This window comes from Dendropsophus ebraccatus, chromosome 8 (genome assembly GCF_027789765.1).
Source record: "Dendropsophus ebraccatus isolate aDenEbr1 chromosome 8, aDenEbr1.pat, whole genome shotgun sequence".
Classification (NCBI taxonomy): domain Eukaryota; kingdom Metazoa; phylum Chordata; class Amphibia; order Anura; family Hylidae; genus Dendropsophus; species Dendropsophus ebraccatus.
In genome coordinates, this window is record NC_091461.1 from 86,270,511 (window position 1) to 86,342,599 (window position 72,089).

Sequence of the window (72,089 nt, forward strand, 5' to 3'; positions counted from 1 at the left end):
CTTCCTGTGTACACATACCTATGACAATCTATATGCAAGAAAACATTTTCATTAGCAAATAGATTTAAGTAAAATCTGTAGCACAATGCCAGGCATGAAGCTCCCTTCCCTCTGTGACGCAGCTCTATTAGCATCACACTGGGGGGTGGCGGGTCTGTTAATGTAAAAAGCCCATAGCGATGTACCTAGCGGTACTTTCGCTTTAATACCATTAAATAGCTTAGACTGTCCTGACTACACACCTTTTTACAGTTTGTTGATATGTTCCCCCGTACCCAAGATATGTGGGTTTATGCTTAGACACTTCAAGGAATTGTCAGATGGTGTTGAATTGTGTTGATTATACAATCAGGGTGTAAATATTTTAAACTATATTCCCATTCTTTAAATTAAGTTCACATTTAGGGTTCTAATACACCAGGGGTGTCAAACTCAAATACACAGTGGGCCAAAATGAAAAAATTGGAAAAAGTTGCAGGACAACCTTGATAATTATTAAAGCGTGAATGCAGCAGTTCTGGTGCTGTCAATGGTGTGCGTCACCCAGCAATGTGCACTATGATAAATTACATGATAAATAGCTATGATATGATTAAACCCCAACACATGTAATAGCCAATCCCCCCAATATTGCCCCATGTAGTAGCCAACCCAACTAAAATTGCCCCACATATTAGCCAGCCCTCCCAATAGTGCCCAAATAGTAGTCGTTTCCCCAAGTGTCCCATATAGAAGCCAGCCCTCCCCAATAGTCTCATATAGTAGCCAGCCCTCCCCTGTAGTCTCATATAGTAGCCAGCCCTCCCCCGTAGCCTTATATAGTAGCCAGCCCTCCCCCGTAGTCTTATATAGTAGCCAGCCCTCCCCCATAGTCTTTTCTATAGTAGCCAGCCCTCCCCAATAATCTTTTGTAGCAGGCAGCCCTCCCCCGTAGTCTCTTATAAAGTAGCCAGCCCTCCCCATAGTCTCTTATAAAGTAGCCATCCCTCCCCCGTATTCTCTTATATAGTAGCCATCCCTCCCCGTAGTTTCTTATATAGTAGCCATCCCTCCCCGTAGTCTCTTATATAGTAGCCAGCCCTCCCCCGTAGTCTCTTATATAGTAGCCAGCCCTCCCCCGTAGTCTCTTATATAGTAGCCAGCCCTCCCCCGTAGACTCTTATATAGTAGCCAGCCCTCCCCCGTAGTCTCTTATATAGTAGCCAGCCCTCCCCCGTAGTCTCATATAGTAGCCAGCCCTCCCCCGTAGTCTCTTATATAGTAGCCAACCCTCCCCAATGGCGGAAAAGATGTAATTCAAACTCTGAATTGCCTGGCGGGCCAAAAATAATGGCACCACGGGCCAGATTTGGCCTACGGGCCAGAGTTTGACATGACTGTAATACACAGTGGCTAAAATTCAAGATTTGTTTGATGTAGATCTTGAAATACTTTAATGTAAGATACAATACAAAGAGTAGGATTACGATGCAAGCTAAACGCAGAAAATGACCCTGACATTGTGAGAAATATATTTATTATATCATTCTAAATGGATTGGGACAAACAAAGAAACCAGCATTTTGGTGACAGATGCTCTTTAAGACTGTATGCCCAAATTTCAACTTAAAAAAGAAAAATCACATTGCAAGATAAAAGATTTGTAAGCTTTAGAATTCTCTTCCTTTTGGCAAGTGATCATATGACATTTGTATATATTTCTTGAGACCTTTAAAAGTAGTAATCCTAGCATGGTAAAAATGTTATAATGGAGTCAGGTTGCTTTAAAAAGAAAAAAGCATACTCACCTGCCCCGATCCCAAGCAGATGCCACACAGATACTATCATAGCTGCTCCCCGCTTCCTCTTGACATGTTAACCCTGCAGAAAATGCTTGCTGAGCAAACCACTTGCTGAGGCGGGTCACCATTGCTGCCAGTGACCGGCTGAGCAGGTATTTCCTGCAGGGTTGACGTGACGGAGGAAGCCGGGACTGAAAGCAGTCAGAACAGCAGCTGCAAAGGATGGGGGTAGGTTTGTATGCATTGTCTTTCATTTTTTAAACATCTTGCTGGATTACACCTTATAAAATATATATTTACCTGTATATCTGTGTTCTTTAAAATGATCATGAACGTAGTACTATAATAATTATATATATATAATTATTATGTATGATTATGTACATATGTATGCACTGAGCAACATAGCCGAACTCCTTGTTTAACTAAACTGTAAATGTTTTTGTATTTCAACATGAGAACAATAACCAAAACATGACAGACAGATGACAGAATAAGTAAACTTTTAGTAAGAAAGGGCTTCTATAAGGGTATGTTCACATTGTATTTTCATTGCTGTTCTGCCACTATTCTTGTGAAAAATACAGAAATGTAATTCTCACCTTTACCAAAAATGTGGTAAAAATGCACATATGTGCACATACCCAGAGGGAAAAGCACCAACGGGATTGTTAAGGGTTACGTACACCTCTGCAACCAATATTCTGATTTATTGTTGCAATGTATCTAAAATTGAGTCAACTTTGCTAGTAGACTATGTAAAGTATTCTATTGCTTTATATCTAGTCCCATCTATTCTCTACTTATTTCTAATATTTTAGATGCACGTTAGGCTCTTTTCACACCAGGTTTACATGGTGCTTAGCAGGGGTATACACTGCAAGACTCTCCAATTAATGGCATGTATATTATTTAAAAAAAAAAAAAAAAAAAAAAAAAAAAAAGAGAGAACTGCATAGTATACCTTTTTTTTTACTGGCTCCTGCTCCGTGGAAAAGTTCAGTATTCCATCAAGCAGGAAACTACAAACCCTGATGGAAACAACAAGAATGGATGCAAGAATGAAACAACTTTGGCCTCCGTCAGGTGGCTGGGGAGTATGAATATATTTGCTCTATGCACTCGAAGAGTTCCCAACACATACTGCTACTGACATGGTGTAAAAAGAGCCTTAGGAAGAAGCAGAGAATAGGGTTGGTTTGTAGTCTGTTACTATGACACTGACAATAGGATACTTATTAAGAGTATTAGCAAAGCTGCTTTATTTATTTTACTCAGATGCATAGAAACCAATTTTAAAAGGCATATAGACCGGACAGATGGGGCAGCTCCTTCAACACAAGACAGAATACTTTTTGCAAAATAAAAAAACAAATTATAAACTTTCTATTTAGAAAAGCAGCTGTAGAACAGTTGACGCCGTAAGACGTAATGCTCCAGGTAAAAACATTAGGCCAGTTCCTTCCTGTAAGAAAAGTTTAAGTAATGTTTCTGGCAGGCATCACCTATAGAAGTCATTGGTTTAAGACCTAGGGTTGCGTCACCTGCATTGTTCAAATATAGTCTTTACATCATAGGATCTCTGAAGAGATGACAGTCGTGTAGTGCAACAATTTAATCTTCCTCACCTATAAATGCACCTTACAGACTTTTACCTATGCATGGTAATAGGAAGAAGCCTTTCATATAGTTGGGCTTGCCAAAAACATATGCCAAAAGATGTAATGTGTGTACCAACTAAGAACCAGTGTTTGCATAAAGTGCAGCTGCTTACTGAAAGCTGAACATGCTGCCTCCCTTAATATCCACAATCAAATTTGCCAAAGTTTATGTCTCTTAACTAGAAAAAAAAACATATACTGGAAGCTCAAATCAAATTGGCTGAAGGAAACATCTTCAAATGGTTGAGGGGGCATACTGAGTGGCAGTCGATGCTCTATGGTTGCCCTCCCAAGATCTCTTGTGCTTCTTTGAGATACATCCACATAGCTTCTGCTTCAGGTCCATAAGGTTATACTGAATATTCCTTTACCAGACTTTCATACTTTCTTGCCTTTAGTTTTCTGAGATTTACTTTGACCATCTGTTAGGCCTGCGTATTGCTGCATGAGTGGCACTTCGGTAGGTGAGGAATGCAGGAACATGCTTGGAATATCATTTCCAAAATAGATTTTGTTGTTTGCAGATATAGCTTGATATTTCATGAGTTCAAGATACTGTGGTGTCAGTTTCATCTGTTGAAATAGTGTAACACAAGAAATTAACAGATGCAGACAAAACGCTGGATACCTACCTTAAAGTGGATATGTCAGCAGTTATTCAACACTGAAACTAAAGGCAGTGACATCACAATGCTTATGCCAGGCTGGTCTAGGCTGAAAGAAAAAGCTTCTGCCTGTCAGCCTGGCTGATGTATGCCCTGCATTGCAATAAGATTCAGGGTAAGAAGAAATATATCTTCTGACGGGTCTGCTTTAACAGGGGGTTTCCTTGCAAAATGTATTAACTGACCTATCCTCATCGATATCAGATAGGTAAGGTTGCAATACCCAGCACCGCTCAACAACCAGCTGTTTTCCAGAGCTGTGGTGCTGCCATACAAAATGAAACACAATAGGAAGTAGACAGCGCTGTATATAGTGTAGTGGCCATTGTGTGTTACTGCAGCTAAGCACTCACTCACTTCAGTAACCCAGCTTGGTCACTACACAATGCACAGAGCAGTCTGCTTCCTGCTGAGCTTCATTGTGTATGCCAGTGCCACAAACAGTTCATTGTCAGGGGTCCTGTGTTAGACCCACACCAAACTATTGATGGCGTATCCTAAGGATAGCTCATCTGTACATTTTGCCCATAGCACATATGCGTGTGTGTGTGTCAGTCTCAGATAACTAGTCCACACAGTTATATTTTCCCACAGTGGATTCACATAGTAATTTCCAGTGGATATGCAGTAAATAAGAATAACACTTTTAAGGAGTACTAAAGGTAAAACTATCAGCTGTGCACCACCTTGATATCGTCACTAGGCATAGACCATGCAAGACCCAATTATGCTGCCAACATAAGCAAGCATGTCTGTGCCCTGGGTAGTTAGGGGCAGAACAGAAAAGCGTCATGGATCATGTGTGGTCTGTGGGCTGCATGCTGTTTATCAATTCTTCACAATTTACAGGTGTCAGACTTTTCGTAACTTTCCCATTTGCCTGAATGGGACCCTACAGAAAAAAAACTGTCATATAAATGAAACAGACTTAAAGTCCCAAAATCCAGGAACAAATTTTCCAAATGAGAGTACACCCTTGATTCTGTACTCTTGTATGGTACTTTTAATGGAACACTAAAACAGCAAACCAGAATTTGTAAATCCAAAAACAGATTTATCTAAAGAAACCAAGTACCAAGCAACTTTAAAAGACTTTCTAGTGAAAATAAATATAAATGTAATCAGCATATATAGTACTGCATGTATGAAAGAATGAACACATCACAAGTGCCCCTTTGAGAATGTGAGTCACTATATAGGGATACAGGCTGCCTGAATTCTGCTGACTGTGCCGTCAGGAAATGTCAGGGAATTTGATTTTTATTTCAGCTTTGCAGGCTTACTGGTTTAATGTATAAATTAATAAAAATGTGTCAGGGAATGCTCTATGATGCATTTCCATAATATAATTGATAAACTGGTTTTAAAGGAGGCCTACCAAAAGAAAATCACAGGATTTTAGTGGTTCTTTGAAATGTGAAAATTATTAATGGGATGGAAGCTGCTGTTATGCTGTAAATTCCTGGCAATGTCCTGTAATAATTTCTCTCAAAGTTCAAAGTTTTCACACAAACTGCACTCATCTAAAACCCCATTCATATCATCATCATCATCATCTTTAGGCTCTTCCAAGAAATTAGACAAAATTAAAGGAGAAGTCCGGCCAAAATGTATTTTTTATATGTTATTACTGATGGAAAGTTATACAATTTTCTAATGTACATTAATTATGGGAAATGCTCATATACTGCTATTTCCCTTAATTTAGTGTATCAGGAAGTGTTAGAATTATCTCTGAAGCAGTGACGTCACGACAAAAGGTGTAATTCCTATGGAGTGTCCAGCAGGGGGCGCACTATATATATATAGAAGTCAATGAGTACCATTGACTTCTATATATAGTGTGCCCCTGCTGGACACTCCATTGGAATTACAATGGATGTGTATGTAAAATGTAGTATACAGTGTTTTTGATTGAATACATTTATGAAATACTTTGGGGGGCAAGTGTCCTTGCTCCCCAAAGTATTCCATAAATGTTAGCAATCAGTACATAACAGTAAGCCGGCCGAATCGCCGCTACCGAACGCCCGCCGCTCTGGACTACTAAACTACTACTCTCCCCACCTGCTCATAGCATGCACAGGTGATGGGAGAGTAGTAGCTGGGTTATATATCCGAGATCGCCGCTGCCAATGCTGCGCAGGGGAGCCGCTAATCACTGCAGCCATCAACCCCCTCCGCTCCTCCCTCCTGCTGCTTCCTTACACTATCTGATGGCTGACTCCCCGCCCGGCTGCCGCTCTCCGATCACACGTGGCGGCGGCCGGGCGGGGAGTCAGCCATCAGATAGTGTAAGGAAGCAGCAGGAGGGGGAGCGGAGGGGGCTGGCTGCAGTGATGTGCGGCTCCCCTGCACGGCAGCGGCGAACTACTACTCTCCCCACCTGCTCATAGCATGCGCAGGTGATGGGAGAGTAGTAGACGGATTATATCTCAGAGAGTAAAGCAGCAGGAGGGGGATGATGGCTTCAGTGATTAGCGGCTCCCCTGCGCGGCATCGGCGATCTCGGAGATAAAACCCAGCTACGACTCTCCCATCACCTGTGCATGCTATGAGCAGGTGGGGAGAGTAGTAGTTCAGTAGTCCAGAGCGGCGGGCGTTGGGTAGCGGCAGGCAGCGGCGATTCGGCGGGCTTACTGTTATGTACTGATTGCTTACATTTATGGAATACTTTGGGGAGCAAGGACACTTGCTCCCCAAAGTATTTCATAAATGTATTCAATCAAAAACACTGTATACTACATTTTACATACACATCCATTGTAATTCCAATGGAGTGTCCAGCAGGGGCGCACTATATATAGAAGTCAATGAGTACCATTGACTTCTATATATAGTGCGCCCCCTGCTGGACACTCCATAGGAATTACACCTTTCGTCGTGACGTCACTGCTTCAGAGATAATTCTAACACTTCCTGATGCACTAAATTAAGGGAAATAGCAGTGTATGAGCATTTCCCATAATTAATGTACATTAGAAAATTGTATAACTTTCCATCAGTAATAACATATAAAAAATTAATTTTGGCCGGACTTCTCCTTTAAAATAGGGAAATGGTGTACTCTTTCCAGTCTGACACAGTGCTCTCTGCTGCCACCTCTGTCTGTGTCAGGAACTGTCTAGTGCAGCAACAAAATCATCATAGAAACACTACTGCTCTGGACAGTTCCTGACATGGACAGAGGTGGCAGTAGAATACACACTCTGTATAATTTGTTTGTGCAATCAATAATCATCATGTTCAGCATCATCATCATCATGTATTTTTTTATGGTAAATTTTTATTAAATTTGAAAGATCAATGAAGGGTTGAGGCAACAACAACAGTAAAAAGTATGTAGCCTGACATGCTACATGAGTCTAGGTAAGGCTCTAGGAAGGGTTAGATATAACTGTAGTAGTGATCAGGGCTGTGGAGTCTGAGTTGTGGAGTTAAAGGGGTATTCCCCCCAAAATCTTTTTTACACTATGTAAAAGCCCACCCCCAGTTTCACATATGGGCCAATACAAGTTATGATGTGTTCTGTGTCCTTTTGCTGCTTTTCCTGTCTCCTCACCCAAGGTGCAGGCAGAGAATGAGCTCAGTCCAATCCACCCCGACACGCTCCCTCTCCTGGCCCCCACCCTCTGAGTCGGAGTCACGTGTCCTCCCTCCCTCCCTTCAATAGGCTGAAGTGAGGACACCTGACAGCCCCTGCTGCCGAAGTCTGTCTGCAGCTCCCTCAGTCTCCTCACTGTGTCGCCTGATCTTGTGCTGATCCGGGTCCCTGGCAGCTGTCACTCCCTCCACTGTTTCTTTAGTCTCCTCACTGTGTGTAGCTCCGTCCTCAGCAGCTCTCCCCCCTCCTCCCCCCATGCTGATAACTTTCTTCCTCACTGTGTATCTCGGTCCGGGCAGCTCTCCCCCCTCCCCCTGGCTTTTATCTCTCATTCTCTGACTGAAGCCCCAGACTCTCTGTCATTTGCATAAAGCTGTGGCTGTTAGAGACTGGACTGCAGGAGACCAAGGGAGAATGAGAGTGAGAAGCATGGGTCGGGGGAGGGGGTGTTTGCTGTAATGGACAGGGCTACACAGCCCAAACAGTGATCCTGCAGCAGGGCTGGGAAGGGTGTCAGCTGTCAGAGACCTGACCAGGAGCTGCTGCACATCAGTCTCCCTCTCTGACTGCTGTATGGCAATGACACCTAGCCCCACTTCCCTCATGCAATGTAGTAATGAGGAATAGTTGGCAGAAAAGCTAAGAGAAGAACTGCATGATGGGTAATGTAGTTTCCTGCCGCCATCTTGGATATAAAGAGGCCTTTTAGAAAAACTTTTAACCCAGGAATGTCAGCAGCTAGAAAGACGGGGGACGGCTCAAAACACTCAGGGGGACTTGGTAAGTGAGACCAGTTAGGTTTGGGAGCATTTCATTTTTTTAGCCCTTGGGGGGAATACCCCTTTAAGTTTTGATATGAATTTTGCTCATCAATATATTTTATGAGCAACATTCTAATAGGACACTGAATATTTAGTTAGAAACATAGAAGACTGTCAACAGGAAAAGACCACCTGCTCCATCTAGTCTAGTTGTGAGTAGTTCATGACATGGAGGCTGGAGACTGGCTGCATCCACTGCTCACACAGGAGAAGCTGCTTTATATCTTTCCTTATTCCCTCAGAAGTCGCCCCAGGATCATGTAGGACATTAGGGAGAAGCTGCTGAGCCAGTGTGATAAATAACTCCCCTGGTAACTGACTGGCCATTTATGAAGGAGCAGGAGTTGGGAGTCTGTCCTGCTAAAATTCAGGAGTCGGAGTTGGAGCTGCGGCTTACCGACTCCACAGCCCTGGTAGTGATTAGAAAGAAAACTAAGAAAGAGAAATTCCTGGGAGTACAATGTCTTCCCCCCAAGTATTAAATGTTTGTAGGGTGTGATTTTCTTCTTAAAGGGGACTTAATTTTTATTTTTTAATACATTGTAATATAACTTTAATAAAAATAAATTTATACCTTTTTTATTTATATATAGCTTAAAGTGGCAGCAGTATCCCCTGCTGTGATTCAGCACAGCACAGTAGATACAGAGCAGACACCCCCGCCCCTCTGTACTGTAGGCTATACAAAACAGGGTATACTATTACTGCTTACTCTGCTAGAACCACTAATAGGAACAGCAATCACTACTTGCTGTGGAGAAGCTGCTGCGCTCTGCTATAGTGGAATATAAAGCATACCTGCAGTTCCTGACACGAACATTGGTGGCAGCAGAGGGCCCGTGTTGCCACTCAAAGGAAGTGGATTTATTTAACATTATACATTTATTTTGAAATTATATTACAAAGTAATATGGATTTTATCAAAGCAATCTATTATCTCTCTATAAATCTATGAAAAATAGTCCCCAGAGTACCGCTTTATCCATGCCGCTAAGAACATAAACATGTATGCTTAGACACTGCAGACACCACTGAATATCTGGTAATTGCAAAACTTATAAAATCACCATTTTATTTCTCAGCCAATTGTCAAGGAGATGGGGCTGAGCTGCTCAAGTGTCACAGCCTGGCAGCCTCCTCAATAGTGCTCACTCTTCAGACTGTCTTTCATCGATAAACAAGGCTATATACGTTAAAAGGTTTATCTATTTAGATTAATATACGCTACTACAAAAAGGGATACTTGGCTTGCGGGTGAAACTGTAAAAAGTTCACGCTACAGTGATATTATATCATGAAAGTAGGGCATTTATGTAGAATCATGCAGTGGTGATGCATAGCGCTCTCCTCCTACACTGGACTGTTCACTGATGAAAGTCTATTCATGAGCAGAAATGATGGCTGCCAGCAATGTAGGAGACTCAAGCAGAGCGCATCCACTGTTGTCACCAGATGTTAGCAGGTGCATTTACTCAATACGGAGCTGCCCTACACTTTGTGAATGGTACAGTGACAAGCCCATACTACTTGAATCCAGTCATTGTGTCGCTACATGAACACCACAGTGCTGCAGCTCATCAAGGTGGCATCATCAGGGAACGGCTGCTGGAGACTGACGTACCTGAATTAGCACTCTCCCCAGACTGAATCACTGGGAAGCCAAGCTGTTATAGATGCTCAAGGGCACAAGACAAGTTATTGAGACATTTACATTTACAGTTGGTGGTATACCTCCCCACTGTTGTTGGCTTTTACTTGGCTACTCAACAATTTTTGTTGGCTTCTACTTAAAGTGTACCTGTCGTTTTAATTTTTTGTTGCAGATATCAATAGTACAGGCGATTTTAAGAAACTTTGTAATTCGGTTTATTAGCCGAAAAAAGCATTTTTATCATGAGAAAGCAGTTTGATCTGTCCCCTCTCTCTTTATTGTTCTCTATGGAGAGGGGAGGGGTGGAGGGAGATGAGGCATTAAAACAGGACAAAAAAAAAAAAAAAAAAGTTAATTTACAGCTAAATCACTGAGCAAACACGACAGTGACACTTTAACCCTTAGACGACCCAGGGCGTATAGTTACGCCATGGAAGTCTGTCCCCAGACGACCTAGGGCGTAACTATACGTCCTGGGTGTCTTTCCGGCTATGAAGCGTGCTCCGGAGCGGAGCACGCTTCATAGCAGGTGGGGGCCGGCAATCAGCAGCCGGGACCTCACCGGTAATGACACGCTGCAGCGATCGCGCTGCCGCGTGTCATTAACTCCGGCGTTTAAGTGTGAGTGACAGGGGGAGTCCCCTGTCACTTACCGATCGGGACCCCCGCAGTGTGACTGCGGGGGTCCCGATCATTAAAACGGACCGCCGGAGGTCTCTCACCTTCCTCCGTGCGGTCCGATCGGTGATCTGCTGCACTGTGCCTGCACAGGCAGGCTCAATGAGCAGATCGCCGATAACACTGATCAATGCTATGCCTATGGCATAGCAATCATCAGTGTAGGAATCAATTTAGTGTATGTAAAAGTCCCCCAAAGGGACTTCAAATGTGTAAAAAAAAAAAAAATTTAATTCACTAATACACTACCCCAAAACCCCTCCCCCAATAAAAGTCTAAATCAGCCCCCTTTCCCATTATATAAATAAAACATATAAAAATAAAATAAATAAACATATAATATACCGTAGCGTGCGTAATTGTCCAATTAAAATATAACAAGCGTCATTGTGATCGGCGAACGGCGTACACGAAAAGAGGGGAAAAAAGTGAGCGGATTACCGATTTAATGTTACATTATATATAAAAAAAAAAAAAATAAAAAGTGATCAAAACGTCCAATCTTCACAAATATGGTATTAATAAAAACTAGAGATCATGGCGGAAAAAATGACACCCCATACAGTCCCATAGGTGAAAAAATAAAACTGTTATAAGCGTCACAATAGGGCTATTTTATTTATAATTAATTGCCAAAAAAAAGGATTTCATTTTTTAAAAAAAAATATATATAACATTAGAGAAACTGCGTAAACCTGCATATGGTTGTGTTCGGACTGACCTATAGAATAATTGTATCATGTCACTTTTACCATATAGTGTATATACGTAGACACAGGAACCCCCCAAACGTTACCATATTGCATTGTTTTTTACGATTTCACCAATTTATATCTTCATAAATAATATATTTGGGATTCCGTCATACATGTTATGGTAGAATGAAAGACGCCATTACAAAGTACAACTATTCCTGTAAAAAACAAGCACTTACATGGCTTGTAGATAGAAAACTGAGAGTGCTAGAGCTCTTAGAAGAGGAGGGGGAAAAACGAAAGCGCAAAGATCAAAAGTTGCACGGTCCACTAGGTCATTTTGGGCCTGGTCCTCAAAGGGTTAAATGCTCTACCTTTTATGATATAATATTACATTTTCCATAAAGTTAAATATCCCTAACATTTTGTGAGCAGTGTATGATCTTTGCATAATGCCAGAATTGAACTGTGAGCACTGCCATTTTACAAATGTAATGAACCAATACTACTAAGTAGTACTTTTTAGTACTCCACAAGTATCACTAGTACGGGCAAAAACTGCTACTGCTAGCAGCTTTGTGTAATTTATGGATATGTCTGTATGTGTATTGTTGTGCACACAAAAGAATATGCCTTTCACAGTTTCACGTCTCACCTTATTAGCCTCTGCAAGCTTGTAAGCAGTATAATATTCAGCATCAGCTTTTGCTTTCTCCCTCGCAAGAAAAGCAGAGTCTAGGACACAAACAAAAATCATAATAAATAACAAAATCAACTGAATTAGTTTTTAGTTTTTGATAATGCATAGTGTATTACATTATTCTTACAAAGGCAAGATGGTGTAAAGTGAAACTGGCTCAGTTGCCCCTAGCAACCAATCAGATTCCACCTTTCATTCCTCACAGACTCTTTGGAAAATAAAAAATGGAATCTGATTGGTTGCTAGGGGCAACTGAGCCAGTTTCACTTTACACCATGTTTGATAAATCTCCCCCATTGAGTATATCCTAGTAAAAAAAAGAATTACCTTCAATCTCAGAAATTCTCTTCTCAGTCTCTTTCTCCATGACTTTCTGTTGGAAATGGATTTTGGCCACTTGAGCAACTTTTTCTGCCTCTGTCAATAAACATGATTTGTAAATTCTACAGCAATCCACTAGCAAGTATATCATTGGTCAGTGTAAGCAATTAATAAATAGAGATGAGCGAAACTCGAGCATGCTCGAGTCGATCCGAACCCGAACTTTCGGCATTTGATTAGCGGTGGCTGCTGAACTTGGATAAAGCCTAAGGCTATGTGGAAAACATGGATATAGTCATTGGCTGTATCCATGTTTTTCAGACAACCTTAGAGCTTTATCCAAGTTCAGCAGCCCCAGCTAATCAAATACCGAACGTTCGGGTTCGGATCGACTCGAACCCGATTCGCTCATCTCAATTAATAAACCCCCAAATCATTTCTCTACATTGACATAGTAGCATAAGTTATGTTTAATTAAACAATCTAGAGTTAAATTGGGCACACAAGTTAAAAGTTGTCCGGAATAAATTCTTACCTATCCATGCTGTGTGGGACAAGACAGTGATGTATGCTTACATTTCCCGCTCCCTCGCTGGCCCCATATACCGAGCCGACCACTCTGCTGATGTCCCATTTCTATAGTAAATGGCCGGTCATCATAGACTTTATGCCGAGCTGCCATTTCGGGTGGGAGCAGTACGCCATTGGCACAATTTTGCAAAAGCATTGAAACATTGCTTACTTTTGCTACCACTTAAAATCATGGCAAAATACCACACAGACACTTGCACATACTAAAAACAAGACATGGCATCCCATGATGAACACCAGATGCTTAGTGAAGTTTACACTAGCACGCCAATGCTGGAGCCTCAGTCTTTTATTTTAGCTAATATATCTAGACACCATGTAGTATCTTCTTCTTGCAGCAAGGAGTAAAAGTTCCTAATTACCTATGACAGCTTTTTTCCTCTCCGTCTCAGCTTCTTTTTCCACTACCTTTTGCCTCTGGGCAGCGATCAAGAGTTTGGTCTTTTCACCCTCCCTAGGAAAAGTAATATATATATAATATAAAAGTCAGACATTGCAAACATTAGTAAATACAACCTCCTACAGGGCCTTCTGCAGTACTTAGCGTTTTGTTTAGGTTATACATAACACTAGTTCTCTATACAACTGCTGTATAAACTGTTCCAGAGTAAACAAAGTGACAAGTACAGTTCCAAAGATTTTTAACAGTAAAACTGTAAACCTCAGTACTATCAAGTAATAAACATAAAATATATGCAGTTTTAGGATATGTTCCCACACTGTATTCTTGCTCAGTAAATTTTTTAAAGCGACTCTGTACCCAGTGTAGCTGTGCAGAAACACCTCAAAGAAGTGTCATATCACTGATCAGTGCATTTTTTGGAAAACATGCATTTTAAAAGAGCCTCTTGCATTGAAGTAAACAGGAAAGGTAAAATGCACGTTTCTGAGGTTTCAAAAACACCATTTTTTTTACCGTATGAGAATTCAGAAACATTTAGCACTTACATTAATTCAAAGTTTCTTCGAATAGTTTCTGGAATTTTTGGCTTTGTAACACGCACTGCCTGAAAAAAAACAAAAAAAAAAAAACAAGTGTTCATATGGTTGTTCAATCAATTGTAATACTAGATAATTTTTTTAAGTTTTTATCAACCAGAACTTGCCTGTATTGTGAGACCAGGAGCCATAAAATTGAGCTCTTTTTGGAGTGACAGTTTCAGGTTCTCATCTATCTGATCTGTACAGACAAAATAAATAAATACATAAATAAAATGAATGCAGAACAGCAAAAAGTAGTCAAAACATGTGCAGACAATTGTAGCAGGACAGTTTCTGTGCAAATACCATACTGGATGAAAGACAAAACAGCAGCAAAGTATGAACTATAAAATAAAACTGGATGGGAATATCTAAAAAGAGCAAGTGCCATCACAAATCTGAAGTCATTTGGTGTCGTTGGCTTGATACACCAGGAATACCCAATGCTATTCTCCTACAGATTTGCAGAAATCCTATGCAAATGTTGCTAAATAGTCTCTAAATTTATGGTATACTCACACAAAGCATATCTAAATGTGGCTGGATTATTCATTTTAATGGTTTGACACTTTCTCTCCTTACGTGACTATTGTTTTTATCAGACATTTCTTTATTGAGATTTGATGCTTATTGTACATGAGTGGGGAAAGAAAGAAAGAAAGAAAGAATGAATGAATGAATGAATGAATGAATGAATGAATGAATGAATGAATGAATGAAAAGGAAAGAAAAAAAAAACTTTGGACAGCTGTTTGGTTCGAAGGACTGGATTTATTATTTTATCTAAAGTTACTTTACATTGTATATTCCAGCCCTGTTTATACTGCTGTTCATATGAAAAATAAAAAAATCAATAAAAATGATCTGATTAAAAAAAAACAAAAAAAACAATGAATGAGAAAAATGCAGCAGAACACAAATTTTCATTAAGATTTTTCTATTTTTCCGGGGACCAACAGTCCATGCCTGCATAACACTCACCAAATAGTTCAATATACACTTCCTGCAAGGTGTGTGAGCTGCAGAACTGGTTCAGTTCATGGTGGATCTTGTTGAAGATTAAAGTCTTGTCATAATCTGCTGTGTAATTCCTTACGACATCATATACTGAAAAGAAAGTTATAAGTGCGTATTACCATACAGACTAAAGTTCACTAGTTACAGTTTGCTACACTGATACAAAAGATCTCAATCCTTGTTCAACTAGACACCAGCCTATAGCTTCAGTGACATGTCAACAGTTTTGACTGGTCACGGTCTGGGTTTGAGACCCCCAGTGAATATTATGAATGAGCAGGGAGAAACGTGTAGCTATGCGCTTCTCTCCCTGGCATACTGTTATCTGTGTCACTAAAAGACGGCTCCACTGCCTCTGGAGCCTTTTCTATGCAGTCAGATGGAGCTCACAGCAAGGAGTGAAGTGCAGAGCCTTTACACTTCTGGCTCGTTCTAACAATTGGTGTGAAACTTAAAGGGGTTATCCAGCACTACAAAAACATGGCCACTTTCCCCCTACTGTTGTCTCCAGTTTGGGAGGGGTTTTAAAACTCAGTTCCATTGAAGTAAATGGAGCTTAATTGCAAACTGCACCTGAACTGGAGACAACAGTAGGGGGAAAAGTGGCCATGTTTTTGTAGCGCTGGATAACCCCTTTAACACCCAAACCAAGCCAAAAAACGCAAACCAATGAAAGCATTTTTGCAAATGACAGGAAAACTTTTAAGCATATCCTCTGTGTTGTGTCTATGTTTAGCTATTTGTGCAGCAGGCTCTTTGACAATTCGGCCTGTGTAAAAGCGACAGCAATCAGCCAAAAGAATAAGAAAATGCTCATTCTTCAGCTGATGCATCTTTGTGCAGAAAATAAAAACATTGTTATCGGTGGCACATTGTCCTGTGTAAACAATTTAAGGGGCTTCAAAAATGATCCAGTGATCATCTGTGCGGTCTGGTCGCATGAAAAATCATGTTGTGTAATAGCTCAGTACATACAGAGATAGACTTTGTTTTCAGGGCCTGCTCAGTCCATCTAAACTCATCTTTATTTACTACAAAGCATTGTCTACCAGGTTACAGACACTACAGGGCTGTAGATCACAAGTCTGGTGGATCACTTTTTCTCTCTCTACACTGCCGGTAACCTGACTCAGTGCTGATGCTATTAACTAGCTAGAGGTTTTCCCTGCAGACCCACAGACCACTTGTGATTCCCTGTTTGGGTAAGCTTTATATATTTAAGTTATTTTATCCATTTCTCTCTCTCAGCAGGGCGGAAGTAAAAGCTTTTAAGTAATCTTCACCAAAGCTGTGCAAAGCCTATAATGAGGCTAATAAACCGCATACAGAAAACATTTCATAATACTAACTCTAGATTAGAAACTGGTGATGCACATTCTTGGACTTTTTTTATATGTAGATCTGTGGAGACAGATAAAATACCAAAGTCTAGGCAATACTGACCTGCAGAAGGCGTCAACATGTTGACAACTTCAATACGGTCAAAGTAAATCATTACGCCCCCACTGGAACAAAAAAAAAAAAGAAAAAAGACAATAACAAGAACTTATTACCAAACAGTAAATAAAGAAATAAGGAGCACTAACACCACAAAATAAGAAAGCATAGATACAGGTTTTCAAGAGTTTTGTCCTCCTTGAACCACAGGCCGCATGAAACAGTGACAGGCTCCCTCATACTTTCATATGGAACAGCATGAATAGTCATCCAGGCAACATAGCACCAGCTTCTGCCTGCTCTAATAGGTTTGAAAGCCATTAGATCATAACTAGTGGTCATGATAATACCTGTTTATGTTTCAGGCTACTCACAGCTTAGTCAGTAATAAGAATCTGACAGGTTCCCGTTATGGTATGTTCACATGTGGTGGACACACTGCAGGTTTTTAACTTCCCTAATGAAATCTGCTGCCACAGTGAGTGAAAACATACCAAAAAGAAGGATTTAAATGAATCATTTAGATATCACATATTTAAAGTGTACCTCCAGTGTATTTTTCAGAAATGACAATCATGCATGGTAATGTACATCTATTTTGAATCTGGCGCCAGAGTTGAGTTCTGAGCAGCGTTCTTCCAGCTTCTCACCACATATAGTGGAACCTTAGGAGACGGAGTGTCCATTTCCATGTAAGACATGGCGCTGGGTCTCTCACTAGGGATGGGATGCGGAGGGGAATGGAAAGAACGGAGCTCGGAACTCTATTCCAGCAGCAAATTCAAAATACATGCGCATTACAGAAATGCACAGTGCTGCACAATAGCCATTTCTGAAAAATACACTTGAGGTACTTTAAAGCATTTAAATCACAAGTTGTTTTCATACCAAAGGATCAGAATTCACGTTCCAAACAGCTGACACTGTTAAATAGCTGTTAGGTCAAGGAAACACATGGTACCTTTCATATACCAGTTCATACTTCCAGAACATTAAAAAAAATGCTTTTATTCTCCAGTGCAAAGTGTTAGAGGCTTTCCCGAGCTCCTGGATCCTCGAAATGCTGTAGCACCTTCTACCCTCCCATCCCTTAGGCTGCATTCCCACGTTCCGTGTTCCTAACGGATCACGGACGTGGAATGCATGTACCGGAGCCCCTCCGCGCCCGGACAGCATCTTTAATTAAATGCTGGGAGCGGGGGAGACTGTATTCATAAGCGCCGCGCTGTAGTAACAGCACCGCGCGGCTGATTCATTACAGCGCGGTGCTTATGAATACAATCTCCTCCGGTACATGCATTCCACGTCCGTAATCCGTCAGGATCACGGAACGTGGGAATGCAGCCTTACACTGCTTGGAGCTGAGCTGGCAGCTGTCAATCAGGCATGGAAGGGTAGTTAGGTGGTACTTTTTGCAATCCGTTTTTTTTTATCTATCTTTTTTTTTATCTGTCTTGTGTGCATCCATTCTGATCCGTTTATTGACTTCCATTATATAAAAAAAAAAAAAAAAAAGGAAGATGAAAACACATCTGTACACAAAAATAAGGTCAAGTACGTTTTTGTTTACGTAAGAAAAAACAGATACCTTTTGATCCTTTTTAAACGGAAGTCAATGGAAAAACGGAGCAAAACGGATGCACACAATTGCATTCGTTTTTCTATCAGTGTTTTGCAGGGCTGTGGAGTCGGAGCTAGTTTTTGCAGAAGTGGGGGAAAAAATGTACCGATCAGCTTTAAAAAGAATCTTTCAAAATGTTTTAATTTATTTTATTATTATTTTTATGTTAATTTTATAAATATATAACTCAATACATTTGGTCAATATCAATATATTTTATGTTCTATTAATCTAAACCCCTTATTTATCAAAACCTGAAAAACCTTTTCTGACATACATTTAGGTTCCTCCCTATATCAGGACTGGCCCTATTAGATAAGGTTGGTCAGGTAAAAGTTGGCCAAAAAAAAAAAAAAAGTGACCCCATTGGGGGCAGATACTTACTGGGCTAGGCACTGCAGATTACCCTTCTATAGCCAACATTAAGCAGCATGAGGAATCTCCTACCTCACAGGTGTCAAAGCTAAAGCTTTGGTTGTCCAGGCATAAAGGCAATTGTAGTTTTGTAACAGCTGGAGGGCCACAAGTTTGTAAATATACAAGAATATTCAATGTGATAGCCCCCCCATCAACACTGGTCCAGAAGACCCCAATTTTCCTTTACAACATAGGAAAAAGAGAAGGCTGCACTGGGCAATCTAATCTGTGATGCATTTAAAACCAATGAAGTACAGCAGAAGGGACAGGACCAGAAGGCACCCACAAAGAGGTGACAGAACTGATTCCCGGCTGCCTGGCATATCTTTTGAATAACCCTGCTGCCAGCCACAGGATTACAAGTTAGGGTATTATTCCACAAAGCAATTTTTCTAAGATTAACGATAAACAATCTCCAACAACTTCTATGGTGAACGACCTGAAATCACCCAATTACACCAAGCGATGATCATTACTTATGATCGCTCTTGCGGCCTCCCTGTTGTAACAAGACGTAGTTCGCAGTAGCGACATGTGAACGATTTGCAAATGATCAACAATAAAAATAGGTCCAAATTCTATCAAATGACCAACGATTTCTCATTGGTCGTTTAATCGTTGTCTGTTATACTAAACGAATATTGTTCAAATCCAAATGATCTAACGATTTTTTGAACGATAATCGTCCCGTATAATACCACCCTTAGAAACATCTGCCTTGAGCCTAGTAAGAACAGGAAAACACTAGAAGATGGAGGTAGCTCTGAGGGATGAGCTTTTCAACCTGTGTTCCTGTTCCTATAAGAAGCAATCTCTCCGGAGGTGCTGTCATAGTAAAAGAATACAGGGCTGATGCAGATGTCTGCCAGTGTCAGTCACCAAAGAACACCTTGAGTGGTCTTGTGAAGTTTTTTTCCCTGACATGTCAAAGTGGTTTGTGTGTACATACCTGGTACCACAGGGTACATTTTTCACTTCATCTGTTTGTAAAGTTGTCTGAAAAAAAATAAATATTATCATCAATACATAGCCTAAACCCACCTGTTCACATCTATATACATGTCTGTGCATTTACAGAATCACAGCCATGAAACTAGATATCTGGCATATGCAGCAATGAGCTATATATGTACTTAGGTCAGTATTACTTTTACCCTGAGAACAGATCTTGACACACACACACACACACACACACACACACACTTGTGTATTTGCGAAATATAAGACACATTTTGGGGTGTCTTTTTTTTCTAATGCCGATTCTATTAACATATGCAGTAACCAGTATCTCTCTCTGCTGACACTATACTGTCCCAGCACTTTAAGCAAGATGACATATGACTTTCATAACTGGCCTTGAAAAGGATTAAGTCAACTTCCCAATGAAGTACAGAAATACTATTACCTATGGGGTCAAAGGTTACCAACAGAGAGGGAATATGTGTCTGCAGTCAAACAATTATCAACCATTACAGTGCACCTCCTCCACTGCAGCCAGATCTAACCTATGATCCAGATAACTAGCACTGTAATTCTACCCCCACTGGCAGTCTTCCTATTACACTGTATTCATAGACTCAACTGCTTCTGTAATTTAACCTCAGGCTACAATGCTAAAGTAAATAGATTTATTCCTGTAACCCCAGTATATTAACAATCTGTCGTTTATCTTGGGTATGGAGACAGAAAATCCGTGATACAAAGTAATTATCCACATTTCTGACCTGCTTCAAACTGAACTATCCAGAGCTGGCCTAAGCACATAATTACTGGAGACAAGTGCGGTACGCAGCAGCCTGTTGTCAGTCAATGCACTGGTGACAGAGACTGTTTGCAGATACAGGCATTTTGATAACCTGCAGCAGGTTTAACAGTAAAGTCGATGGAGAACCCAGCACCTCTCCTCAGTCTGTGCAGCTTGAAATTGTACTCCACCTACATATTAGTAAAAGCCAAATTTCCAAAGGACTCGGGTTTTGTCCAGCACGGAGACACCAAGATTTACAGTATGTTTTAAGTTTACACATAATGTACACAGAGTGACCTGGATGACGTTAGACAGGAGGTCCACAAGCCGGTGCAGGGTTTTATTCACAGCAACTTAAAACAGCAAGGATTTTCCAGCAGGCAAAACAGTCCCATGAGATAACAACACAATCTGTCAGAAGAGCTGCCCGACGGACTCAGGCTCCAGCTCAACCGTCACAATCTGTGCATTTCCCTGATCATGCCTGCCCTCACACTACAGATTTGTGTTTTTGTGGACCACAAAACCATTATGGATGTGTGCAGGAGTAAAAGGTTACGAGTTAAGGAATACTCTGACTATGGAAAACTTTTGCTGCTTTTCCAGATGTTTTCCTTATCTCACCACATTCCACCCAGTGTCCTTCTGCAGTGTCTTTGGGCCCCCTGCTGAACGTTTCCGCCAACACTTCTGAGACTGACTTATCCCGGCAGTGACAACCCTCTCAGCCTATCACTGACTGAGACAAGATAGAGCTGCGGCCAGGGATTGGATGAGGGGGCTTTTACTGCTGAGACAAGTTAGTGTCAGAAGTGGCAGTGGGATCGTTCGGGGGGAGGGGGAACCAAAGACACCGGTGGAAAGTGGTGTGGTAAGAATAGTATCTTTATGTTCTACCGAAGGACAGCAATGTATAAAATAATTTTCCATGGCCAGAGTACCCCTTCAAAAAGCAAGTTTGATCTGGTAACAGACATATAAAATTCCTCTAAGACGCTCAAGATGGGCCTATTCAATATGTGATAAGCAATTGTTAGTTCCTGTATATACTTTTTGCTTTAATACATTGGATAAGCTTTAGTCTATGTTCATAAAAGACAGGCTTGTGCTTTAGTAGGTAAATTTGCATGTTCACCTTTAGGCCATGTTCTCAAACAATTTTTAGCCCATATTTGTTCATTATTTCATTACATATATTGTATAAAATCCAGATACAGCATGCCTTATAGCCCAGAGCTGTAATCACAACCTTACAGGATTCAGTGTGAACATATACTTTGTCTCATTGTCCAACGTATTAAATTTAAGTTTCAGTGTGTAGAAGAGAAATAGGGCAGTTACCAAGCAAAATACATCTAAAGTTTGGCTGAAATTTGGCTGAAAAACAGTATGATCCCTGTGTGTTCAAGACCCTAAATAAGTGCATCTGCATTCTAAGGCTATGTTCACACAGCATATTTTTTTATGAAAAGAACAGACATTGTTTTCAATTAAAACAGCTGTGTTGCAGTGCAAACAATGGCTGTTTTTTACAGAAAGTATTGAACAACGGCCATTATTCGCTACGGCCATGGAAATAATTGTCACTCACTACAACAGCCATTGTTTTGAGTGCCAAACAATAAGCTTTGTTCGTAAACAGTTTGAACATAGCCGAAAGACGTTCTTAAAGCGACTCTGTACCCACAATCTGTCCCCCCCAAACCACTTGAACCTTCAGATAGCTGCTTTTAATCCAAGATCTGTCTTGGGGTCCGTTCGGCAGGTGATGCAGTTATTGTCCTAAAAACAACTTTTAATCTTGCAGGGCTGTGTCTAACGGCTGGGGCTTACATTTGTATATGCATTAGGCTGGCAACACCTCTCCGTCCTTCCTCCCCACCCTCCTCATCATTAGGAATGATCCAGGAACATTTACTGCAGTTTGAGCTTTGCACAGGTGTCTTAACGATCCAGCCCATGTTCATTATGCACACAGGTGGGGAATAAGAGGCAATCTGCCTGGAGCATTCCTAATGATGAGGAGGGCGGGGAGGAGGGACAGAGAGGTTGTGCCAGCCTAATGCATATACAAATGTAAGCCCCGGCCGTTAGACACAGCGCTGCAGAATTAAAAATAGTTTTTAGGACAATAACTGCATCACCTGCCGAACAGACCACAGGACAGCTCTTGGATCAAAAGCAGCTATCTGAAGGTACAAGTGGTTTGGTGGGGTCAGATTGTGGGTACAGAGTCACTTTAATTCTATACATAACAGAAATAACAGCAGCAGCAGGGGAGATTGAGGAAGGTAAGTATATTTAAAGAGAACCTGTCACTAGGTGAAAGTAAGGGTCCTATTAAACAGGCCGAGGGTCCTATTAAACAGGCCGATAAGTGCCGATCTGCTAGATCGATGCTCATCTACTGGGCCTATTACACGGCCAGAATATCGTTTAGCAAGAGCTACATGGACATTGTTAGCGATTTCTGTGCAGCCCGTGCCCAAACAGTTTACATCACCTGTCCACATTCCTGGTCTTTTCCTGTTCTCTGACTCCACCTCAGTCCCGCATGCTGCAGCTTCAGAGCAGCCTGTCTGAGCGTACAGGCCCTTCATTCAATCACTGGCCGGGACTGCCGCGGCCTGTCAGCTCAGACAGGTTTCTCTGAAAATGCAGTGTGTGGAACCATGGTAGAAGCAGAGAACAAGAAAAAACCACATGATGTAAACGGTTTGTTAAATCAAATCGTCATTGTTATTACACATAGCAACGCACAGTCGGCAAATGATGATGATTTTAGGTCATATCGTTTCATTGGCTGATGATTGTCTCTATTACATGGAGCAAAAATTGGCCGTTTCGTATGATTATCACTCCATGTAATAGCGCCCTAAGGAAGCCAGTAGATCATCTAACTGCCTCCCCGATGATGCTTTTCTTACATATGCAAATGAGCCTCCTGGTTTCCTTAATTTGATATAGTTACAGGTCCTCTTTAACTCTGCTCTAAGCGCAGTTAAAGCTCTATTATACCAAAAGAATTTTGTCCGTACTTGGCCCATTACCAGTCTTTCCAGGAGAAAATAGTTTAGTGTAATAGGACATGTTAAAAGACCACGATCAGCCTACATGCACAATGTCGGCTGATCGCAGTCTTTCAACATGTTAAAAAAATCACGATCTTGTCAGTGACTGTCTGCTGTCTGTCGCATCATGCAACAGGAGCGGCAGCAGCAAACCACTGCTGACTTCAAAGGATCATCCAGGCAGCTTCTCCCGCTTCTTCCCACCCCCCTTAAAAACATTTGATCACTTGCCTGCACTGATCGAAAAGACGTAATAAAAGGGAGCATGATGTGATAACCAGGTCCACTGGGGCTACTTAGCAGCGCTCCACCTCTGTAAAAAAGAAAACAATTTAAGTAAGGAAAGTGGAAAGTAAAAAAATCTGTCTCTGCTTTTTCTCTCTGGTCCAGTTTTTACTGGAGCAGAAAGTTAACACAAGTTTAATTTGTTTCAGTTAATATGACTTACCTGTAATACACAGCCAGGTGACCTTCTTCCACTTTATGTATAGATGAATGTAGGATCAAAGCAACCAAGACAGTTACCACTCCAACCACCGCTCCCAGCTGTGCCATGGTCATTCTGCATATGAAATAGAGGTCAGATTACATGGGTCATGTATAAGGCTAGCTCTAAGTAGGAAATCACATACTTTTACCCTATAACAAGTATAACATCATTATACATCATTGTACAAGGTTTGTTTGTGCAAAAGGCTGTATATGTACATAACTGAGATTGTGCAGCCACAGGATCTGTTTCTAGATGCTTCCTAGAGGTTTCCCTGACCGCATCTATTAGAGCAAAAGCTGACTGTCAATGACAGCTGGGCTTTTACTGCTCATCACATTGGCACAGCTCCTGTGCCTATGTGCTAAAAATGACAAAGATTAATTTCCATTACAAAAAAAAAAAAGTCTTGATTGGTCAAGATCTGATTTTGCGCACCTCCAATGATCTCTAGATATATCCAGGAGAAGCACACGATTGCTTCTCTCCCTAAATCCCTGTCATCTCCATCTTGCTGTGTGAGGCAAGCTCCATAATAAGTCTTTGAGGCATTTTTTATAATGACAGCAACAATTTATCTGTACATCATGGCGGCTTTATGTAAGTCAAAGTTACCCACCCAAGTGATGTCCAAACGTGCATCCACTGTGATATCACAATCTATAGATCAGACCTCTATAGATTGTTTAAGCCCTTTGACACTAGTCCTAGACTTCAGTTATGAGAAGTCTGACACCATATTGTAAGCAAAGTTCCATGCAGATTTACATTCCTTTCCACATCTAGTCAATTGCTTCTGATTTGTTTTAAAATATATATTTCTGTGTTATGTAAAGAACTGTAGAAATGGCTAAACATTAACACTAAATGTAACATTCTACCAATAAATAGACAACAGATTGAAAGAATTTTACATAAAAAAAAAATCATCCCCTGGCCACAGAGGGTCACATCACTGGAACACCTACAAACACCCACATTGATAAGATTTATGTGAACCTCTGTTCTACTAATGTGGTGAAACACAAATGTTGCTCATTTAACTACCTCCTCACCCACATGTAGGGATGTGATGAAGCCCCAGAACCTATAGGTGGATGGGTGACAAATGTATGCTAGGAATTCCACCTTTAGGCTGGGTTCACACTATGTATATTTGAGGCTGTATTTGTGAGGCTGTATAGCAACCAAAACCAGGAGTGGATTGAAAACACAGAAAGGCTATGTTCACATAATGTTGTAATTGAGTGGATGGCCGTCATTTAATGGCAAATTTTTGCTGTTATTTTAAAACAACGGCTGTTATATTGAAATAATGGCAGTTATTTACCGTTATATGACGGCCATCTACTCAATTTCAACATTGTGTGAACAGATCCTTTCTGTGTTTTCAATCCACTCCTGGTTTTGGTTGCTATGAGGACCTGACTTGAGGACCAAATACTGCCTGAAGTATACAGTGTGTGAACCCAGCCTTAGGCTTAATATTAAGAATTTTGGTCAGTATTTTAGACAAAACCAGGTATAAGGCAACATTCACACATACGTGGTCCTGGCTGAAGCCCATGACTTCTGCCAAATTTTTTTCTTCTTCAGACAAATATTAGTAAATGCGCCAGCAAATTTATCAGTATGCCAAATTATACCAGATTTAATAAATCCATCCAGAAACTTCAGAAAACTGATTAAAGCTCAAGTGTGGAAATGTGTGACGATAAATCTGAACCAATATGCACAGATTTGTGTAGCAGATTTATAACTCTGCCGTGCAAAGAGTAAAAGTGCTAAATCTGCATGTCAGCAGGTGGATTGTGTAATCTGTCCAAACTATTGCTTTACTGTTCTATAAGAAATAGGTAGGTAAAAAAACATATTTTGTTAATTTACCATTTAAATCAATTACCATACTGATCTACAACCAAAAGATACATTTTATTTTAGCCCTGACCATTTAGACCTATTTATTTCTATGGCACCATACAAATCTGTACATGTTACAACTGTGTGTTGGGGAAGGGATCCAGATCCCCAGACAATGATGTTGCATGCTGCCAATGTAAGCAGCAGATTTGGAAAACTTTTTTTTTCTCCTGTGCGAATCACCTGGACATGGTCTACAAATACCAACGCTTCATTAACTTTTTCTCTGCAAGTATATTACTTTGTCTTACCAGAGATGTTTGTAGAAAGAACATATTGCAACATGAGTATTTCAGCTGTCCCAGCAAGCAGCTGCTGCTGCTGGAGCCCAACCTCTTGTATGCAAACATTCTGCCTAACCAAACAGCTTCTGAAAACCTGCCAAAATCTGTAAACAGAACTACTACCAAATACTAGACTGGCAGCACAACTGTAAAATGCACAAAAAACCGACAAGTACATGGCTAAGCTCTGCTTGTATCTGCCAAAAGTTAGGCCCATACAGCCGCAGCACCCTAAAATGTGAGATTTTCTATAGTGAAGACGCATGCATACACATCTGTAATACTGAGTTCGCAAAACGTTTGCAAATCGTTCGCATTGAATAAGACATCGTTCGGTCGTTCACAGTAGATAGGAACGCAATAGCGAATAAATAGCGAAGAAAAACAGATCGCAAATATGATCATAAGTAACGATTATCGTTCCATGGAAATGAGTGAACGTTTTCCGGTATTTCGCAATAGCGGTCGTTTGAGATCGTTAACGATTATGCGAACAATAATCGTCCGGTGGAATAGGGCGCTTAGAGTAGGTACCCCAGGTAGAGCAGATTATTTCAGAACGTTTAAGGGGGGGGTTGCAATTGGGTGAATCTATTTGGGTCCATCTTACTACTGACATCTATTATAAATAAAAGAAAAATGGATCCGCATACACAAAATATGTGGTTGGAAAGAAGTGCAAAAAAGCAGTGTGAACGTAAATGAACAAATCTATTCACAGATTCGGTGCAGATCTGTGGACTGAGGAGGCGAGACTCTGGATTGGGACTTAGATTTTGCCCTGCCATGATGGGGTAGGGAGGCACTAGTCCAGGACAGTTGGGAGCTATAGTATGCCTATCCTCACATGACATAACCCAGCACTGGAGGCGCTGACTGTAACTAGGGCTTCTTTTTGGAGTAGGAATTATATTTCAAGGCTACTCCAGAATGCCTGCAAAATCAAGCTAGGGGTTATTTTAGAGGGAGGGCTTATGTTGTTTGTGTCCTCCATGGCACCGATGGCAAAATGTTAAAATGGATGTATAGAAAATGGCCTAAATGTACTCCGCTAGTGACTATGGTCAGGTTTAAAACCACACAAAATATAGTCACTAGTTGACTACATTCGGGCCACTGAAATTAATGGGGACGATGCACAGATGCATTGTCATTTCCATTTTGATATTTTGCCAACATATCTATACCATAAAGCACAGAAGCACGATGTGAACAAGCCTTAGATCTGTTCACACTGGCATTCTATCTTTCCATCAGAAGTTTCTACATTTTTATGGCAGGCAGCAATTATAGTTTTGTGCTCATACAGAATATATTATATTGTACATATAAACAGAATATACAGGAAAATTAATGCAGCACGGCTCCATGATGGATTGAAGGCATGGTGCCAATGTAAACAAAGAATAAGGCCGGGTTTACACTGTATCTGCAGCCCGTTTAACGTATCAGTTTTTAAATGGCTGCTTTTCACAAACACATTTTGTGTACACTTAAGAAAAAAATCCAACCGTTTTGATCTGTTCCCCCCCCCCCCCATGAAAGTAAAGGGAAAAACAGATTACACACAATTGCATAAGTTTTTTTATCATAAAACATATACATTAAATAGACTGCAAAAATGCAGCGTGACCCCAGCCTAACACACTCTTCTGCAACCTTTGGCTCCCCACAATTTATTCTAAAGAAAACACAACCACACACAAAAAAAAATAAAATTGAACACAGTGCCCTTGAGATGCAAGATACTCTTTCAACAAGACTTCCTACATCATCTGAACTGCTTTATTTCGCCTCTATAGTGATTGGAAGTCCAATAGATGAGAAGCTGGGCAGCCAAGTGCTGCATCTACACAGAAGGCTTAACATGGCACCACCCAACTACATCCCTGTGATTTATGATTCATTTATACAGCAGTATTACAGCTTAGCATAGAGGGTGTGCTGAGCCCAGAGATTGCAAAGGGTTCTGGCTGTGATACTGTATGCATCATTTAATGTGGAAACATACCGAGGTGTTTTCTATCAGGGCTGTGGAGTTGGAGTCTGAGTCATGGAGTCAGAGTCGGAGCTAGTTTAAAAAAAAAAAAAATCTTTAAAAAAATGTAGAATTGAGTTTTGATATGAATTTTACAAGTTTTGCTCATGAATATATATTATAAGCTACATTCTAATAGGACACTGGCCCTATTACATAAGGGGGGTCATGGAAAAGTTGTCGTCACTATTTGGCAGTTTGTTTCTGAGATGGAAGAGTCCATTGTGTGTGTGTGTGTGTGTGTGGGGGGGGGGGGGGGGGGGGGAGATCTGTGCTGTTCTCTTCCTGGATGCTGAATGACTGTATATGAGCAGCAGTGTAATATGAAGATATCCTGTGTAATATAGAGGAGGAGGAGAAAACATAAGTGTAGCTGTAACCTCTGTCCTCAGTGTGGTGTTTACTCTCTGGAAGAAGATTGTGTGTTTTTCTTCAGTATTCAATGGCTGCAGCTGTGTGTGTGTGTGTGTGTGTGTGTGTGTGTGTGTGTGTGTGTGTGTGTGTGTGTGTGTGTGTGCACTATGGCTGCAGTAGACCGTGTGTGTGCTATGGCTGCAGCAGGCTGTATGTATGTGTGCGTGCGTGTGTGTGTGTGCGCGCTATGGCTGCAGCAGGCTGTGTGTGTGTGTGTGCTATAGCTGCAGCAGGCTGTGTGCGTGTATGCTATAGCTGCAGCAGGCTGTGTGCGTGTATGCTATGGCTGCAGCAGGTTGTGTGTGCGTGTATGCTATTGCGTGCCCCTACAGTGACCTTCTATATCGCTATGTGTGACCCCTCTCTAGATCACTATGTGTGACCCCCTCTATATCACTATGGCTGACCTCTATATCACAGGGATCTGGCATTGTTAGCAGTGTTTCTTTAAGTATGGTGAATATTTAGTTAGAAACATAGAAGACTGTCAGCAGAAAAGACCATCTGCTCCATCTAGTCTAGTTGTGAGTAGTTCAGGACATGGAGGCTGGAGACTGGCTGCATCCACTGCACACACAGGAGAAGCTGCTTTATATGTTTCCTTATTCCCCCAGAAGTCGCCCAAGGATCATGTAGGACATTAGGGAGAAACTGCTGAGCCAGTGTGATAAATAACTCCCCAGGTATCTGACCGGCCATTTATGAAGGAGCAGAAGTCGGTCCTGATAAAATTCAGGAGTCGGAGCTCCAGCTTACCGACTCCACAACCCTGTTTTCTATCCATTTTCATATCTGACATATCTTTTAGAGCTTTGGCTGTTCAGGCACGATGGACGTTGTCGTTTTGCAACAGCCAAAGGTTTGATATCTGTGATCACCACTGACAGCAGTTATCTCTGATGTTACCTTCCATATGCACACCTGGTGCAGCAAAACTGACAGCTACATTTAAATGCTATCAAAAGCCATCACCTGGTGGTCTAGTGCAGTCATGTCAAACTCTGGCCCGCGGGCCAAATCTGGCCCGTGGTGCTGTTATTTTTGGCCCGCCAGGCAATTCAGAGTTCTAATCTGGCCCACCATGGCTACAATATAAGACACTATGGGGAGGACTGGCTACTATATAAGAGACTATGGGGCAGGGCTGGCTACTATATAAGACTATTGGGGAGGGCTGGCTACTATATAAGACTATTGGGGAGGGCTGGCTACTATATAAGTGACTGTGGGGGAGGGCTGGCTACTATATGAGACTATTGGGGAGGGCTAACTACTATATAGGACACTTGGGAGGCTGGCTACTATTTGGGCACTCATGGGAGGGTTGACTAATATGTGGGGCAATTTGGGGGGAATTGGCTATTATATGGGTTGGGGTTTAATCATGTCATAGAAATTTATCATGTCATTAATCATAGTGCACAGTGCTGGGAGATGCACACCACTGACAGTGCCAGCACCGCAGCATTTGCGCTTCAATGATTATCAAGGTTGGCCTGCGACTTTGTCCAATTTTTTTATTTTGGCCCACTGTGTATTTGAGTTTGACACCCCTGGTCTAGTGGATAGATCGCCCATCCCACCATTCCCATCCCTTTCTGTGCTTCTGGCCAAGCTGGTGGTCAGCGCTACAATGATGCTGATCCCGACTTGGTGCTCAATAACTATAGGCTCCAGCAGCACATTGTAATCAAGCACATCAGTACAGTTGTATTAGAGTAAACTGTGTAAAAAAAAAAAAAAAAAAACATCCCCTAACAAAAGTTTAAATAAGCCCTTTTCCCATTTTATAAATAAAAATAAATAAATATCGCCATGTGCGTAATAGTAGAACTATTGAATTATAACATTCCTAACCTTGTATGGTAAACGTCATAAGCGCAAAAATGCTGATTTTTCTACTCGCGTCCAATCCAAAAAAAATTGTAATTTTTTTTAAAAAAGGGGGGGGGGGGGGATGAAGGGTGCGTGCACACGTACAGGATCTGCAGCAGATTTGAAGCTGCAGATTTGCTTTTAATCTGCAACTTCAAATCTCCGCCATCAAGTCTGCTGCAGATCCTGTATGTGTGAACGCACAATAAAAGTTATGGCTAGAGATGAGCGAACCGGGTTTGCGTCCATCTGAACCCCAACGATCAGCATTTGATTAGCAGGGGCTGCTGAAGTTGGATATAGCTCTAAGGTTGTCTGGAAAACATGGATATATGGATCATTGTAACCATACTGGCTTGAGGAACATAAACAACATGTCAGTTTTATCAGAGGACGCTCTGTGTAAACACAGAACCCCACATGTACTGGAAGCTTCATTGTTTGTACCTCTCATCTGCTCCCAGAATGAAAAAGACAGATCCCCTGCGCTATGGATGCCAATGACTTTAATAGCATTTGTCGACTGATTGGATCAAACCGGACAAAAAAAAAAAAAAGCCCAGATTTATCAAACAGGGCAAAACAGAAACTGGTGTGTACTCCCTATAGCAGCCAATCACAGCACAGCTTACATTTTACCAGAGCTGAAAGCTGCGCTGTGATTGGCTGCCGTGGAAGTTTACGCCAGCTTCTATTTTATACACAGATATATCTGGGCCATAGTGTCCGCTGCCCTGTAAAGCCATTCAGTGACAGAAGCCGCAGCACAGGTGTGACCATAGCCCTAGCTGTACGATCAGTGACAGCCCCAGCCTCACCCTGTCCCGTCCACAACAGCTCATGGCCGGCCACACTGCAGCCCCTCACAGCATGCACGGCGCGTCCTGTCACCACAAGCGGCAGAAGGAACCGTGCGGGGGCAATGGACACCCGCTCCTCTCTACAAGCCGAGGCTCCCGCACACCGCCCGCTCCTCTCTACAAGCCGAGGCTCCCGCACACCGCCCGCTCCTCTCTACAAGCCGAGGCTCCCGCACACCGCCCGCTCCTCTCTACAAGCCGAGGCTCCCGCACACCGCCCGCTCCTCTCTACAAGCCGAGGCTCCAGTCACGAGCGCGGAGCTGACACACTAGGTCACAAAGTGCGGGCTCTACCTCAGCAAGTTCCCGTTTCCGCCGCTTGTCACTCCCGCCGCCAACGCTCCGTATTGCCCGTCCACACAACGCCCGTACTGCAGTCTGCCGGAGAGCGGCGCTCCACACAGCTGAGGGCTGTACCCACGTTACTTACTCAAAACTCACCGGGTCTCACTCTCTCATGCTATGCGTTCCGGCGCACCTCCAGCTACGGAAGCCCTAGAGGGCCTCGTCTGTAACCATAGCAACGAGTTCCGGCCGCCGTCTGTAAAACGGAACTTCCGGGATGAGCTGCGAGGAGAGCGCCGTGTGTAACGTAACGTAGCTGTTCTCGGGCGTACACCCGCTCATGGCTCCTCTTTATTCTTGCTGTATAGTTGAATGTACTGTGCAGTATAGAGGCTGCCTGCGGTGTAGTTAGGGAGTAGTCACACACTGCGTTTTACGATAGTTTTTGTAGTATTTGGGTTTTTAGCTAGAGCCAGAAGTAGATCCTAAAGAATCGCTAATGATATGTTCACACGCACTACTTATCCTTTTTTTTTTTTTTGCATGACTTAAAGAGGTTTTGGGGACAAGTATGAGATCCTGGGGATCTGACCTCTATTCCCCCAGAAATCTGTAGATCAGCACCCCAGCTGGCGATGGTCCGCAGCTCCATTCATTGTCTATGGAGCCGCAGGAGAGAGCCAAGAGCCCTGCACTACAGGGAGATCGGGGCCAGAAGCAGTTGGCACTGGGGGTTGTTTGCCCCCACTTTTATAGCCTATCCTGCGCCTAATTTGAAAATGACCCCGCAGCTCCGACAATATGTGCGCTCAGAGCGGCGTAGATTTCCTTATGATTTTTCGGTGAGAAAAATGATAAATGAAGCGGACCCAGAAACCCGTCCCCCCCTCCCCGTTCTGCCACCTCTCCCCCGCCCCCCTGGTGAAGCTGGTGTAAAATGGGCAGATGCAAATATTTATTCGCAAAACGGGCCATTTGTGAATAAATTTATTCGCATCTGGCCATTTTGATTCCTTTTTATTTTGATTCCTTTCCTACTTTGTGCTTACTATGATGTTATACAGAGTGTACAAGAAAAAGGGTCGACTGAACAATAGTTTTTATTTTTGCATGGACTTCCTTTACAGATGGTAAGAGCCCAGCATCCTTTTGGTCAGTCTGGTGAGGCCCAGGCATCACTTTGTTTTGTTGGGTGAGGCTCCGTTAGAAAAAGTTTGAAACTTATGTGGGAACCCCTCATTTTTGGGTTGAATAATGTTAAAGTTAAAGTTTTAATAGTTATATATGAAGGATTATCAAATATACTTTTTTTTTTACATTTTTTAAAAATAAAAATGACAAAAGCTTTACTGTTTCCCGCTGAAAGCTGATCACTCAACACCTGCAACAGTTTGTCATTTATTTTTTATACAAACTATAAAAATAAGTTTTGATATGTTGCTGCCCATGGGGATAACATAACAAACAGCTGTCAGTCTCTGAAGTGGAGGCCGGATCACTTCAGCCGGAACCTGAAGATGCCACTCCGGGGGAACATGGGAAGGTAAGAATACACCATTCTTTTATGTTATCCCCATGGGCAGCAACATATCAAAACTTATTTTTGAGTGGAATACCCCTTAGGGTACAAACACACACACCGTATACGCAGCATATTTACTGCTGCGATACGCAGCAAATACACAGCAGATTAGATCTAAATAACTGAACACAGCATCAAATCTGCCGCGTATCTGCTGCATATACGGTGTGTGTATTTCTACCCTAAGGCTACAAACCCACTTGGCGGGTCTGCAGCGAGTCTCCTTGCTGCGTTTTTGCAGCGAGACTCGCTGCAGATCCCAGCCCTATACTTTCATTACATCCCTGCTGCGATTTTGTCTGCAGCCCTCCCCATTAACCCCCTAGCCGCCGGACATTATACATTACCGGGTCCCCGTTCCTGCTTGCTTCGGGGCTCCCAGTGTCTTCACGGCCCGCCCGGCCAATCAGTGCGCTGCGGCGGGGCAGCGCACTGATTGGCCGGGCGGAACATGTTGGGAGCCGCCGAAGCAAGCAGGAGTGGGGACCTGGTAATGTATATCCTGCTCGCCCCCCTGCAGCCCCGATCGCCCCCGGCCGCATGATCGCCCCCCCCGCACCCCCCGGCCGTACGATCGGCCCCCGCAGCCCCTGGCCGCACGATCGCCCCCCGCAGCCCCCGGCCGCACGATCGCCCCCCAGCAGCCCGTGCGGCCGGGGGGTGCGGGGGAGCGATCGTGCGGCCGGGGGGTGCGGGGGGCGATCACGCGGCTGGGGGGTGCGGGGGGCGATCATGCGGCCGGGGGCTGCGGGGGGGCGATCATGCGGCCGGGGGGTGCGGGGGGCGATCGTACGGCCGGGGGGTGCGAGGGGCGATCATGCGGCAGGGGGTCCGGGGGTGATCATGCGGCCGGGGGCGATCGGGGCTGCAGGGGGGGGGCGGAAAGGATATACATTACCAGGTCCCCGCTCCTGCTTGCTTCTGCCCGGCCAATGAGTGCGCTGCCCTGCCGCAGCGCACTGATTGGCCGAGCGGCCCGTGAAGACACCGGGAGCCCCGAAGCAAGCAGGAACGGGGACCCGGTAATGTATAATGTCCGGCAGCTAGGCGTTTAATGGGGAGGGCTGCAGACAAAATCGCAGCAGGGATGTACATCCCTGCTGCGAGTTTCTCTGCTAATGAAAGTATAGGGCTGTGATCTGCAGCGAGTCTCGCTGCAAAAACGCAGCAAGGAAACTCGCTGCAGATCCGGCAAGTGGGTTTGTACCCTTAAAGTACATTCAATATTTTTCTTTTTAAAAAATCATCTAAAAAGACTTAAAGGAGAACTCCAGGTAGAGGTTAAAAGAAATAAACCTGCTGCAGAACATATAGTATTGCTTACCTATCTATCCCAGTTTTAAAACTACCAAAAATCCATTTGTTTTTTTTTGGGGGGGGGGGGTTCTGTATTGTGTGGCTGTACTTCCTGGTTGAGCAGTTGTACATAGTACTACAGGTTCCAGAATGCAATGCTTTCTCTCAGCTGTTCATCACAGTCTTCCACCCTGCCTTTTCCCCGCCCAAATCTGTTGCAGAACATCTAGGCTGTGTCCACAAATTGCTGTTTCATCGTGTTACTGAATTATTTGCAGTACTTCATCATTTCATTGTAGTCCCACCCACACAGCACGCTGTATTCTCTACCTGTAACACCACACAGCACGCTCTATTCTCTACCTGTAACACCACACAGCACACTGTATTCTCTACCTGTAACACCACACAGCACGCTGTATTCTCTACCTGTAACACCACACAGCACGCTGTATTCTCTACCTATAACACCACACAGCACGCTGTATTCTCTACCTGTAACACCACACAGCACGCTGTATTCTCTACCTGTAACACCACACAGTACGCTGTATTCTCTACCTGTAACACCACACAGCACGCTGTATTCTCTACCTGTAACACCACACAGCACGCTGTATTCTCTACCTGTAACACCACACAGCACGCTGTATTCTCTACCTGTAACACCACACAGTACGCTGTATTCTCTACCTGTAACACCACACAGTATGCTGTATTCTCTACCTGTAACACCACACAGCACGCTGTATTCTCTACTTGTAACACCACACAGCACACTGTATTCTCTACTTGTAACACCACACAGTGCGCTGTATTCTCTTAACACCACACAGCACGCTGTATTCTCTATCTGTAACACCACACAGCACGTTGTATTCTCTACTTGTAACACCACACAGCACACTGTATTCTCTATCTGTAACACCACACAGCGCTGTATTTTCTACCTGTAACACCACACAGCACACTGTATTCTCTATCTGTAACACCACACAGCACGTTGTATTCTCTACTTGTAACACCACACAGCACACTGTATTCTCTATCTGTAACACCACACAGCGCTGTATTTTCTACCTGTAACACCACACAGCATGCTGTATTCTCTACCTGTAACAACACACAGCACACTGTATTCTCTACCTGTAACACCACACAGCACACTGTATTCTCTACCTGTAACACCACACAGCATGCTGTATTCTCTACCTGTAACACCACACAGCACACTGTATTCTCTACCTGTAATACCACACAGCACGCTGTATTCTCTACCTGTAACAACACACAGCACGCTGTATTCTCTACCTGTAACACCACACAGCACACTGTATTCTCTACCTGTAACACCACACAGCACACTGTATTCTCTACCTGTAACACCACACAGCACACTGTATTCTCTACCTGTAACACCACACAGCACGCTGTATTCTCTACTTGTAACACCACACAGCACGCTGTATTCTCTACCTGTAATACCACACAGCACGTTGTATTCTCTACCTGTAACACCACACAGCACACTGTATTCTCTACCTGTAACACTGATATTGGAATAAAGTAAAGAACTTTTTGAATTTAATTTAAAAATATATATATTTTCATTTCCACGCACATATTATGATTGAGCATCTTTTATCTTTGAAATTGAGCCCCACAATAAGGACTTTATCCAATATTATCTTACATGGGATATACTGTTTATGCCTCATTTTTTGTCCAGGTAGGATTGGCAGTGCCGGCTCTGATCCTCTTTGCCGCTTAGCATCATTTTTGTGAAGACGCTGCAGTACTGCAATGAGACTCCAACATGTGTGACCATAGTCCTAATTTCACAGCAGAGTTTTGCAGTGAAGTTGCAGCAGCTGCTTCTGGACGGTCAGAGATGGTGAATAGGGGATCCAGCCAAGCCTCCTGCGACATCACGCCCTACCCCCTGTCTGCATCATCAGCCAGTCCTCAGCAAACACACACAATGTGAGACATAGGCATGGAATATTTGTCTCCTTAGGTGGGAGAGCAGAGGGAGCAGGAGACAATGTGAATTTGCACAGAGGCCATTTTTCTTCACTTCCTGGATTTCTATCAGCTACCAGTATGCAGAACCGCAAAGATATGGTAATACATTGTATAGACACATCTATATAACTTTTAATGTACTTAGTTTTCCTTATCTGGAGTTCCCCTTTAATGCAATAGAGGGAAAATAAAAGTGACTATATTCGTTTCCCTTTAGTTTCTTGGTTCTTTTAGTTATGGAAGCTAAAAGCAAAGTTATCATATCAAGTAAATGTGTATGTTTCATTTATGTTATGAAACTATAAAATAAATGACTCTTCTTTTCTGAACCAGACTATGACAGTTTATGATGCAACAATTAATTTTCCTAGACCAAGGAATACTGCTTAAAGGGAACCTGTTACCCGGTGGTGCCCCGGATACTTAACCTTTGCAGGAAGTCTCGCTCCTGGACCTGGTCCCGGGACGGGGATATCGCTGTCAACAGCCGTGCGCGCGCACCAGAGATGATTCCGACGCCCATAGAGAATGGCGGCTCCAGTCATTCTCTATGGGCATCGGACTCATCTCTGGTAATTAGCATACAGCGCGCGCTCAGCTTTGGGCGCTGATATCCCCGTCCTGGGGCCAGATCCAGGAGCGGGACTTCCAGCAAAGGGTAAGTATCCGGGACTCCACCAGGGGGTCAGGTGGACTCTGCGCTGGAATCCCGGGTGACAGGTCCTCTTTAAAGAAAATGTACCATTTTACATGAATGGATCGGCGCTGGCGCGGAGATGCCAGTGGCGCAGTACTTTTTTTGAACCTCTGCCTGGTACCCGCACACAGCGCCATTCTATTCCCGAGCATCGGCCAGCATGAATCGATGGAGGTGGGCCTGCCAGCCCCCAGTGTGACGAAACCCCCTCTCCTCTGTGACGCTGCTCCATTGTTTCTAAGAGGGGAAATCGTCACAATGGGGGTCGGGAATAGACCGATGCCGTGCGCGGGAACTGGGCTGCGGTTCAAAAAAAAAAAAGACTTCGTCACCGGCATGCAAGTGCCGATCCATTCATGTAAAAAACCCAAACAGATGTCCCTGATGGTACATTAGCTTTAAACGAAAGTGTATCGACGGACACGTTCCCAAACCGCTGGTACTGTTTTTTAGCATTTCTAAATCCATGCCTGGTCCCGGGCTTCCCTTGAGTTTTGGTGGTTCTTTTTGTCTATTCTTGCTGCTCAGTGTCAAAGGGGTGGGGCCTAATGCATCTATGCTCTAGTCCTGCTGAAAATTATTATATCCAGCCAGGGGCGTGCCAAAAGGGAAAAAGGGCAGGGAGGGAGACACTAAGGCCCCGTTCCCACTGAGCAAAACTAGCGGAATTCTGTGGCGGAATTGTCCACTGCGGAATGCCGTTAGCCTCCCACTCATAATGGGAGTCTATGGGAGGTGCGCGCTCCTGCTCTGTCCGCGCTGAAGAATGAACATGTTCATTCTTCAGCGCGGACAGGGCAGGAGCGCACTCCTCCCATTGACTCCCATTATGAGCGAGAGGCTAACGGCATTTCGCGGCGGACAATTCTGCCGTGAAAATCCGCTAGTTTTGCTCAGTGTGGAACGGGCAAGCTGACAGAAAGTACTGCATGAAATGGAGAGAAGGGGCTGATAGCTCGTGTCTAATACTACAAGACATTAAAGTTAACCCATGTGCCACACAAGTGGAATTAGATAATGAATCTTACAGGAAGTAAAAAAAATCACATGCAGAGTGCTCATGTGACTAAGCCTGACAACACAAAAGGAGCTAGAAATAAATAGTCAAGGTGTATATACAATATATAAAACCCACAGAAGTCAATGCAATGCTAGTTTATTAAAACATCCCAGACAGCCTCTTTAGTGGATTTCTAGTCTACGCCTTCATTGCTTATTTTCTCTTGAAAAGCAGAGTTGCTATTATTGCATTTCTCAAAAAAGCGTAAGGATTGCATTATGGTCAATGATAGAATCCATAGTATTCTCCATAGTAAGGATGAGGCATTACAGAAGGTTAAGCAATCTTGGATGGTTATAACTTTTCTTTCTAGGGAGAGTTGAAGAAATAGAAAGATTTTTTTTTTCTTCTCCTTTATCTCATGTTTTTTTTTTTGTACCTTCCTTTTCTTTTCTTTGTATACACCTTTTGCTATGGAAGCTGTGATTTATTATGTTTCGATGCACACTATTTGGTTATAGTATGCACACTGCTGTTAGTTATAAGCAGTTTATAATACTTCTATTCAATACTATTATTTTGATATACCCTGTTGAGTTGTCACTGGTGTGTCCCACTGACAGCAGCTCCTCTACTTCCGAGACAAACTTGTCTCAGGAGTGACAGTCCACTCAGCCAGTCACTAGCCATTGCGCTGTCATTGGCTGAGCGGGCTGTCACTCCTGAGAAGTTTGTCTTGCAAGTGGAGGCGCTACAGTCAGCAGGGAAGACCGGTGACATTCCGCGTCCAATCCCGGCGACTTTGTGGAGCAGTGGCTAAAGGATATTTTGCCTAACGCGCCATTTTCAGCGGCCTTCGCAGTCGAGAGAGCACACAGGGTGCCCGGGAAACCACCTCCACCAGACCCCCCCCCCCCCCCGCACCTATTTCTTGCTAGACTTCTAAACTGTAATGATCGTGACTTGGTGCTGCGCCAGGTGCGGCAATTACCCGCCCTTGTCTTTAATGGAGCGCCAATCTCAATATTCCCCGACTTCTCGGAAGAGCTGCAGAAGAAGCGGGCCACGTTTGTGGCGGTCAAGCGCAAGCTTAAAGAAATGGAAATCCGATACTCCATGGCATACCCCGCTGGGCTCCGAGTCGTGGATGGAGACAGAGCCATTTTCTTCACAGTGCCTCGTGAGGCAGAGGAATGGGCAGCCAGAAGACAGACCGAGGCCCGCAGACGAGGTTGACTGAAACTTGATCGCCATGCACTGTTTACAGCATGAGGCCATACCGGGTGGTAACGTTCTGAGTTGTTTTGTTTAATGACCTTACTTGTTTTCTCCCAACCACACTTGAACTACACCGTCTTTGTTTTGGTGCCCCCTTCTGAGTAGCTGCCCATGCGAAGTGACAGAACTGTTACTGGAGCCCTGATGTCGCTTCTATTTGTGGGGACATAGCATGCTCATCATGAGACCACAAGGATGCCCCTGCTTCTTACTTGGCATCGCTGGGTTGGACAGATCTCCCTAATGTTACTAACCAGGAATCCTACTGTGGCAAGCATAGCTACCTTTAATCTTGCTAAGTTAATGGTCAACTGTGGGCCTCAGGCCAGCACCCAGCTGGGCTCAGGAAAGGCGGGTCTGGAAGCCTATACATATACTTTGCATATGGGTTTATATCCTTGGGATCCCCCCATACATAGAGGTGCCACATGTTACCTACACAACTTTCTATTTGCTTTAATAAGTTTGCTGCCAAGTGCAGCACTGTTTGTTGGTTTGTTACGTTTTTGTTAACAGTTCTATGCATCCATTATCTCCTAACGGTTAATGCTGCCTGCCCATCCTGTCTGTATTCTTTTTTTAGGTGCCATGATGTCCATTAAAATCATGTCGTGGAATGTGAGAGGCCTTGGCAGTCCACAGAAAATGGCAATGGTGTTTGCCCACATCCGTAAACACAACCCACACCTGTCAGGGCTCCAGACTAAAAAAATTAACTTGGAAGCCATTGGCTCCTAACCTGAAAAATTTAGGCGCCAAATAGAATATTTGGTCGCCAACATTTTAAACCATGTAAAATTAATGTTATGTTAAATGGGACTTACTGTGTGCAGAGGCCACGGCAGCATCCTCCTCCTTTAGATCCTTTCTTTTCTTAGTTTGAAAACGTTCAACATGGAAACTTGCAACTTGACAACCATATACAGTCTGACTCAGTACTTCAGCTTCACTTGGCTAGCCTTTTAATGAGGCTTACTCTTCTGAACTTGAACTTAAAGGGAACCTGTCGACCCCGTGCCGGGGTGACAGGCTCCCAACCCCCCGTTAGAGCCCCCTATACTCACCTCATCGCGCCGGGTCCCGCTTCTGAAGATGGCCGGGTCACGGAGATCTCAGCCGCTGCAGCCCGGCGTGCGCTGAGAGATGAGTCCAACGCTCATAGAGAATGACGGGAGAGTCCAGCGCTCCGTCATTCTCTATGAGCGTTGGACTCATCTCTCAGTGTGCGCGCCGGGCTGCAGCGGCTGAGATGTCCGTGACCCGACCATCTTCAGAAGCGGGACCCGGCGCGACGAGGTGACTATAGGGGGTTCTAACGGGGGGTTGGGAGCCTGTCACCCCGTCACCGGGGGTGACAGGTTCCCTTTAAAAGCTTGCAACAGTCTATACATACTGAGCTGGACTTATGACTGCAGCCATAGTGACCCCCCACAAGATGTGTATATAGATAGATATATCTCTCACCTAGTGACTAATGCAAGTGACCCCCTACAATACAGACACCTGAGGGGCCCTGATAATAATAATTGTGCATATATCTATCTCCCAGTGTCTGCAGCCAGTTTGCCCTACACTTATAGATGGCCCGCTCCTTTTATAGATGCCCCCTCCTCCCCCCATTATAGATGCCCCCTCCTCCCCCCCATTATAGATGCCCCCTCCTCCCCCCCCATTATAGATGCCCCCCTCTTCTCCCCCCCTTATAGATACCCCCTCCCCTTATAGATGCCCCCCCTTCTCTTCCCCCCATTATAGATGCCCCCCCCCCCTTTCCTCTATGCTAAGCAGTATTTAAAAAAAATAAACACACAAACTCACCTGACAACCCGCTCCCCCGGCGATCCTCTTCTTCTTCAGGCGCTGTCCCCGGCTGATGCGCGGCTGCCGGGGGTGTCCCGTCCTATCCCCGGCAGCGCAGCGTGTCTGTGAGCTCCCTGTACGCCGGGGCTGTGACTTCTGACACAGGAAGCGTCTCTGACGTTCGCTTCCTGTGCCGGAAGTCAGGGCCCCAGGCAGCTCACTGATGCGCCGCGCTGCCGGGGATAGGATGGGACACCCCCGGCAGCCGCGCATCAGCCGGGGATACTTAAAGAGACAGCGCGCCGCCGCCGGGGCCAGTCGCAAATGGCGCCCAGATTAATAAATCTGGGCGCCATTTGCAAAATGTCAGTCGCATTGGCGACCATTTTGGTCGCCATCTGGAGCCCTGCCTGTTATGCCTACAGGAGACGCACATGGTCTCTGAGACGGCATGGTTCTTAAACAAGCCATGGGTGCAAGGTACTGTTCACTCCTTCCACACCACACACACACCACACACTCTATTGGTGCACAAGTCTGTCAAATGGGAAATGGTGGCCTCTAGAGTGGACACTGAAGGCAGATACGTCTTCGTATATGCCCACATTGATAACCGCCCTTATGTCCTGCTATGCATCTACAACCCTCCCTCCGGTTCATTACAGATTATACATCAAGCAGCGGTATTCGCTGCCTCATACCCTGGCGCTGCTCTGCTATGCATGGGCAATTACAATATGGTCTTGGATTCCACCTTAGACAAATTAGTTGCTGCCTCCACTGCCTCCCCCTCCCCTTCCCCCACCCCATTACACAGTTTGCTTATTGAGCTGGGCTGGATAGACGTTTTTAGACATTACCACCCCACAGCCAAGGTATATTCCTGTCACTCTATTGGACACTCCACCCTATCACGAATTGACCTGATTATAGGAAACCCTCTTCTGGTTTCTGCAACCACCTCAATGACATATCTCCCTAGGTCCGTATCAGACCACTCAGCTATGTTGCTGTCCTTGGGTCAACCCCAGATAGGAGGACCAGGGTGGAGACTCAACCCTTTCTGGTTCTCTCTCTTTGGGAGACTGGCCGTATACCGGATCAACTTGAATGTTTCTTCCAACTGAACTCGCCGCACGAAAGCAAACTGACTCTATGGGAGACCGCCAAAGCTTACTTGCGCGGCTGCCTTCAGTCCTCGATTACCTATACTAAAAGAGAGAGCGCCAGAGAGGAAAATGAGCTGGAAAATAACTAAACGCCTGGAACAGGCCTATATTCAGGACCCCTCAGATAGAAATCAGGAGGCCTGGTTGGGAATCGGGAGACGGTACTTGCACCTCCTACAAGAAAAAGCCAATCGACGTATCTTCTTTAACAAGCAATCAGCATTTGAACTGGGCAATCAGTCAAGTAAACTGCCAGCGTACTTGATCCATCAAAACTCACAATCACCCTCTATACTTAAAATAAGGGATCCTCAGGGCTTGGTGCTGGACTCCAACTAGGCCATAGTGGATCGTTTTGCCCACTTTTATACAGCTTTATATTCCTCCCCACACCCTCCCTCACAGCTACAGATAGATGCTTACATGTCAGATATAACATTTCCCACCCTCTTACCCAACAGCCGAACCATGCTAGAGGCCGCCATTACCCTAGAGGAGGTGCAACAGGCCATCCCTGACCTGGCCAAAGGGAAGGCGTCAGTTCCCAATGGACTTCCGATCAAGGTCTACGCAAAGTAAATGAACTGTCCCCTGTCTTAGTGGAGGTCTTCCAGGCAGCCCTTTCGCAGGGTCAACTTCCAGAATCCCTCTATGATGCCACCATAATTGTGCTATTGAAGCCGGATAAGGACCCGCTTGATTGCGGTTCATACCGCCCGATATCTCTGCTAAATGCAGACTACAAAATTCTAACCAAAGTATTAGCCAATAGGCTTAATAAGGTAATTCTGGAGGTTGTACAATGTGACCAATGTGGTTTCATGCCGGGCCGCTCTACTTCTAATAACATACGCAGTGTCCAGGTACTAACACAAGTGGGCATGTCTGAGAAGAGGGACTGGGCCTTGGCCTCACTTGATGCGGCCAAGGCCTTTGTGTCTATTGAGGGGACTTTTCTCTTATCTGCCCTGAGGCACTTTGGGTTCGGCCCTATCTTTATGAAATGGATATCCCTACTTTATTATTTCCCTAGAGCCTGTATATCCGTAAATGGTATTCTGTCACCCTACTTCGGCTTGGCCAGGGGAACGCGACAGGGCTGCCCTATCTCTATCTTACTTTTTACATTAGCTATTGAGCCCTTGGCTCTGCGCCTTGCCAGCTGTCCATTGATTAATGCTTTTTGGTCGCAAGTATGGGAAGTAATGGATAAGCTCCTGCCAGGGCCTATTGATCGCTTCCCCAAATGTTGCCTCTTGGGTATATTAGATGAGGATGCGTGGACTCACCACCAGATGATATTCATAAGGGAAACAATGTTTCTTGCCCGCAAAGCTATCGCACTCAGGTGGATGGACTCTAGGTACCCCACACTCGCCGAATGGATGGCCCTAGTGAACACGGCCATTTCCTATGAGAATATTGTGTTTAAACATAGGGGTTGTACACCTAAGTTTTGCAAGGTTTGGGGTATATGGTGCGACTCCCCGGACACTAACTACTCCCTGACCCGATACATGAGTCAGCGGGATACTTTGCTAGCATGAGTTGTCTAGAGATCGGGGGGAACGGCCCTTTGCGGATGCACAGGGTAATGGCAGCCAGGATTGTATACTGTATTAGTTAGCTAGGATGCATAGACTGTTTTCTTTTTTATGTTCAGTTAGCCCACGGTTAGGGCATTTATACAACCATTGCTTTAAAATATGTTGTGCGAACTGTACATCTGTGTAAATGACTCGCAACGCTTCTTGTTTTCTTTTTGTTCTCCTTTATTGTCATGCTATTGACAATCTCCTGTATGGTATATTATGTACAACCTTCAATAAAACTCAGTTTAAAAAAAAAAAAAAAGAGTAACTTGGATTGATAGCATTTTGCAAAAAGGGCTCACAGTTTTTCAAAATTGTAACTTGGTTTAAGAGCATTGCTTTGGTTTAAGAGCTCCCTCTACTGGGTAGGAGGGAGAGTGGTGGAAGGGCATGGTCAGCATAGCAGGGTCTACAGCCCTGTACTCTGACCCAGGAAGTCTCCCTCACCTTCCAAATCATGGAAGATCCATTCAGGCTGGGACTTGCATCAGGGGACAGGACTGTGGAGGTAATCTCTTCATAGCTGTAACCCCTCTCAGCCCTTGTGTTTCTTATCCTCTTCATTACTGTACAGTAACTTATAGTATGACATATGACATATTCAGCTGTTTCTAAATGTTTCCTTTATTTTGCATGTTATTCGGAATAAAAATTATTATTTTTGGTATGTGGTACCAATTGTCTGCATTTCAATTATTTCTTATGGGAAACTTTGCTTTGCTTTAAGAGTGATTTGAAGTACAAACGCGGTCCCAGAACAAATTATTATACTCGTAATCCTAGGCACCACTGTATATCTTTATTTGTGGGTATCTGGTAGATATGGAGAAGCTACTCTAAAGCCTATCCATGTGGATCTCTGTGTCCACTCATATTTCCAAGACCTTGAAATTTGCTTCTACAGCCTGTCCTATATTTATCTTGGAGGTCTAACTAATGATAGAATTATTATGTGATGAGGCAATAAATTGGCTGCCTGTAGAGGGCAAGGCAATTTTTTTTTGTGAATGTGTCGTGGAGGGCAAGGCCAAAGGAAACAATTGCTCTAATCTCATCTCCCCGGCTCCAGTGCTGATGCCGCACTCCGCTGCTCTGTTCCCCTAGGTTCCCAACCGCTGCCTGGTTAGACAGGGGGCCCACGTCGTGACGTGACCCCCTGACGTGACCAATCTTGTGACAGTGGCAGGGGAAAAATGGGAGGGGGAAGAGTGCACGGCCGCACACCTGGGAAACGCCCTGCCTTCCCTCCCCCCAGCGCGCACCCTGACTTGCCTCCCACCCCCCGGCGCACACCCTGCCTTCCCCCCCCCTGCGCCGGCCGCCGTAGCCAGGAGAGCCTGAGGCTTCCGGTTCCCATAGTTACCCTTGGAGCTCTGCGATCACTTTGCAGAGCCCTGTTGGATACTGGACAGAGAATTCTCCCTCTGTAGAGGGAGAATTCTCTGTCAGGAGCCCTAAAGATGCTGCGGTCGTGCTGACCGCAGTATCTATAGGGTTAACTCTCAGCACCGGAGCACGGCTCTGGTGCTGAGAGTTGCGGCGGGTCCCTGGCTATCACTGATAGCCCGGACCCGCCACGGATGACTCAGGCGTAGCTTCTAAGCCTGTGTCATCCTGCAGCGATTCATAGACCTATGTAATTGCCAGTAAAGCTGTGACATCATAGGGCAGGTCACCAGTCATAGGAATAGTATAGTAAAGCAGGAGAGTTGTGCTGACATGTTGTAGTACTGTTGTAGAAATAGAGCATTTGTAGCTCACACAGAAGCATTGGAAATATGTTATAATGATAATTAGGAGACATAGGGGCGGATTTATCAAGCTCTGCAACTAGCATAAACCTGCAAAAAAGTGATAATTTCTGCATAAGGACATTTCTTGCACAAACATTGTGCAACTGTTTGCCAGTTTGCCCCATGCACAATATGGGTGAGAAGCGGGACATGCCTCCCTGTGTGAAAAATGTATCAATATTTTCAACGAGATTAGCCAAAAATTGGCGCAGGGTATGTGCTCAATACGGAATCCCGCTGGGCGGACATGCCCATCTCTGCTGCTCCCATAGGCTTAATGCTATGGATTGCCAGATTGCGCTGTCCGCCCAAAGAATGAGCGGGTTCATTCTTCGGGTGGACGGCGGAATCTGGCAAACTGTAGCATGAAGCCTATGGTAGCAGCGGAGATGCGTGGCGGGTGTTCCGTCGGGATTCTGTAGTGTGCACATACCCGTAGAGTGTGCCTCCTGATAAATCCGGCTAAGCAAACCCAGTAACATTTTAAATAAGTAGGGTGCAAAAAATTTATTGATACATGTGCCCCATAAACTTTATAAATACAGGCATAAAAACAGCATACAATCCTTTAGCATTTCTTGACACAATAATGGGCCCAGGAGCATACACTGCAAGGGTTCTAATCTCATGAAAGTGTATTTTGGATATGTCTCTTCTTAAGTAAACAGCACTAAAAGTGTCTGCCATAATATCCACCCATTGTTATAGTTATGGGCCGTGTTTGTTACTTAATGGTTTTTTTTATATTGCATTAGCAACAATTACAACGATTACATTAACGTACATTGATATTTGTGATTGTTGCAAGTGGTGCTCACAGTGCCAGGTGTCTTAGTACCATTCATATATGCTACAGCCATGAGTACAATTGCTCAAAAATACATAAGGGGAAATTATCTTACACACTAGTCTTAATACAAGATACAGAGTAAGAGGTCTCAAATGTATTAGGAGACACCTGCCTCTTAATACACCAAGGGTGGGTTCACACATGACGGAATCACAGTGGATTACACGCTGCATGTTTGCAGCAAAATCCGCTGCGTTTCTCGTACTGTCAGTTTGAATAGGATTACATACTCAGCCAATCATTGGCTGCAGCAGGACAGCGCACTGATTGGCTCGGCGGGACATCAGGATGCGGGAAGCCTCAGAAGCAGGCTGGAGCGCGAACTGGTATTCAATGGGCCGATGCGGGTTACGAAGGATGACGTTTACATGCACACAGAGGGATGAAAATTCCTCTGCGAGTATGTAATCCTATTCAAACTGACTGTATGGGAATCACAGTGGATTTCGCTGTGAATTTGCAGCATGAAATCCGCTGCAATTCTGTTATGTGTGAACCTACCCTTAGAGCATTTTTGACAGGTCGTCTGCATAGTGAAAGGGAGAATAAGTAAAAAAAATTTCCATTAATGAGGCCAATCTGATTTGAATCCAAGTGACATATCTAAATATTGCTATTGGGATGAGTCTGAGTTCTCTGCATTTCCTAAATGGGAGTGCCATAAAGACTCTTTTAGGTGGCTAAAGTGGCTGTTTTCTAAAATAAAAAAGTGAAAAACATTTATTTTATTGGGAAAAGGAAAGTACACATAGCTGGTATCACCACATCTGTAGCAGCCCTCTACTACAAAATAGTCACATCATTTACCCCCGAAGTGAATATCATAGAAAGAATGTACACCAAAATCACGATCATCATTCACGGCCATAATAATCAAAATATGGTCGTATTTCCGCCTCAAAAGACGTTATGTGAACATACCCTATATCTCATGGAAAAAAAAGTTATATTTGATACGAAAGCAGTAAACAATTAAACCTTTATAGCACCATAATCATATTCCCCCAGGTATACAGTTATAATGTTATTAGTAATGCACAGTGACTGCTGGAAATTTAAAAAGCATAAAATAGTTGGAATTTATGTTTTTATGCCATTCCTTCACCCAAAAAAGGTTAGTAAAAGCTAAACAATAAGCTCTATATGTATCTCAAAATATTAGCATAAAAAAAGACCATTTATATAACCCACAGCATTCTCATCTTTCCCAGTCCAGCACTGATACTACATTTCAACCCGCTGCCTTTGTTCACATATACTGATGACATAATGACGTCACTAAGGCTAATCGCTTAGGTTGCAGTGCATTTGGCGTGCCATGAGTACAGCAGGGAAAGTGTCATCAATATGAATAAAAACGGTTACCGGGGTGGCACAGGGCACAGTTTGTTATTTTGTACCCTTGTAGGCTCCAGTTTAGTTTTCCAATAAATCTGTATATCAATTGAAGACAGAAGGAAGCTGGCTGTTAAGGGGTTAAGTTCAAAAATAATATAGTGGCCATTTTCCCACTGTTAGAAGTGATATCATATCACAAGGATCCTCAGAATGAAGGAGCCATAGTACTGTTTGGACTTCTTAACCATGCACTACTGAAACTGCAGCATAGCCCCACTTGCTTGAATGGAGCTGGCTTGCAGTTCTGTGGCTTAATTTCTCCATTCTTGTGATCAAGAGATCTAAAAGGTGGGATCTCTTATTAATCATAGTGGTGGGATGTCCTAGAAAATCAAGTCACCTTGTGAAATTAACAAACTGCTGGTAGATGCTTCTGCAATTTATTGAAACTTTACACTTACAGACTGCATGCACTGCAGGCATGGGTCCATTCCGACATCTACATGGAGTTTGTCAGTTCTCCCCTTGTATGCATGGCTTTCCTGAGGGTTGTCTTTGTTTCTTTCCCCAGTCCAAAACATACTGGTGGGTCATTTGGCTTCTCATGAAATTGGTTCTACCTTGTGAATCTATACAAATATGATATGGACCATTGTGAATGAGAAGACACTGTTTGGCACAAATAAAATAATTATACCTTTATCAGGTATCATTTTTGTCAACTTCATGTGTCCCCCATCTCTAATTTATGATATTTCATTAAATGAAAAATCATCCATCTTTATTCTTTCAGATCGACACAGAAGTACCACCACCAGAATAATCAGCAATTTATTTTCTGGACCCCAAGTCAGGCTGGAAGGGCACACTAAAAGTGTATCTGTTGGCTACAGTTCATGTTCTAAACTGCTGACACTGTTAGGGCTAATGCACACATCCACATTCCGTCCGTGCACACCTGGTGTTCTGCGGACTGGATCTTGGAGCTCCCATCATCGTGAATAATTATGATGTCAGGAGCTCCGATACTGTTTGATAGTCTGCTCTAGTGTACTGATGGCACTGTGCATTACCCCTAAGATAGTCTCCCAGGTCAAGGAAACACATGGTACCTTTCATATATCTGTCTGTGCTTCCAGAACATAGTAAAATGCTTTTATTCTCTGGTCTATACTGTCAAATAGGTTTTCCCAAGGCTCTGAAATGCTGCAAGCTGTTCCTCCTATCCCTATCCCTGCTTGATTGACAGGGATGGGAGGGGGGGGGGGGGCGAGAAGGTGTTCCAGCTTTCTCTATTTTAGTGTCTTGAGAGAATTAAAGCATTTTTCGATGTTGTGAAAGCACAGATATATATATCATAGGTACCATGTGTCTCCTTGATCTAGCAGCTAACTGCATCAGTAGTATGGAAGTTAAATTGCAGATGACAGATTCACTTGAAGAATATAGAAAATCTACTCACGAGTGACAATAAGCAAGTAAAAGAAACATGTTCTCTGACAGAAAATAGTTTATTACAATCATATTAAATAATACAAATAATAATTAATTACAATTAAATTAGTACAAATAAATAAAAAAGTAATGTGTAAACAATAAAAAGAAAATAATCGAGGGTCCAGCCCAATAATGAAAAAGGCCCATACTACATTTAAAATAGTATTAACATTTGGGCCGACTTCTTTCCATCTTGTTAGATGGTATTACTTCAATTAAATAAATAAAAAGGCATTAACAGCAACACCATAAGTGCTGAGGATGGAGTTCATTGTAAGGCAGTGGTGTTGGTTGTCCACTAGAGGTCGCCTGAGACTAAGTTTTAGGCTATGTAGACACTTCTGTTGCTGTGTTGAACAGAGCTGAATGTATGAGCCAGCACATTTCCATTGTTTCACAATGGAATAAATATTAATGTTTGTGCAAGGACACTTAGGTATTTCCTTTTTAATGCCATAAATATGTACATGAACAGGAGATCATCTGTTTTACTATGTGTTCACATACATTCAGCCTGAAGCGGCATTCGTGTTCATACATAGCCTTATAGTGCAATGTGCCTGTATTATTGCATCTTTCAATTGAACGCATCCAGTGTTGCTGATATAAACTAGAAACATAGCATGTAAACAGCTTTTCCTTCTGCATAAATAAAAATATAATAGTATAAATTACATAAATGATAAATACTGAAAAATAATTTACATGTTACATCCTCATATCATCCATGGCACACTGACAAGTGGGTAGTGCCAATGAGTCGTGGTTCAGTAAACAAAGTACACCCATGCCTAACGTGACCCTGTCCCACACCTAATGCTGTCCTCTATGAGAGCACGTGCAGTAGTGACAGGTTCCTTCCAGATATATGTTTTCACCAATAATTTAGCTAATCTTTAGGAATTATAGCTTGGGCACAAACCAAGTAACTATTGGCCCAACGATTGCTCAGCCAACAGCAATCCCCCCTGAGACCCTCAAAAACATGCATGCCTGGCGGTGAGGAATAAGAGGGTCAGGTATACTGAATTCTGGTATATCCAGTCCTGCTGTTCCCCTATGTGATGGGCTTATAAGAGAGCAAGTTTTTAAACTTGATTTGGCAACATTGCTCCGTCTATGGACAAGAACGGAAGTCATTCAGGTTAGCTCAGTGCAAACAGAATAATACCCCAACTTGATAAGGATGGAGACTTATTGATAAACATGATATATAAGGGTTATGCAGGTACATATACCTAATTTAGGTCAAAAAAAAGATTTTTGAAAAGTATATCCTAAAGTCGCTGGTACACTGCATTAGCCTAATACCCCATAAGTGCCCAAGGCGCTGTTATAGAAGTCACTTAGAGCATGCAATAGCAGCAGAGAAGATGTCTCTGCAAACTTCAATGACTACTTCCTGTTTTCATGGAACAAACAACTCACTTTCCACTTATAAATAATCTTTTCATTGAATAAACATGAGAAACTTTCTCATCTATTTTTTATAAAGATGAGAAAGTTTTATTTATTTCTTCAATGAATAGATAGACGATGTATAATAGACATTGCTGAGTTGTAAGTGTGCTGTGACGAGCTGATGGTAAGGATTCTTGGAGGTATATAGTTATACTTGTTTTTGTATATGCCCACAGTTCTTTGGTAGATGCATGGCTCAGAATTAAACATTGCAGCAAATACTTCTCCCTAAATTACCTCCATATTTTGTCACATGCCCATCTGTACAGAATGAAAAATCTAAAATATTAGTCCAAGGTATGTATGGTGAGCATGGAAAACAACTTGGAGATGTGCTAGGAAGCTCCTATACTGCTTCTCTACCAGCTTCTATACTGCTTCTCTACCAGCTTCTATACTGCTTCTCTACCAGCTACTATACTGCTTCTCTACACTCTAGTAGAAGTACAAATGTGCACTAATCCTCCATGACAGATGAATAAACAGGGATGTTGCAACTTTACATATGATTGTACAGCTGGCAACTACAAATCTACCAGACAGACTCAGCTCAGGATTCCCTTCTTTGGTTTCCTATGTTCCAAGTTAACAGAGCTGGCTGACTACTTAGGAATAACATTACTTCTCACATTGTTAACTTTAGCCATGTTGTCCTGTATCCACCGCATGTAGTTTGTGACTCGAGTGTACACTCCAGGCTTGTTCTTCTTGGCACACTCGTCCCCCCAGCTTATTACGCCATACAACACCATATTCCCCTTGTGAGGACAGATAAGAGGACCACCAGAGTCTCCCTACAAAAAGAAAGGTAACAGACCATGAGAAACGTAGAAAAGTACCAGATTGCTTTCTCTTGTCTACATTGTCTTTTCGTGTACATTGTACTAAATGTGATTGCTTACAAAAAGGCCGTATGCCAATAAAAATTTAAGGGCTTAAGTGTCCGTATTGTTTGGAGAAACTTTAAACATGTAAACAAGTGTGTGCAAACCCCCATCAATCATTACAGCAGGGAGAAGCGTGCAGCTGAGCGCTTCTCTCCACAATTCGTTGTAATCTCAATTATGTCAATAATAAGACACCCCTTTTTGTAATGTGATGTATTAAATAAAATTTGAAGAAATTGCAAGTCCTGTATTTAAAGGGGCTTTCCAGGTGTGTGGTAGTGCAGCTCAGTTCCACTGAAGTGAATACTACACACAATCTGTGGACATGTGTGACATTGTTTCCAAAGAAAGCTGTCTTTTTTGTAAACCTGGATAACCGCTTTACATCATCTACTGAACACCTATGTAATTACTAAGTACCAAAGTGTTGCAGATGTAGTATTGTATTGTAGTGCTCCTTGGCATCACTTTCCTACTTTTTGGACCTTGAGTGGTCCCAGCAGTTTCCTCTTCCCCTCCCCACCAGCCAGGATTGATCTCACCCTGCTTAGGTGTAGAATGAGGTCTGTCAATCAAGGCTGATGGGGCAGGCAGAAGCCATTAGGGACCAGCTCTATACCTTGTGGCTCAGGCAGCATGAAATTGATGACAGGTTCCCTTTAATTATACATTAGTTATACATATTAACATCATGATATTACCTTGCAAGCATCAACTTTCCACTCAGGGTCTCCAGCACACAGCATGTTATTATTGATCAGCTTCCCATAGTAATCAGGTGATTGGCAAATGTCCTGTGGTATAAGACGAACTGATGTGGACCTTAGAGATTGGGAGTATCTATGGCTATCTGCAGAAAGAGGATCATTATATAGTAAGTCTTTTTCCCATAAATATATCATTCTTTATAGTCCAGAGCCATACTGGGGGCACTTCTATGTTAACATGAGTAGGGGCTTGTTCTTACTGTATTCTTTATTTTACTATCAGAGATGCAGCTTTTATGTACATTCTGTGAATTGGAGGAATGGAAGCACAAATATTCATTCACTTACCATAAGTCTCTTTTCCGAAACCGGAGATCTCACAGTTTGCCCCATCCTTAAATTTCAGATCAGCAGTTGGCAGGCAGACAGTCTGCACATAGTCCGTCATGGAGGCACATTGTCCTGACTCAGAACGAATCTTCACCAATGCTAAAAGAAGTTTTAAAGGTCAGTGCTGTAAGTAAATGCATGTGCAAAGTGTGGCGGTGCATGGTGTCACTTTTGTCTTCCCTACCGATATCATTGTTTAAAGCCCCATTCTTATCACTGTAGTCCTGATGACGGATTATTTTCTCCACCTGAAATCTTTGCTCCCTGTATACATTTTCTTCCTCAAGGTGCGATTTTCCTAGAATAACTTGATAGTCCTTTGCCTCAGGATACTCACTAAATAAAAAAAGAAAAAATAGAAATTATTCATGCAAAAAAGGCAACGATTTCCTTCTAATGGCCAAGCAGAGGAAAAGTATACAGTGTCACAACCATGATACATAATACGTTAATCTGACAACACACAGAGACAACCTTCTATGGACCATTACTTTGAAGGCCTCAAACACTCAAATCTTTTTTTATGAGGTGTATTATATGTCCTTTAGATCAGTGATTTTTTGAGCCGCGGCACACTTTTTATACTTAAAAAATCCCGGGGCACACCACCAACCAAAATGGAACAAAATGACAGTAAAACAGTACATATTATACATATAGTTAATAATATAGATTCTAAATGTATTTATATTCACTCAGTGTGAAACCTGGGCCTGTTTTCTTCTCCCCCTGTGCTTCTCTCCACCATACTTCTCCCCCCTGCTTCTCTCCTGTGCTTCTCTCCCCCATGCTTCTCTCCTGTGCTTCTCTCCACCATACTTCTCCCCCCTGCTTCTCTCCTGTGCTTCTCTCAACCATACTTCTCTCCCCCCTGCTTCTCTCCGCTGTTTCTCTCCCCCATCCCCATGTTTCTCTCCCCCCTGCTTCTCTCCCCTGTTTCTCCCCCATCCCCAGGTTTCTCTCCCCCATCCCCAGGTTTCTCTCCCCCATCCCCAGGTTTCTCTCCCCCATGCTTCTCTCCCTGTCTCTCCCCCCCTGTTTCTCCCCCATGCTTCTCTCCCCCATCCCCAGGTTTCTCTCCCCCATGCTTCTCTCCCTGTCTCTCCCCCCTGTTTCTCCCCCATGCTTCTCTCCCCCATCCCCAGGTTTCTCTCCCCCATCCCCAGGTTTCTCTCCCCCCCTTCCTCCTCACCTCCTCTGAGATGGTCCCCGCTGCTGTCCGCCTCAACTACTGGCCGCCCGTAGGGCCCGGACGTGCTCCTCCACTCAGTGGAGACCGGGAGCGTGGTGCGCTGCGGCGGGTTTTAGCACACACATTGATTGGATGCGTGCAACACGGCCCGCCGCAGCGCACCACGCTCCCGGTCACCGCTGATTGGATAGAAGGAGCACGTCCGGGCGCTACAGGCGGCTAGTAGGTGAGGCTGACAGCAGCAGCGGGGTGATCTGCAGGGGCACCATAGTTTGGGGAACTTTCCCCGCGGCACCCTCGACCATGTGTCACGGCACACTAGTGTGCCACGGCACACTGGTTGAAAATCACTGCTTTAGATTACGTTTTAGCGCATGTGCATTATGAGACCCCCTAAATACAGTGGTGATCAATTCCTATGGTACACTGCATAAGGTGATATCCACAATGCACCATAGACAAGTCTATGAATTATCAAAAGCAACCAGTATCTCTCCACACACAGAGATTTATTCCTGCGCCAGACAAATACATGAAAATAATCGCAAAGTTGTACCAGCCGGATAATCTTCATTTCTGGTGAATTCGGATGCGGGCGCATCCGTGTGCGCCCGCATCCCAATTCACTGCTGCACACAACGGAGCGTGCGGCCTGAGCCGCATGCTCAATTGTGTAAACTGACATGTCTCTGCGGACGCTATTTAATGAATATCAGCCGCAGAAAACTAACATGTCAGTTTTCTGTGCAGCCAGGTGGAATCCCGGACGGAGCATACACTATAGGGGGGATTTATGAAGATCAGCGTACAAGTACGCTGGTCTTATATTAAGCCCCGACCCCCTTTTTTGCGTCAGAATTCACTAAGAGGCGCACACCTCTTAGTTAATCCGGCCGACCGGGCGCCCGAATCTGTGCCCGGCGTACCAGATCTACACCTGCTGGAAGCAGGTGTAAATTTGCATCATGATTTGCGCCTGCGAGCAGGCATAAATCATAATAAATGTGGCGTGGGAGGAGGCCACGCCTCTTCCTCGCCTCATTAAGCTACCAAAAGCACTGCCAGACCGCCCATCGGGCGAGCGGAGCGCACGGAAGGCGTACGCCAGGGAGAAGGGGCAAATCTGCACCATCTCCCGGTGTACACCTTTGGCGTAGCTTCATAAATCCCCCCCTATGTGTATACGCTCCAGCCAGGATTCCATTCATTCAAATACAACGTATGTTTATCATAAATCACGGCCGTTGTTGCAATTTGCTAAACATACGTTGTGTAAACATGGCCTTTAGATGTACACTTGCTCCAGAGTAGGCATAGATTGTTGCACTAGTCTCAGGCTCTTTGGATCTGCGCCCAGTCTTAGTAAATCCAGTGTAGCGCACAGAGAATTTTATGAGAGTGGGGTACTCATATGCTACTTTGATAAATGACCCCCTTAGTGTATTTTGGTAAAATCAGACATTATCGCCTTAAAATATTCTACAATTTTATGGATAACATATTCCCTTTCAGTAAATACCTACCTGTCTGGAAAGCAGTGCGCTGCAGTAAGAACCCAGCAGGGGTGAATGAGACTGGCACCACACTGGAAGAACGGCTGATTTTTGTTTCTCCTATTAACCTGGTAAAGTAAGGCTATCCATGGCTGGGATTCAATAGGGCTGGTCATGCCTCCCACGACTTTATATAATTTATTCTGACGACGACCACAGGTGGGTTCTGTGGAATGATTACACAATATAATTAGAATACAGTTACAACATTTTTACAGATTACATATTTTTAGATTCCATGTTCTTGTAAATAGGCTTGGTTGAACTGTCCATTAGGTCCATGGCTTGTGGCTATTTTTACATATACTGTAATAATAGGAATAATGCTACCTATTTTAGGTTTACTGCACACATCTCAGTGCGTCTCAGTGCCTATATCATTCAGTGATCCTGACGAGGGGAATTATGTAATACTGGCGTTCTAATAACTCACCTGCGATTTCTTCCTCTTCACATTGGGAGACCTTGCAGAACATGGTGGCAACACCTTTTGGTCCTTTGAAATAACACCAAGGTCTTAATCCATTGTGTGGGTTCCTGAGAAAATGAAGCGAGTATAGTTGATTTTAGGTTGTCTAGGTGTTTCATAATAGATCAGTGTGTGATTGTTAGGCACAGAACATATTACCTGCAGTAGTTGTGCTTCCCTATCCCAAACTTTAATGCATCCTTCATGTGAGTGTTTACGTGGCGATCTCTCAGTAGCGGAGAATCCCAGGGCAGACACTCATTATTGGCATTGGTCTTTGATGCGATACCTCGGTAATCATAACCATTGTCCTTGTAACATGTGGAGGTCAAGTCTGGAAGTAAAATAAGCAAGCATTAAAAGCAGAAAAACCTTTATCTGTGTATATATATATATATATATATATATATATATTATTATTATTATTACTATTTTTATTTTTGATTTTATTTTTTCATTCTTTTTTTTTATTCCCAACTATTCCAAATATATTGAGTGATTGCAGTTGGCCCCTGGCCAAAAGACTCTCACAATGATAATTCATATACAGTACATAGGAAGACAATATATATGAATGATATATATGACTCAAATCCGCAAAAATATACAAACGTCCAAATGAGGCCTAAGGCTAATGTGTATAACAGTAAAAAAAAAAAAAAAAATTACTAAAAGGTAAATACCTGTTTCACAGTGTTTTCCAGTATATCCTATAAGGCAATTACACTTATAGAATTTTTTGTGTATGCCATAGTAGGAACAAGTTCCACCGTGTAAGCAAGTGCATTCTGTGTAGAGAGAAATAAGATCAGCCAACAATGCAATCTACAATATAGTACATATTATATAATCATTTATGGGAACGGTTTTTACAGGGGTTAATAATTGCCAGTTCTAAGTGCTGATCAAGGATGTAGCTAGTCAGCTAGGGGATAAATGGCTGCACATCTCTTCTTTACACAGGGTGTTGTGCTGCTGACAAATGATAATCTTTACTGCCACATAAAAGAACCGATCAGGCCACAAACATTGCACATTCATTGGTTTATTGCAGGGCCTTTCACATGGGATGATGATGGGGAATGAATTTTCATATGAACCTTCCCTTAGCTGATAACTCACCCATGTAATAGGCTCTATAATGTGACTTCACACCACATTCTATGGTAAGCCAGTACCATACCATGATATGATAGCTTTCCCTGTTGGTCCAACATGTTTACTAAAGGTGTGCGACTCAATTTTTCCAAAAAGCCAACAAACCTGTCATTTTTGCCTCTTAAAACCTGCCATACTGGCAGATTTATTAAGCAAATCGGTTTATTTTTACAGGTTTTGATACTGAAAATCAGCCACTTCTAATGTAGTGAGATGGTCGGAGTTTTAGTTTTGTCTTGTGAAGCGCGGGGAGGCAACGTGGGGAGGATAGCTCCAACACTTATGTCATGCAATACTTATACCAATGAAAAATGTTGATCATAATAATTGTGATAATAAATGTATCTTTTATATGGCATTTACCTGTACTTTCGTTGTCCTTTGGTCTTTTATGGTGTTTATGAAAAATCTAAAAGTAAAAGTTGAATTATCAACTGTGGAAAAATATAACGCAAATAAATAAGTCAGTGGTCATCTTACAAAAACTTACCGATTCTAACCCAGTAATAAGCACCGATGCAAATGTTAAGGCGACAATCAGCTTCATCTTCTGTCGGATGGGATTTGTAAACTAAAATAAGTCACAAATTTTATGTAAATCATTAGTTTCCATATATATGAAAACTTAAAATATTGTTACAGATACCTCTTAAGGCCGAGTTCACACATTCAGGTTTTTAATTGTAATTAAAAACCTGAGTGTGAGAACGCTCCCAGAAATGGCGTAATTGTGTCATAAAAAAAATTGTTATTTATAATGTTAAACAACTGAAGCATCTGTTTAGGCATGAAGTTTGGAGAGCTGTAGTGTCCATTGAAGTTAGTGGGCATCATGCACTGGTTTAGGTTCCCTGCAGTAGAGAGCTATTCTGTCTATGCAGAGCAAGCATTTCCTGGCAGCACAGCACATCAGCAGAAGCTTTGAAGAAGAGGATGTCAGAAATGCTTTTATAGTGTGAATCCGTTCCTGGCATGTGAATAGGATGGAGATTACAGCCGCAGCCCACATTGAGCTTTAAAACTTTAATGTGCAGAGCTTCCCTGTAAGGAGGCTTTCACATGGTTTGTGGGGAAAATCCACGTCAGATTACAGTGCCAGAATTGAAAATGAGATTTTCCCTGCTGCACAGAATATCTACCGAACAAATGCATAGCTGCTGACTGGTGGTCTGGATTTGAAATCCGCAGCATGTCATTTAAATTTAGTCATTGGCTGCGGATTTATTGCAGATTTTTTTCCATTGACTTAAGAGGGAAAGTCAAAATCTCTACTAATTCTGCATTGTAGTGGATTTTGCTAGAAAAATATTAAGAGCAGCAAAACCCGCAGCTGCCCATTTTTCTAATCTACATATTATAGCAGCAAATTCCCCTAAAAATCCACATAACATGCTGTGAGTTTTCTGAGGCGGGATATGTGGATTCACTGAAGTTTCTAAAGAGAACCAACAGTAGACCCAGACAGTGTAAAAGCACTGTAGGGACTATGTTCCCACAAGGTCTTTTTTTGGCCATTTAACAGCTTCAATTTTGGGGCCACAGTACCGTAAATTGCGTAATCCACCTGTATTTTCACTTAAATACTGTGAAAACGGCCAAAATAAGACACTGTAGGAACATAGCCGTAGGGTGGACTCACACGCACAGTGTTTTTCCAAAAAATGCTGTAACGGATGTTACATTTAAGTCTATAGTGAAATATTAAATCCACAATAAACAGTTTGCCACATAATGTTTTGGTTTTTTTTTTTTTTGCCTTTTTCTGGATACACAGTAGAAATTTAGGTTAAATGGGTGGGCTCTTGTCTTTTTCAGCCGTATAAACCATAGAACTATATAATTTGTTTTAATTTGCAGGTATGGCAGTTTCCCACAGGCTTCTCTATAGACTAGGGGAAAAAAACGCCTTAAAAATGCTTGTAAAATACAACTTCTAAAAATGAACATTAGCAAACGAATGTGGAAATATACCGTTGATAATACTAGATACATATTAGCTACATTAATTCTTTCGAGTCTCACTCACCAGCACGAGTTCACCTTGCAGCTGCTGTGTTTGCAGATTTTCTCTATCCTTGGAGCTAGTTCTGCTGTTCTCTGTCCTGCAGCAGAGAGAACTGCGCCTTATAATGCTCAGTGCCTCCCTGTGATTGGCTGGCACTGTGCCCCAGGCGTGGTATTGTGGCTGTATGCACTGCAGGCTCATCATCCTGTACATTAACTGTTTGTAAACATGTAATGTGTCTGTGAGTCAGGTCGGGGGATTCACACCAGTTTCACAGGAAGCCAGCTAATTAACCCTTTGTCTGCAGTGCTAGTAAAGGGGGGGAAAAACTTTTTCTAGGATTTTAAGTCGCAACTAGTTGGATTTTAGCCAGTTTAGAGATTATTAAATCTATTCTGGTATTCTGGCTTTCTCCTACACTCCTAAAATAGCTTCTTTCAAAACTGGTCCTGTTTTATGTATCAGGTGGAAGAATGAGATTCTGGTTCCCTGAGGATAGGGACTAGTTACAATCAATGATTCCAATCTGCATATAGTTCCATGAAATATGCTGGAATTATGTACAAAATGGGAAATAATAAATTGGTTAGAGGGGTACTCCGATTTACTTAAAGGAGAAGCCTGGTGAAACTTTTTATTGAAATATTGTATTGCTCCCCAAAAGTTATACAAATCACCATTATACACTTATTATGGGAAATGTACATAAAGTGCTTTATTCTCTGCACTTACTACTGCATCAAGGCTTCACTTCCTGGATAAAATGGTGATGTCACGACCCGACTCCCAGAGCTGTGCGGGCTGTGGCTGCTGGAGAGGATGATGGCAGAGGGATGCTCAGTGTCCAGTGCTCTGTGTCACTCAGTGTCCCCTGCCATCATCCTCTCCAGCAGCAACAGCCAGCACAGCTCTGGGAGTCGGGTGGTGACATCACCATTTTATCCAGGAAGTGAAGCCTTGATGCCTAATAAGTGTATATTGGTGATTTGTATAACTTTTGAGGGGCAATACAATACTTTAATTAAAAAAAAATTTGCTGGACTTCTCCTTTAAAAAGCAAATTTTAGCCTGCTAGGGATGTAAAGTAACAAAATAAAGCATACTCACCTTTCCCAGTCCAACGCCAGTGCTCCGGTCTGCCCTGATCGTTGCTTTCTTCGCCTGATGAAGCGCTTTCCTGGCTATGCTGATGATGTTTTGAATACCCAGCAGGCTCAGGAATCGGCCTCAATGACTGATGCAGTGTGTTCAGAACGAGAGCTGGGGTACTCTTCTGGAATATCTAGGATACTCCTGGTTGAAAGGGGGGAAATCTAATGTTTTAGGCTTTTTGGGGGGACATTTTTCCCCAGAATAATTATACTATACTATACTATCCATCGTTAAAGGATCATTTGTTGTTTATATTTGTACCTACTGTCTGCACAGAAATAATTGCCAATTCTCCAATAAAGATGAGTCAATTTAGATAGATTTAAAGGTACAATATACAGTAAACAGAATACAAACATTTAAGTGTGTAAAATAGAAACTTTTGTAAACTGCTCAAACTATGGGCAGTTTACACCAGTTCTATTTTACACACTTTGATAAATCTGACACTTTTGGTAATCAGAATGACAATATTATAACCAGAGGTGACCATACAAATGCAAAAATTTAAAGGAGAACTCAAAAAATCACAGAGGGCAGGGGTTGATGAAACATATCAAACATGGGATACTTACCCATTCCTGTGCCCCCGCAGCCACAGCACCATCAGTCACTGTCAACCTTCTGGTGTCCTGTTTCTGCCGACTTCCTGAATCGTCACCTGGCAGGACGTGCCCACTCATCCAGTTATTGACTGCAGAGATGTCCTGCCTCAATCACTGACTGGCTGAGTGGGCATGAGTGGGCTAAGTGGGGTGGGGATGTCACAGGGAGGGGAGACTGTCAGAGGACCAAGAGCGGTGGCACTGTGCTGTTGGTATCCCTGGATTGTTATGTTATCACCCCCCTACATTTGCCAAGAGTACCCCTTTAGGCAATGTTCCCTTTGGAAACATATTGGGTAAAGGCAGCCGTCTCATTAAATAGACGTTCTCTAATAATTAGCATCATTATTAACCCAATATGTTCCTGAAGTTAGAACATAGCTTTAATATAGTTTTTTAAATTGTCAACATAGTAGTTCTACTTCAGGTATATGAAAATTTTAATGACTATATTAGGTTATTGCATTTATAGGGTCACCTCAATATATAATATTATGGGCAAATTACATCAGTTTCTCAACTCCCCCATAAATATATTCCATATCTCCATGAAATTTATTGTTAGCTCCTTACTAACCAAAACATGTTTACACGGACACATTTGTTGTCGCTAAATGGTTAATCTTGATCTCCTTTTCTTTCTTTTAGTTGTTAATGTTTTAAAAAAAATTTTTTCAGAGGAAAGGTTCTGTCAGAGTTAAATGGAAGAATTACACAAGACAACAGACACCACAGCAATACACCACAAGCCAGTGGTGTCATTTGGCATCCTCCATGTCCATCATGTGATGACTCTGGCTTGTGTTATAATGAAAGTCATAACGGTAGTGTGTACAGCGCCTTAATGTTTCACATTGCCACTTCTTAAAGGGGTACTCTAGTAAAAACAAAAATTCAAATCGGCTGGTTTTAGAAAGCTATAAAGATTTGTAATGTACTCCTTTTTTTTAAAAAAAAATTCAAGTCTTCCAGTACTTAGCAGCTGCTGTATGTCCTACAGGAAGAGGTTTATTCTTTCCAGTCTAACACAGAGCTCTCTGCTGCCACCTCTGTCCATGACAGGAACTGTCCAAAGCAGCAGCAAATCCCCTTAGAAAACGTTTCCTGCTCTAGACAGTTCGTGTTGCAGACAGAGGTGGCAGCAGAGATCACTTTGTAAGACTGGAAAGAATGCTCCACTTCCTCCAGGACATACAGCAGCTGATAAGTACAGAAATAATTAATTTTTTCTAGTTCTTTTGCTAAGTAAAGTTTCTGTGACAGGAACTGTCCAATGCAGAAAAGGTTTTCTATGGAGATTTGCTGCTGCTGTGGACAGTTCCTGTCATGGACAGAGGTGGCAGCAGAGAGCACTGTGTCAGACTGGAAAGAAAACACCACTTCCTGCAGGACATACAGCAGATGATAAGTACTGGAAGACTGGAGATTTTTTTATAGAGACGTAAATGACAAATCTATGAAACTTTCTAAAACCAGTTGGTTTGAAAGAAAAACATTTTCGCCGGAGTACCCCTTTAAGTATAAAATGTAGTTAGCAAATGGTGATCTTCTCAGTATTGCAGAATAGCTCAGCAGTTTGGAGCGTAGGGTTTCCACTGTTTACAGATAATCTGATCTCCTATGACATTAGACATTTCACTGTTTACAATTAGAGCATGAGGCCACAACTGGCTTTTCCGTCATTCTGGAAAAAAAGCAGAGGCTTCATTGCAACATAACTAATGTCATAAGGAGGAATTGACTGTAATTCACATATATATATATATATATAGGTATATTTATGTTATAGAGCTATAGATCTATAGGTATTTGGAATGCACATATATTCAACGCTGTTTCATATTTATCATCATTCATATGACAAAGCAATATAGGAAAAACTCTCTGAAGTCCCTTATGTGCATATTTGTAGGTTCCTTGAAACATTACGTTTCACATAAATTGAACTTGTGGCTGATTCTTAAAGCAAATGTACCATCAGGTACATCAATTATTTTTTTTACATTACCCGGTTGGCACAGATGCGGTCCATTTTTCTAAACGCCCATTATCCCAGTGGCGCGATCCTTTTTTTAAAACGCCACCAGTTGCCGTTCTCGTCTTAGGGCCCTATTCCACCGGACGATTATCGTTCAGATTATCGTTAAATTGTTCGAATCTAAACGATAATCGTTCGTTTGAAATGCAGTTAACGATTAATGACCGAAGGAGAAATCGTTGATCGCTTTATAAGACCTGGGCCTATTTTTATCGTTGCACGTTCGCAAAACGTTCGCAAATCGTTCGCATTGAATAAGACATCGTTCGGTCGTTGGCAATAGATACGAACGCAATAGCGAATAAATAGCGAAGAAAAACGATCGCAATTACGATCATAAGTAACGATTATCGTTCCATGGAAATGAGTGAACGGTTTCAGGTCTTTCGCAATAGCGGTCGTTTGAGATCGTTAATCGTTAACGATTATGCAAACGATAATCGTCCGGTGGAATAGGGCCCTTAAGCACCGGCCCGGAGCACTTGGGGCAAGCCCACCGGTGTGATGATATACCCTCCCCTCTGTGAGGCGGCGTGATGGCTGATAATCGGCTTGTGTAATAGAAGACAACAATCAGGCGACATGCACAATGTCGGCTGATCATTGATTTTCATCATGTTGAATGATCAACGATTATGACAGCAGCGATATGCTGCCGTCGCACCCTGTATTAGGAGCGACAGCAGCAGACCGCTGCTATCTTCTATGGGCTGCCTGGATGATCTAGCAATCACCCGGGCAGCCACCCCGAAGAGCAAGTGAGCGCTGACCTGTCAGGTCGGTGCTCCCTTGCTCCTCTGAATGGTCCCGTGTAATAGGGCTTCACCTATATCCACAACTGAGGTGTTTTAGGAAGATTTGAAGCCTTCAAAATGTGTTCACATGTTTAGTTTTTGCAGCATTGATTGACAGCTGTGATTTTTTTAAATCACTGTAAAAATGACTTGTTTCTAACATGATGTGCACAGTCACTGTAAAATACAGTGTAAAACAGCCTCAAAGGAGGAATAACCACTATGTATGATAATCTAATAGATATAGCAGCAGCATATAGATAGAGGTGGGTGAGAGTGGAAAATTCTGGAAGCTGCCATCAGGGATCTGATAGGTGACGATGTCGTCCTGTAGTTCACAGTAAGTCAGCTGACCCAGGACCAACCACTTTTTGAGACACATAAAGCCATTTAATTTTCTAGGGTCTTACTGCTAATCACATGACCCAGCAACAGTACTGAAATGCATAGATGCCTCTGCACTGGGGTGAAACAGATGGCACGGATGTTACTGTAACAATGGGCAAGCCAAAGGACCTGGAGTGCTTCTTTAAAGTGAATGTTTCACCTAGATTTATTTTTTTTTACCAATTAGAGCCATATACTGGAACTTGTTGATTTTTTTCTACTTTTTGATTGTAATTTTTTATTTCCAATTTTGTAAATTATAATGGTGACAGCCATCTTGACTGGACAAGACCCTATTCATTAAAATGGCAATGTATCTATTCATCACAAGATAAAAAAGAGGGCACTCACCACTCTGTGTAATTTCTTTATTATTATTCAAACCTAAAATAAAATTAAAAAAAAAAAAGCTTTTGTATTCATGTTTATTGACCTTTGCAGAGATCATACAACAGGGAGGAGAGACTATTTTCTACGCATCATTTTTTTATGAATGATGTTTTAACTACACTGGTGTCACCTGTCACTGTAATCCTGTCATAATGAGGACACTGCAGGAAAGTCATCTGAACAGAACAGGAAGTCTCTGTTTTATTTTAGGGTTAGTGGTCAGAATGAAAATTGCAATATTGCAGGATAATTTTTATAAAATAGCAAAAACATTACCAAAAATTCTGCAGGATTCCCTATAAATCTAGAGAAGAGGTTCCCAAGTTGCCTTTGTCTATAAAGCAACAGTGCCCTGGTGTGACCGCCGCTCCATTCATGCTAGGGTACTGCTGCTCTATCCACAAGAGACACTCAGAAACTGCCATTCTCTTTACTAATGGTGATCACACATTTATAATCTGTTATGTTAATAGTTTTCAGAAGATATGCATTAAAGTAAATATGTCAGTCCATCTGTACGCTATGAGCTGCAGACGTGGGCTGACAGATATGATACAATAACACAAAACAGCTGGGGGCATTTGGTGAAGTTATAAAATAAGATTATTATTATTATTATTATTATAAACCTGGCTTAAGTGTCAAGCTGCTGAAGTGCAATGCTCTGGCACATGAGCAACTCACCTCCACCCCCTTGACACTACAGCATGTGTTATAACTAAAGATGAGCAAACTGGGTTCGGATTCGAGTCGATCCGAACCCGAACGTTCGGTATTTGATTAGCTGGGGCTGCTAAACTTGGCTAAAGCTCTTAGGTTGTCTGGAAAACATGGATACAGCCAATGACTGTATCCATGTTTTCCACATAGCCTTAGGGCTTTATCCAACTTCAGCAGCCACCGCTAATCAAATGCCGAAAGTTCGGGTTCGGATGGACTCGAGCATGCTCCAGGTTCGCTCATCTCTAGTTATAACCCTATGTTATAACTTGATGATGCGTCACTTTAAGCCACCCTTTAGTCATGCTTACCTCTTTAGTTTAAATAATGTATCTATGTGTTTGTGAGAAATATACAAGGCTTATCAGAGTGTATTTCCTCAGGAACTGTTTTAATAACAGTACATATTTGGTATGGCTTCTTCTTGACCTTATCCATGCTGCACTATGAGATGTTTCTTCCACTACACATCCATATTTTCCTAGATTTGGTCAAGCGGGGATGTAGCTGAGCCCAGCTGTGTGCATGTTCCAAGGAAAAGTGCAAGTCTCTAAGCGACGTATTCACAGCGAGAGAATGAGTCATGCTTTTCCCTTCAATCTCACCCTTTATCATCAACCTGCTAATTTCGGTCATTGCTCATTATAACTCACTCTCTAAGAACCGGAACTGTAATTGTATAGCTTAATCTCTTTGTATTGGCACAGCTTATCCAATAAGTGTATACTTATAACTGGCATCAGTAACACACACAGGTAAGCAGAGGTTGTTCAGATTAGTATTGTATACAAAATGTTCACCTTGCTGTGGAAAAAGTCTTTGTAATAAATAGATAAAACCTCAAATTGTAAGTTTATAATTTTTTTGAAATTGTAATAACAGTAAAAGAATATTTCATTATGCCCCAAATAGGTAAAACTACTGGATACATTTTCCAATGTACTTACTACTCATGGTACCCTTGTTGTATACATGGTAATCATAGTCATGTAAATCACAGCATCCAGCAGCAACCTATGGTAGGCCAGTCTGTTCACATAATGGTTATTACACAGTGGGGACCTGTACAGCTTAGGTGAAGTTATAGTAATGAATTCTTCAAAGATTAGTACCACTCTTGTCCTCATTTGCATTGTTGTAATACCACACACAACTAGATGTGGCACTGTTTTTGGAAAAAAGTAACTTTGTAATTCTGGATAATCCTTTTAGGGTATATTCACACGGGCGGGCTCACATCGAGATTCTCGCTGCGAGCCCGGCAGGTCCTGGCAGTTCCCATAAACTACATACTTGCTGCGGTCTAAACGACCGCAGCGAGTATGTAATTCTACCGCCCTTAACCCCTTCTACTCCTGCCGGCTCCCCCGCTGTAAGCAGCATACATTATCTGTCCTCGCTGCACGGGTCCGGCGTCCTGCTCTCCCGTCCGGCCAATTAGTGTGTTGCCCAGCCGCAGCCACTGATTAGCCGGGCGGGAGAGCAGGACGCCGGACCCGTGCAGCGAGGACAGGTAATGTATGCTGTTTACAGCGGGGGAGCCGGCGGGAGTAGAAGGGGTTAAGGGCGGTATAATTACATACTCGCTGCGGTCGTTTAGACCGCAGCAAGTATGTAGTTTATGGGAACTGACAGGACCTGCCGGGCTCGCAGCGAGAATCTCGCTGCGAGCCCGCCCGTGTGAATATACCCTTAAAGCATACAGAAATATGTTAAAGGCTTTTATCGGCCGGTGCAGTTTTCAGACCACGACCGATCAGGGGAATATGCTGCCGCTCGCCTTTGTCCCTGCTCTGTGCTTATGTGGGCAAGACCACCCCGTAGACTTAGGGGCCTATTCCACGGAGCAATAATTGGGCATGGAATAGAGAGAACGATCAGCCGATGATCGTGTCATCGGCTGATCGTTCTTTTAGGTTCAAACCTAAAATCATCGGTGCATCGCTACATGGAATAGGGCGACGATTTAAAAACATCATACTTTATCTATCCAGGCTGCAGGGCTTCTCCTGTGCTCCTGCTCCCAGTCCCGCGCGCAGCAACAGCTTCGGAGCAGCCTGTCTGGGCTGACAGACCGCTAAACCAATCACTGGCCAGGACCGCCACGGCCAGTGATTGGCTGAGCGGTCTGTCAGTACAGACAGGCCGTTCCGAAGCTGCTGCTGCACACGGGACCGGGAGAAGGAGAGCAGAAGACCTACAGCCTGGATAGATAAAGTATGATGTTTAAACAAGGGCTGCAAGGACATCGGTAACAATGTTCCTGCAGCCCTTGATAAACGATTATCAGGCCGTGGAATAGGCCCAGTAAACAAGCGCCGATCTAGCAGATTGGTACTCATTTACATTGTTGATCGAGCCCTGGTCGGCTTGTGGAAAAGGGCCCTTACAGTATGCGGGCACATGACAGAAAGCTGAGAGAGAACACGCTGAGCACAGACTTTTCTTGCCTCGCTTCCGTTTGTTCTCGGCCTGAACACCCAGACTTGAAACCATAACAATTATTGTAACCTGCTATTACATTCCTATAAGGCCAGCGATTCTCAGAATGAAGGTAGTTTTCTTACCTTCAGTGTCGGACTGGCCCAACAGAGGACCCGCGAATCCTACGATGGGCCTCCAGCTTTAGAACCTGCACTAACACTAACTAACATGTTGTTTCTCACTGGTTCTTCATTGGTTGGCCCCCAGGATCGTTCCTCATGGTGGGCCCCAGATACCCCAGTCCAATACTGCTTACCTTTATCCTCAGTGCTGTTGTTAAATTGTGAATGACATAATTATGTAAACTAGGAAGTTTTGTGCACTGGGGGTGGGGCTACCATTCTCAGTGCACCAATCTGCCCATCTGCCCACCTCTGCTTATGAATATTCAGCTCTGCAATGATGAGTGGCTGGAGTGACATCACTGAAGAGTGCTATGCGAGTGCTCTAATCTGCTGTTAGATTAAATTTTAAGAATTTTTATTACGTTAGCATTTTGGGCAGAATTTTTTTTCTCAGAAAATCTCTTTTAAACTTTTGGGTTCAGATCTTTATTATGATGAACCACTTTCATTAGCACACTTCCACTGCATTAGTTGGGAACCCTTTACCATTCCATCAGAAACAACACCCAAATGTCATTCAGGATGGTTCAACCCTCTCCTTTATTAGCTTTAGCTCCACAGTTGCCACACATGAAAAATGAAAAGAAAAAAAAAAAACAGAGAAAAAGTAATTCCTTGATAAGGAGATGAAAGTATCACAAAATCTACCATATTTAGATGATTACTACTAACTTATATTATTTCAATTGTATATGCAAAAAATCCTGCCATGGGGCATTCCCAATGATAAGGAGGGAGAATAGGAAGAAAGGAGTGGCATTGCAGGCCTGGGGCACGGATGTGTTAGGCCACGCTGCATAGACTCAGCTGCTTACCCTAACCAAGGTACCGGGCGCATTTTAAAAGATATGAGCAGGAAGGACTTACTGTCATCAAACATACAGTGCCAGCGGTTTTGGAGGGTGGGTTGGTAAATACAGTATCATTTTAATCCCTTCACAACAGCAATACGTATATATACCTTCCTGTAGCAGGAATGTATATAGATGTTCCTGACTGAGAGGGGCTTTAGATATGTGCGGGACCGCTGCAGTGTGAGCGGCCCCAAACACATCAGTGTGTCCAGAGCCGAGGATAATGACAGGCAGCTGCAATCCTGCAGCTGCCTGTCATTAACCCATTAAACGCTGTGATCTATAGCGTTTGCAGTGTTTAAGGAAGTCAGTGACAGGTTAAGAACCTGTCACTGACCAATCGGGACCCGATCACTTGTACCGGAGGGTGGAGGTAAGACACTTACCTCTGTCCTGTTAGATCGACGTTTTGTAGAGTCTGCTCTCAGGCACAGGGGCGTAACTAGAAATGGCTGGGCCCCATAGCAAACTTTTGATAGGGCCCCCCCCCGACGGACCACTAAACCGTCAAGTGTAGTCATAACTAGAGAGAATAAAAGCATTTTCTGGAGGCACAAGCAGATGGCTAAAAGGTACCATGTGTCCCCTTGACCTAACAGCTATCTAACAGTGTAAACAGTTCGAAACATGAATTGCAGCTGACAGAATACCTTAAAGTGACAATCACCCCATTTTGTCATTTTTACATAATTAAAAACTATTAAATGACTAATTTAGCTGTCTCCATACCTTATTTCAGATTATTAATACTGGTGCTTGTTCTTGTAAAAAGTGTACTTTTATCCGCTTGTTACTGCGCCAAAGGGGCGTGGCTTAGTCTCTAATGCGCCACATCGCCCCGCCCAAATCTGTGACGTCATCGCCGCATAGACCCCGCCCCCTTAGCGGCCATTGGTGTGGGTCAATCTAGGGGGATGGGGCCTAGATCTTTAGGCTGGCCCTTCCAATGGCTGCTGAGGGGGTGGGGCCTACGCGATGATGACATCACGGATGGGAGCAGGGCTAAGTGGTGCTTAGCCCGCGAAGCCCCGCTCACATATACCAATCCACAGATAATAAAAACCACTTTTTACCAGAACAAGCACCATGACGAATAATATAAAATAAGTAATGAAAGCTGTAACATTTACCCTTTACACCTGTGAAGAGCAGTCAAAATGCTAAAAGGGGGTGACAGTGTCACTTTAAGTACATGTTTGTCTTCACTTTTGCTAAAGCTTTAGGGTACAAACACACACAGCAGATACGCAGCAGATTTGATACTGTGTTCAGTTATTTAGATCTAATCTGCTGCGTATCTGCTGCGTATCGCAGCAGTAAATACGCAGCGTATAAGTCGTGTGTGTTTGTACCCTTAGGGTATAAACCCACACACCGTATACACAGCGTATTTACTGCTGCGATAAACCATCAAATCTGCTGCGTATTTGTTGCGTATCTGCTGCGTATACGGTGTGTGGGTTTGTACCCTTATGGAAAATCTGTAGCTTTTCAACGGGTCAGCCACAAGCCCATTGTTGTGACTGACTAAGGGTCCATTTACATAGAAAGATTATCTGACAGATTATCTTCCAAGATTTGAAGCCAAAGCCAGAAACAGACTGTAAACAGAGAACAAGTCAAGGAAAGCCTGAGATTTTTCATCTTTTCAAATCCATTCCTGGTTTTGGCTTCAAATCTTTGGCAGATAATCTGTCAAATAATCTTTCTGTATTACACGGGGGCGACTGGAAGAGCAAACAAGCGCCATTAAACGCCGTGGCAGCGAGAGGGTGAGTGCAGGAGGGGCCGCGGAGAGCTGCAGGGGGGCTGCCCATAGAGGATAGCAGTGGTCTGCTGCCTCCGCTTAAGCCATAGGTTTGTCCAGCATATTTTAACTGGGAGATGTTTTATTATAATTTTTGTAGCTTGTATTTCCACATTTAGGTACAGTCAGCTTGTATAAACATTTTATATATATATGAAAGACAATATAAGGAAGCAATAGATAATTGGTGTATGTAATGTAAAGCTTATTTTCTGTGACAGTTTTAATGACTTTCATGCTGTTTATTTTCACCTAATAGGAAGTAAGTGCACTCCCACGCTATCAGACAATTGCTAAATGAATCAGAAGCTTTATACACAGCTGGCACCTTTGGCAAAGTCCCCCACAATGGCACCTGCTGATCAGCCATGGTGTCATTAAGCTATTGCAAAACAATAGTATGCTGCTTCCCCTGTTGGTTTTATTCTGTTATCTGTTCCTAAGTACATAAACAGCACAGTTTCACATGCACCATTTGCAGATTTGGACTTTTATGGTACAGACAACCAAATCCATTTAGATTTTTAGATCTCTGTCTCTGCATTAGCCTTAACAGAAAAAAAGCAATTTAGCTAAAAAAACTAGAGAAGATAAATCCAGTACTTATCAGCAGCTGTATGTCCTGCAGGAAGTGGTGTATTCTTTCTAATCTGACACAGTTCTCGCTGCTGCCACCTCTGTCCATGACAGAAACTGTCTAGAGCAGGAAAGATTTTCTAAGGAGATTTGCTACTACTCTGGACAGTTCTTGTCAGGGATAGAGATGACAACAGAGAGACTGGAAAGAATACACCATAAAGAAAGACTGGAAAGAATACACCTCTTCCTTCAGGGCATATAGCAGCTAATAAGTACTAAAATACTTAACATTTTTAAATAGAAGTCAAGTCCAGTTCCTGACACAGATAAAGGTGGCTGCAGGGAGTATTGTGGTGGAGTAGTAGAAAGAATACACAACTTCCTCCAGGGCATACAGCAGCTGATAAGTACTGGAAGGCTTGAGTTTTTTTAGGTAATCTAAGAATTTTCCAATCATTACCCCGAAAAATCAGTACACAAAACATGCGTCAGGTGAGTTGTGGGTGGTAAGATAATAAGGTCACAGTCTTTGATTTGGGTCTGCATATTGGTAATTGTGGGGAGGTTGATCATTGATATAGCTTTGGACCTATAATTGTCGGGCGCAGACCGCACATCAGAAGCAGGCGGCTGGTATTCTATCGGTAATGGAGTGGCCAGCGCAGTCACCAGATCTGAACCCCATTGAGCTGTTGCGGGAGCAGCTTGACCGTATGGTACGCCAGAAGTGCCCATCCACCCAATCCAACTTGTGGGAGCTGCTTCTAGAAGCGTGGGGTGCAATTTCTCC

The 72,089-nt window shown here is 43.0% G+C and overlaps 2 protein-coding genes across 7 annotated transcripts; both read right to left on the reverse strand.

Moving 5' to 3' along the window:
- Positions 1–3,570: 3,570 nt before the first annotated feature.
- On the reverse strand, positions 3,571–31,871 carry ERLIN1 (ER lipid raft associated 1). 6 transcript variants are annotated; one of them, XM_069980832.1, is made up of 13 exons: positions 31,782–31,864; positions 28,165–28,224; positions 23,908–24,021; positions 23,691–23,772; positions 19,591–19,637; positions 16,610–16,671; positions 15,131–15,256; positions 14,271–14,348; positions 14,117–14,171; positions 13,531–13,622; positions 12,584–12,673; positions 12,212–12,291; positions 3,571–4,015 (listed from the first exon to the last, which is right to left on the reverse strand). In XM_069980832.1, the coding sequence occupies exons 3-13, from the start codon at positions 24,018–24,020 to the stop codon at positions 3,821–3,823; spliced, it is 1,020 nt and encodes a 339-aa protein (XP_069836933.1). In that variant the 5' UTR covers position 24,021; positions 28,165–28,224; positions 31,782–31,864; the 3' UTR covers positions 3,571–3,820. The 6 variants fall into 6 exon arrangements, with proteins under 6 accessions (XP_069836933.1, XP_069836935.1, XP_069836936.1 ...); XM_069980834.1 differs by having other exon boundaries at positions 31,771–31,810; XM_069980835.1 differs by lacking the exon at positions 31,782–31,864 and adding an exon at positions 31,635–31,737.
- A 15,398-nt stretch (positions 31,872–47,269) lies between these two features.
- PLAU (plasminogen activator, urokinase) lies at positions 47,270–59,446 on the reverse strand. The gene is made up of 12 exons (XM_069979267.1): positions 59,386–59,446; positions 57,850–57,930; positions 57,723–57,768; positions 56,885–56,989; positions 56,361–56,535; positions 56,166–56,269; positions 55,703–55,898; positions 53,172–53,323; positions 52,946–53,086; positions 52,592–52,740; positions 51,633–51,797; positions 47,270–48,674 (listed from the first exon to the last, which is right to left on the reverse strand). The coding sequence occupies exons 2-12, from the start codon at positions 57,904–57,906 to the stop codon at positions 48,648–48,650; spliced, it is 1,317 nt and encodes a 438-aa protein (XP_069835368.1). The 5' UTR covers positions 57,907–57,930; positions 59,386–59,446; the 3' UTR covers positions 47,270–48,647.
- Positions 59,447–72,089: the final 12,643 nt, after the last annotated feature.

Bases quoted from the DNA above. Each gene is read 5' to 3' on its own strand.
- ERLIN1 (XM_069980831.1), bottom strand. From the start codon at position 24,020: ATGACCATGGCACAGCTGGGAGCGGTGGTTGGAGTGGTAACTGTCTTG. The intron at 14,349-15,130 runs GTGAGTGTTATG...TTGTCTGTACAG, and splicing joins AGTGTATATTGAACTATTTG to ATCAGATAGATGAGAACCTG. The intron at 12,292-12,583 runs GTAATTCTTTTT...TTTGTGTCCTAG, and splicing joins GAGAATTTCTGAGATTGAAG to ACTCTGCTTTTCTTGCGAGG.
- PLAU (XM_069979267.1), bottom strand. From the start codon at position 57,906: ATGAAGCTGATTGTCGCCTTAACATTTGCATCGGTGCTTATTACTGGG. The intron at 52,741-52,945 runs GTAAGTGAATGA...CTCTTTCTGCAG, and splicing joins TTTCGGAAAAGAGACTTATG to ATAGCCATAGATACTCCCAA. The intron at 51,798-52,591 runs GTAATATCATGA...TTCTTTTTGTAG, and splicing joins GGAAAGTTGATGCTTGCAAG to GGAGACTCTGGTGGTCCTCT.